This window comes from Castor canadensis, chromosome 5, assembly GCF_047511655.1.
Source record: "Castor canadensis chromosome 5, mCasCan1.hap1v2, whole genome shotgun sequence".
NCBI lineage: Eukaryota > Metazoa > Chordata > Mammalia > Rodentia > Castoridae > Castor > Castor canadensis.
In genome coordinates, this window is record NC_133390.1 from 150612535 (window position 1) to 150684101 (window position 71567).

Consider the following 71567-nt stretch of genomic DNA (forward strand, 5'->3'; position numbering starts at 1 on the left):
AAATCTAAGTCATGAGTACTAGTTATTTAAGTCTAAAACTGGAAACACCTTTATAAAGTAGAATACAGAGTAAGTAAAAGTCAGAATATTCCCAGTTAAATAGGCTGCCTAGGGGAAAATAACTCCATAAGCTTAGACTATTAAAAAAGATAAGTTTGGAGCCCAAAAAAATAATTTGTCTTTACTTAAATAGAAGGCCTTGACAAAAATGTGAATTTGCCTTCTGTCAGAGGTGTCTACAAGGGCTTGGATGTCTAGTAGCCATGTGTAAGATGACTTCTTTAAAACCTCTGTCTTGATAAGGGCAAAATAGTTTCTGCTGGGTATTGAGGGGGGGAGCGGGAGGGGGTGGAGTGGGTGGTAAGGGAGGGGGTGGGGGCAGGGGGGAGAAATAAACCAAGCCTTGTATGCACATATGAATAATAAAAGAAAAATGAAATAAATAAATAAATAAATAAATAAAACCTCTGTCTTTAGTAATTTTTGTGAAGTCTGGCACAGGTGACTCCATTTGGATTGTGACAACTTTCCCCTCTTGTCTTCAAACTGTCTCTGAAGACTCCTCTGAAGATTTTGACAGTTCTGGTTAATGAAAGTCCCTTGGTGTTGGAATAGCTTTCCTGGATGTTTTCGACATTGGAGAGGAAGCATCAGGCAGGTCAGGTGGGAATCAGTGCCAATTAAGACCCGTTCAGCCAAATTATAAGCAACAAAAGAGGTTTAGAAGAAGTGGGCTTACCTAGCATCCATTTTTAGTTCTGTTTGGACTATAGATGATATCCTGACAACTTAAAAATGCTGTAGAATGTAGACAACAGTTAAGTTTTGCAAAAAGCCAACAAAAGCAAATATCCAAAAGACTGACTCAATCGAAAAATAGGTACTTGGTAGAGTCATAAAGACGTATCCAGTCTGCGCATAACAAAACTTAGAATAGCTGTGGTTAAAATACTGAAAGTAGTTTGGGAATTGTCAGAACATTTAGTTATTTCCATTGCAGACAGTATTTTTAGGAAAATAATTATGACTGACAGCATTAAAACAGCAGCACTAAATGCTCCTTGTTACAATTAGGAACATGTGAATACAAGCTTGCAAGTCTAGCATCCTTAACTTTAGTAGGGGGACAATGTCTGTGATCCCAAATAGCCTTACTTTCTAATGCACAAATACATTTCATATATATATATGTAACACTTACATATATTTGACTAGGACAAATATAGGCATGTTTTACATAGGTGGATTGCCCAAATGGCAGAATTTTTCTGAATGTTACTTATTACAAATAACACAACAGTCAAAAGTTTCATTAACCATTTTATACACCAAAAGTTTAAATGTAACACTTTTGGATAAAAGAGAACTATTTACATATGAATTTGGTCCCTTTACATAAACTGACACTTTTAACTTGTGCAAATGTCATACAATAGTTAGATAAAGTCTAGACACAGAACACAGGTATAAAGTGGTCATTTAAGAGACCTTTACATTAGCAAATACTTGAACTCTGATTTAGTAGTGTTTAAAAGCTTGACAAGAGCAACAGAAAACATGAGTAATTACTTTGATAAAATCTTTCCCTACAATGGTTTTTTATAGACATTACTCAAAGCAGAATATTAAGATAGCCTTGTTATCTCATGGACATAGAGAATCAGGTTCTAGTTGACATGACCTTAGAAAATCTTTTAGGCAACTCTTAGATTACAATCAACTTTCCTTTCTTTTTTCCTTTAGCTTTTTCCCAAATACATACTTAATAGCTTTCTATATCTTTCTACTTGCTGACTTTGTAACTTGTATTTTAAAATAACTTTTATAAGAATTTTTTTCTACACATGATATAACAGGACATGACCACTGATTCAGGCAGGTTTTGTAAGTCCATGGTGTTCTCTGGATTCCTGTAAAGGTTGATTACCCTTTTTGGTCTCTAGTTACGTGTATGGTTTGTGTTTTTTGTCATAGGTTATATTTTTTTTAATTGGATGATAGGAACAGTATGACTGTTAAATTTGCTGTTGGTATATACTATTTTTTTGTGTGTTTGAAATTGAACTGAGAGAACCAACTAATTGAACTGTTAAGATTTTGGTCATTCATTCCAAATTTTACATTATTATTGAAACTTGCCTTGAATTTTTCTTTGCCTTTTTTTTTTAATGTAAAGATGGGTATTTCTGATTTTTTATTTGATACTGAAAAGCTTTGCATATTTTGGAAATTGAAAGCTTAATTTGATATAAAATAAAAGTTTGCAATCTACTCAGGAAAAAAATAACTTTTATATGAGTTTTAAATTTAAATAAAATTCTTTTTCCAATTAGCCTTATATTTTTACTATATAGACCCATGAAGAAATGAAATTTTAAACTGTTTGTGTATATAATAAGTAACTTAAAGACACTTCTGTTAATAGATCTAATTATAAAAGAATTGAATGTAAATTACACTTATGACAAAATGAAACAGACTAAAGTTACTGTCCACAAAAAAAAAAAAATGCCTGTATTTTAGTCAGACTCGATTGACATAAAACTTTGGAAAACTGGTTTTTCTTAAAAGAAGCATCAGAAGAGGTGGGAAGGAAGAGAACACAGTCATTTTTTACATTAACTCTATAATAAGAATCATCCTAAAGATGTTCAAAAACACACATATGGAAAAAAGTTTTAAACTAGGCATGCCATAAATGTCAATTTAAGTGCGCATGGGTTCAAGAGCTCAAGAGCAGGTAAAAATTAACTAAGTGATCACTAAGTACATTGATCAGTTATTTTTTTAATTTTTGGGAGATTGAGATGTATCCCATTCTGTTCTTTGAGGACTCATTTTGGGCAGCTTGATAGCTGAAGCAAGAGTCAATTCTAGGAAAGTGTTTTGAGTCAGTCTTAGTCTCCAATAGCTATCAGATTTTTGCCTCTAATAAGTTAATCCTACAACAGACATACACAAAATTTCCACTATGAAATTACATAGTGCACGAAACAATTACATTAATTCCAAGTGCACTCTTAGATATTGAAGGCTTTAGATTTACCTCTAGAGGGTATTTTTAATAATCTTTAATAATGGTTTACCTTGGGCTACAGTAACTTTGTTATTAGCCAAATATTTAAAGTAAATTTAGAGCCTAGTCTTGGGTGTGGTGTTGCATCCCATATCCTCATCTGGACAAAGGATACAGGATGCGCAAGGAGATGCACAAGTCCACCCTCTTATTTTATACTAAAAATATGCTTTTAAATTAGAATTTGTATGACAGGCTGGGAAAAGGGCAGACTGTTACAGTAAAAACGATTACATCTCCATTGAAACTGGTGATAGCAAGCATGAAAAAGGTCAAATGAATTAGCACCTGAAGAGTTAATTTAGAGATTCAAGATGGCGACTAGAGGGAGGAAGCAGAAAGCGTGCCTCCTAAAGTAAAATCTTGGGAGAGATGCTGGAGATATACCTTATAGGAAAAACCACTGAGGAGGCAAAACTTTGACCCCTCCACACCTCCAGCCTGTGCAGAGCATCTCCACTTCACATTAAATGGAGAAACTAGGAGGGCCCCTGGGCCACCGCCACACACGGCTTGGGAAGACGTGGACCACAAGGTGAGCTAAGCGGGATGCGGTAATCCCACAGACATCCCTGGGCCAGATCAGCATAGCCCCCTGGACAGACCGGCCCCCACCCAGGGGAAAAAAAGAAACTGAAAATAAGCAATAACAAAAAAAAAAGACACGTAGCAAACAGGGTGGGGCACCCTGAGCACTGAAGAGGAGGGAGGGGAATCCCTCATGGAACTGTAAATGAACAAGCTGGCCTGAGAAGGCAGGAGCAGCAGCACACGCTCAGCAACCAGGAGCAGGAAAGCTTGTAAAAGTGGCGGTGGGAGGAAAACTCCACAGGAGAAGGGAGAAGGCCCACTTCCCACATGAACTGTAAATAAACACGCAGGCCTGAGAAAGCAGGTGCAGTGTCACCTCACCAACTGTGCTTGGAAAGGGGAAAGCTTCTAGCAGGGGAGGCTGTGCCCAGGAGAACTCTAAGTAAAAATAGCCTGCAGGGCTAGATGAGTATTAAGCTCACTCATGAGATCTGCATAAATAAAGCCTCCAGCAACAGCAGGCTGACAGCAGTGGGCAGATGAGCCACAGCCTCAGATAGTAAGTCACAAAGCTGTCTCCAGAATCTTTTTCTCTCTCTCTCTTCCTTTGATGAGACAACAGCCAAACTACACCTGCATGCTGAAAACTTACTGAAACTGTATTGGATTTGAACTAGGGACATTTTGTGGTGTTTTTTGTTTTGTTTTGTTTTCCCCTTTGATGAGACAACAACAGAACTACTTCTGAGACACCATCTCCAGGATTGGAGACTGAGGGACTAACACCAAAATTATTAAGACTGAAACTTGATTGCATTTGAACTTGGAGATTTTTTAATTCTTTCAATCCTCTTTCTGTCTCTCTAATGCCTGTGTAGCTTACTGTTGATTAGTACACTATCACTCCCTGTTTATAACTTTGAAACTTTTGTTTGGTTGGTTGGTTTTTACTTGTCTGTTTATTTGTTTTTCCCTTTTTCTTTACCTTATTTGCTTTCCTTCTCCGCTCATCCTTCCATTCTAAATATCACCATTGTTATTATAACAAGCTAGAAAATACTTAATTGTACACAGTACAGGGACAATAAAAATACCAACGGCAATGATGGGAAGACAGAAAAACAGGCAAACCAGTTTCCCCACAGTAAAAAATTAGTACAGGAACCAGAGACAAATTAAGAAAACAGATACTCAGACCCAACTCCAAAAAAATGAAGATAAACTATGCCAAGGAACCCAATGAAGCCCACGAGAATAATCTAAAAGAAGAAATCCTATAGGTAATCAATGAGAATTTTATAGAGATGATACTGGATATGGTCAACCAAAATGTACAGGAGACACTCAAGAAATTCCAAGAAAACAAAAACAGAGAATTTGAGAAAGCACAAGAAGAAATAAAGGAAACCATAAAAGCACTGTATAAACAACAAAGCAAAACAAAGAGCACGATTAATAAAGAGATAAATGAACTCAGGAGGAAAATAGACAACATTAAAGAGGAAACGACCCAGGATATGGAAAACCTCAGAAAAAAAGAAAGAAACAGAATTGCAAAACAAAATGGAAGGCCAATCCAGCAGAATAGAGCAAACAGAAGACAGAATCTCAGAACTTGAAGATGAAATGATAATTAAAGGAAAAACCAAAGAACTATTAGTTAAACAACTCAACACCTGTGAAAAGAAAATGCAAGAACTCACTGATTCCATCAAAAGACCAAACCTGAGAATCATGAGCATTGAAGAAGGAGAAGAGGTGCAAGCAAAGGGAATACATAATATATTCAACAAAATAATAACAGAAAATTTCCCAAATCTAGAGAAATCTATTCCAATACAGATGCAAGAGGCCTCCAGAACACCAAACAGACCAGACCAAAATAGAACTACCCCACAGCATGTTATCATTAAAACAAAAAATACAGAGACCCGTGAAAGAATATTGAAGGCTGTAAGAGAGAAAAAACAAATAACATACAATGGTAAACCCATCAAAATCACAGCAGACTTCTCTACAGAAACATTAAAAGCAAGAAGAGCGTGGGGTGAGATCTTCCGGGCACTGAATGAAAATAACTTCAACCCTAGAATACTCTCCCCAGCAAAACTATCATTCAAAATAGATGGAGCAATAAAAGTCTTCCATAAGCAGAAACTAAAACAATATGTGACCACAAAGCCACCACTACAAAAGATTCTGCAAGGGATTCTGCACACAGAAAGTGAAACCCAACATAACCATGAAAGAACAGGCAGCACCAAACTACAGGAAAAGAAAAAGCAAGAAAGTAGAGAGTAACTTCAATTTAGGTACACATAATCAAACCTTCAAACAACAAAGACAACTAAATGACAGGAATCACCACATACCTATCAGTACTAACACTTAATATTAATGGACTTAATTCCCCCATCAAAAGGCACCATTTGACAAAATGGATTAAAAAGGAAGATCCAACAATTTGCTGCTTACAGGAGACCCAACTCACTGACAGAAATAAGCATAGGCTCAGGACGAAAGGCTGGAAGATTTACCAAGCCAATGGCCCCCAAAAACAGGCAGGAGTAACAATACTTATCTCTAACAAAGTAGACTTAAAATCTACATTGATCAAACGAGATAAAGAAGGAAATTCCTTACTAATAAAACGGGAAATAGACCAGAAGGCAATAACAATTATCAACCTATATGCACCCAATGTCAACACACCCAATTTCATCCTGAAGGACCTAAAAGGATATAGTTACTCCAACACAGTGATTGTGGGAGAATTTAACACCCCATTATCATCAATAGATAGGTCATCCAAACAAAAAAATCAATAACAAAATCCTAGATCTAAAATATACCACAGATCAAATGGACCTACTTGATGTCTACAGAACATTTCATCCAACTTCTACATAGTATACATTCTTCTCAAAAGCCCACAGAACCTTCTCCAAAATAGATCATACCCTACGGCACAAAGCAAGCCTCAGGAAATATAAGAAAATAGAAATTATGCCATGCATTCTATCTGATCACCATGCAATAAAACTAGAACTCCACAACAAAAATAAAGACAAAAAACATGCAAAGAGCTGGAAACTGAATAATTCATTGCTTAATGAACAATGGGTCATTGATGAAATAAAAGAGGAAATTAAAAAGTTCCTGGAAGTCAATGAAAATGAAAACACAGCCTACTGGAACCTATGGGACACAGCAAAGGCAGTCCTGAGAGGAAAGTTTATAGCCATGAGTGCATATATTAAAAAGACTGAAAGATTCCAAATCAATGACTTAATGATACATCTCAAACTCCTAGAAAAATAAGAACAAGCAAATCCCAAAACAAATAGAAGGAGAGAAATAATAAAAATAAGAGCTGAAATCAACGAAATAGAAACCAAAAATAACCATACAAAGAATTAATGAAACAAAAAGTTGGTTCTTTGAAAAAATAAGATCGACAGACCCCTGGCAAACCTGACTAAAATGAGGAGAGAAAAAACCCAAATTAGTAGAATCAGGAATGCAAAAGGGGAGATAACAACAAATACCAGGGAACATGAGGAAATCATCAGAGAGTACTTTGAGAACCTATATTCAAATAAATTTGAAAATCTTAAAGAAATGAACAGATTTCTAGATACATATGATCATCCAAAACTGAACCAAGAGGATATTAATAAACTGAATAGATCTATAACACAAAATGAAATTGAAGCAGCAATCAAGAGTCTCCCCAAAAAGAAAAGTCCAGGACATGATGGATTCTCTGCTGAATTCTATCAGACCTTTAAAGAAGAACTGATACCAACCCTCCTTAAACTGTTCCATGAAATAAAAAGGGAAAGAAAAATGCCTAACTCATTTTATGAAGCCAGTATTACACTTATCCCAAAACCAGGCAAAGACACCTCCAAAAAGGAGAACTATAGGCCAGTCTCCCTAATGAACACTGATGCAAAAATCCTCAATAAAATAATGGCAAACTGAATCCAACAACATATCAAAAAGATCATTCACCATGACCAAGTCAGCTTCATCCCAGGAATGCAGGGTGGTTCAACATATGAAAATCAATAAATGTAATACAGCACATTAATAGAAGCAAAGACAAAAACCACGTGATCATTTCAATAGATGCAGAAAAAACCTTCAACAAGATCCAACACTATTTCATGATAAAAGCTCTAAGAAAACTAGGAATAGAAGGAAAGTGCCTCAACATTATAAAAGCTATATATGACAAACCTACAGCCAGCATTATACTTAATGGAGAAAAACTGAAACCATTCCCTCTAAAATCAGGAACCAGACAAGGATGCCCATTATCTCCACTCCTATTCAACATAGTACTGGAATTCCTAGCCAGAGCAATTAAGCAAGAAGAAGGAATAAAAGGAATACAAATAGGTAAAGAAACTGTCAAAATATCCCTATTTGCAGACCATATGATCCTATACCTTAAAGACCCAAAAAACTCTACTCAAAAGCTCCTAGACACCATCAATAGCTATAGCAAGGTAGCAGGATATAAAATCAACATAGAAAAATCATTAGCATTTCTATACACTAATAATGAACAAACTGACAAAGAATATATGAAAACAATTCCATTAACAATAGCCTCAAAAAAAATCAAATACCTAGGTGTAAACCTAACAAAAGATGTGAACAACCTCTACAAGGAAAACTATAAACTTCTGAAGTAAGAGATTGAGGAAGACTACAGAAAGTGGAGAGATCTCCCATGCTCATGGATTGGTAGAATCAACACAGTAAAAATGTCTATGCTCCCAAAAGTAATCTGCATGTTTGATGCAATTCCCATCAAAATTCCAATGACATTCATTAAAGAGGTTGAAAAATCTACCATTAAATTTATATGGAAACACAAGAGGCCACGATAGCTAAGGCAATACTCAGTCAAAATACAACACTGGAACTATTCACAATAGCCAAGTATGGAAACAGCCAAGATGCCCCACTACTGATGAATGGATCAAGAAAATGTGGTATCTATACACAATGGAATTTTATGCAACCATGAAGAAGAACGAAATGTTATCATTCACTGGTAAATGGATGGAATTGGAGAACATCATCCTGAGTGAGGTTAGCCTGGCCCAAAAGACCAAAAATCATATGCGGACATTAGATTAAGGGCAAACACAACAAGGGGATTGGACTTTGAGCACATAATAAAAGTGAGAGCACACAAGGGAGGGGTGAGGATAGGTAAGACACCTAAAAAATTAGCTAGCATTTGTTGCCCTTAACGCAGAGAAACTAAAGCAGATACCTTAAAAGCAACTGAGGCCAATAGGAGAAGGGGACCAGGAACTAGAGAAAAGGTTTGATCAAAAAGAATTAACCTAGAAGGTAACACACATGCACAGGAAATTAATGTGAATCAACTCCATAGCTATCCTTATCTCAACCAGCAAAAACCCTTGTTCCTTCCTATTATTGCATATACTCTCTATTCAACAAAATTAGAGATAAGGGCAAAATAGTTTCTGCCGGGTATCAGGGGGTTGGGGGGAGAGGGAGGGGGTGGAGTGGGTGGTAAGGGAGGGGGTGGGGGCAGGGGGGAGAAATGACCCAAGCATTGTATGCACCTATGAATAATAAAACAATAAAAATTAAAAAAAAAAAACCAATGCTGGAGGTATCACGATACCTGACTTCAAACTCTATTACAAAGCAATAACAATAAAAACAGCATGGTACTGGCACAAAAACAGACATGAAGACCAGTGGAACAGAATAGAGGACCCAGATATGAAGCCACACAACTATAACCAACTTGTCTTTGACAAAGGAGCTAAAAATATACGATAGAGAAATAGCAGCCTCTTCAACAAAAACTGCTGGGAAAACTGGTTAGCAGTCTGCAAAAAACTGAAACTAGATCCATGTATATCACCCTATACCAAGATTAACTCAAAATGGATCAAGGATCTTAATATCAGACCACAAACTCTAAAGTGGATACAGGAAAGAGTAGGAAATACTCTGGAGTTAGTAGGTATAGGTAAGAACTTTCTCAACGAAACCCCAGCAGCACAGCAACTAAGAGATAGCATAGATAAATGGGACCTCATAAAACTAAAAAGCTTCTGTTCATCAAAAGAAATGATCTCTAAACTGAAGAGAACACCCACAGAGTGGGAGAAAATATTTGCCAGCTACACATCAGACAAAGAACTGATAACCAGAATATATAGGGAACTTAAAAAACTAAATTCTCCCAAAACTAATGAACCAATAAAGAAATGGGCAAGTGAACTAAACAGAACTTTCTCAAAAGAAGAAATTCAAATGGCCAAAAAACACATGAAAAAATGCTCACCATCTCTAGCAATAAAGGAAATGCAAATTAAAACCACACTAAGATTCCACCTTACCCCTGTTAGAATAGCCATCATCAGCAACAACAACAACAGGTGTTGGCGAGGATGGGGGGGGGGGGAGCCCTCTTACACTGTTGGTGGGAATGTAAACTAGTACAACCACTTTGGAAAAAAATTTGGAGGCTACTTAAAAAGCTAAACATTGATGTACCATTTGATCCAGCAATACCACTCTTGAGGATCTACCCAAAAGACTGTGACACAGGTTACTCCAGAGGCACCTGCACACCCATGTTTATTGCAGCACTATTCACAATAGCCAAGTTATGGAAACAGCCAAGATGCCCCACTACTGATGAATGGATTAAGAAAATGTGGTATCTATACACAATGGAATTTTATGCAGCCATGAAGAAGAACGAAATGTTATCATTTGCTGGTAAATGGATGGAATTGGAGAACATCATTCTGAGTGAGGTTAGCCTGGCCCAAAAGACCAAAAATCATATGTTCTCCCTCATATGCGGACATTAGATCAAGGGGAAACACAACAAGGGGATTGGACTTTGAGCACATGATAAAGCAAGAGCACACATGGGAGATATGAAGATAGGTAAGACACCTAAGAAACTAGATAGCATTTGTTGCCCTCAACGCAGAGAAACTAAAGCAGATACTTTAAAGCAACTGAGGCCAATAGGAGAAGGGGACCAGAAACTAGAAAAAAGGTTAGTTCAAGAAGAATTAACTTAGAAGGTAACACACATGCACAGGAAATCATTGCAAGTCAACTCCCTGTATAGCTATCCTTATCTCAACTAGTAAAATCCCTTGGTCCTTCCTATTGTTGCTTATACTCTGTCTTCAACGAAATTAGAGATAAGGGCAAAATAGTTTTTGCAGGGTAGCGAGGGGTAAGGGGGGGAAAGGAGGGAGCGGTGGGGGGAGGGGGGCTGCAAAGGGGGTGGGAAGGGGGGAGAAATGACCCAAACATGGTATGTACATACGAATTTTAAAAAATTTAAAAAATTTTTAAAAAGAGTTAATTTTAGGTAAGGGGCCTAAAAAATAAAAATTTCATTGCCATACTGAATTTGTAGCAGGACTCAGGAAGGCTGTCCTTTTGCCTTTTAGCTAGTGCCATAACCTATACTTAATTCTAAATACATGGGGCATTTTCAGGCAGAGAATTGAAATTTTGTCTTCCATTCCTCCAGCCTGTGTGCATGTGAGGCTGAGGGCGTGGGTCCGTAATCCTTACCTCATGGTGCCTTTGCCAGGAGAGTGAACTTCAGGGTCCCTGCCTGCAGTGACCTGGGTATGACCTGATCCCCCTCCTGGTCTTGACAAGTCTGCAATGGGACAATGGCCCATCTCAAAAGCAAGACTTAAAGGAGAAAACTGTTAGTAGAGTATTTAGGCAGAGTTGGGGACTTAGTTTTTAGGTGGGAGACCAGGAAGCTGGAACAGAAAAGTACCTCCAATCATTAGCCACATGTCATTTAGATTTCCAGAGTTGCTTTTACGTTTGTAGTCCTGGGACCATGTGACTCACTCAGGATGATGAAAGAACTGACAATGTGACTTGAGCAAGACTTTTCTTTCCCTTTCTCCTTGTCCATTTCTGTCTCTGTTGTCCTCACCTGGATGGCCAGTCCAGGAGAGGAGACAGGAACCGGCTATGCAGTAGGTGGGGCAAAAGAAACCTCTATCATGGGTGAGACAGATTTAGAGAGCAGAGTCTCAAAGTTAAACTGTATTCATACCTGGTGAGATGGGGGAAGAGGAAAGGATGACATAGAGCTGGGTGGAAGTCAGGAAGAGGATTTTAATAAAAGACAAAAAAACTTGTGTTGGGGGGGAAATTTTTGTTTAGGAGATTAGAAAGAGAGAGAATAGAGCATAAATAAACAGAGGCCTAGATATAGGGGCATCTCAGACCACGTCCCATAACATTGGAAGGTTTTGAGATTATGATGAATTTGAAAATTGAAAGTGCCCTGTTTGAGCCAATGGTCATTATTGTTTAATTTATATTGCAGTCAAATGTGTTACAATAGAAAATTAGCCATTTGGATTTAATGGTCTTTGTGAGCCCCAGAGTCTGAAGGTTTTGGAGAAGACATGCCAATGGACTGTTCTTCAGGGACTTGACCCATTTTTGTAGATTGAAAATTGACGATTCCAGTGGACCAAGTATCCAAAATTGAGATGATTTAAGTGGAATTTAAGGTCTGAAACTGAGATGATTTCCATGGGACCTAGACTGAGATCAAGGGTCCGAAATCAAGACAGTTCCAGTGGGAATGAAGATACGAAATTGAGACAATTTCAGTGGAACTTAAGGTCCTAAACTGAGATGATTTCATGGGACCTAGACTGAGATGGAGAGGTGTTGAGTAATCCCCACATTGGCCCTACCTGAGAGGACAGGTGTATGAGAAGGCAGGAGTGTCCACACTGCCAACTGGTAGCCTACATGAGCATGTACCTGGATATTTTCTAGGTGTCCCCAGAGAACAGCAGGTAAATCCACTCAGTTAGTGGACAGAGGGAGTCTCTCACCAAGCCCGGGCTTTCATGGACCACAGTAGGACATAGAGAGAAACTCAAATGGAGGGGAAAACTCACCAAAATTTGAAGACCTGTGTTGGGCAGAAGTCCAGCAATGGGGAGATGGCCTCTGGCAGAGCCATCAAAGAAAGGAAAAGGTGGGAGAGCAGCAGAAAAAAAGGGGGGGGGAGAGAGAGCGGGGATGGGAAAAGAGGACTCCAGCCCCTGCTCATGGTCCAAGAATGAACCTGTGAAGAGCTTCTGCTATCCACTGCTCTCCAGGTTGCAAAAGTGGAGAGCTGGGAGTTGAGCCTTCATGTCTGGCACCATATGTTAGAATGAAAGAATGTTGTGGAATGGTGGGAGACGGTTCATATGACAACACAGGGTTTATTGTGAAGTGGCCCTGCAAAGGGGGACCTCAGCAAGACAGCTGGCGCCTACAGCTGCTTACAGACTGGGAGCAGATAAAGGAAGTGGGTGGAGAAGTCCCAGGAAGGTCACTGGACAGGATAATCTTCAGTGACCCTCTGACCTTCCCAAGATAATGGTTTATCGGGTTGGTCATGGCTTAAGGTGGATGTCCATTTTTCTTTGAGGCCAGGTGAAGAATTTTGAATAAGTCACCTTCAATAGGGGAGAGGGTCTGGTTCCAACATGGCTTTGTTTTTTTTTTAATTGTTTTATTATTCTTATGTGCATACAATGCTTGGGTCATTTCTCCCCCCTGCCCCCACCCCCTCCCTTACCACCCACTCCACTCCCTCCCTCTCCCCCCAACCCCCTGATACCCAGCAGAAACTATTTTGCCCTTATCTCTAATTTTGTTGAAGAGAGAGTATAAGCCATAATAGGAAGGAACAAGGGTTTTTGCTGGTTGAGATAAGGATAGCTATACAGGGAGTTGACTCACATTAATTTCCTGTGCATGTGTGTTACCTTCTAGGTTAATTCTTTTTGATCAAACCTTTTCTCTAGTTCCTGGTCCCCTTCTCCTATTGGCCTCAGTTGCTTTTAAGGTATCTGCTTTAGTTTCTCTGCGTTGAGGGCAACAAATGCTAGCTGATTTTTTAGGTGTCTTACCTATCCTCACCCCTCCCTTGTGTGCTAAAGCTTTTATCATGTGCTCAAAGTCCAATCCCCTTGTTGTGTTTGCCCTTGATCTAATGTCCACATATGAGGGAGAACATACGATTTTTGGTCTTTTGGGCCAGGCTAACCTCACTCAGAATGATGTTCTCCAATTCCATCCATTTACCAGCAAATGATAACATTTCGTTCTTCTTCATGGCTGCATAAAATTCCATTGTGTATAGATACCACATTTTCTTGATCCATTCATCAGTAGTGGGGCATCTTGGCTGTTTCCATAACTTGGCTATTGTGAATAGTGCTGCAATAAACATGGGTGTGCAGGTGCCTCTGGAGTAACCTGTGTCACAGTCTTTTGGGTAGATCCCCAAGAGTGTATTGCTGGATCAAATAGTAGATCAATGTTTAGCTTTTTAAGTAGCCTCCAAATTTTTTTCCAGAGTGGTTGTACTAGTTTACATTCCCACCAACAGTGTAAGAGGGTTCCTTTTCCCCCCGCATCCTTGTAACATGGCTTTCTTTTGTTCACCTAACAGCTAGGTCACAGGCCTGGGCCCTAGCTGCTAGGAAAGGTGGATAATCTGTGTTCTGACTTTTGGATTGAGATAAAAAAAATAGTGATTTCCACAAATATTAAAGAGGACTTTCCAAGGGTGGTGGACAGCTGCTATTTTAAAGTAAGAAAAGCAAAATACAGAACAATGTGTTTGGAATCCTATCACTTGCTAAAGAAGCAAAAATAGTCTATATGTATGGACTATCTTTGGAAGGTCCCAGAGAATCAGGTAACTATTATTTCCAGGGAAGAGCATTTTGTAATCATGGCTGATAGGAAGAGTTAATTATCACTGTACATACTTTTGTATCTTTTGAGATGGATGAAATGTAACAAAGGGAAAAGAGTAAAAAAAGCAGAGGAAGGGAAGAAAAGGGTCACCATGTTTCCTGCTTTTCTCATTCTCCATGCTGGCTCCAGCACGGCCTATGGGGAGGGTCTTTTTACTCTTCTTAGCTTTTCCTTAACCGTCTTCATCCAGCGTCTGCAATACATCCCGGACACACCCTTTCCACAGTGGTAAGGAGAACATTTTAGAACTTGCCTGGGCACAGAAAGTGCTTGTGATCCATCCAGCTGGAAAGGCCAGGTAGCTATAATAACCACATTCTGCTCTTGCCACTGCACAAAACATGCTCTCCACACATGAACATAGCATCGGAGGGACTCGGTGAAAATAAAAGTACATTTTAGGTATCTGTTATCATTTCTTAATTGACAGACTTTTAACATGTTTTTGAGCTCAAGACTTAGTGGAGAAATATATATTGGGTAACACCCTATTCATTTTGTCAAATGAAACCATCCTTCAGGAAAAAAACTTCCACCTCTTTTTTTTTTTCTTTCAGGCAGCTCTTTCATGCTATCTAAATTACAGAATATATAGAATTTCTTTTAACGTTGAGGGTTCATTAGTGAAATAGAAAGCACTAGAGGGAGAAAGTCACTTGTGTCTAACAGGTTAAAGTAACTGGGACTTTCAATGGCCCTCTATTGTTTATTTCCAGTTGTGACCAATGAATTGGAGTATGACCACCCTTCTCATCCAGTCTACTCATTCTTGGCATGATGCAGACATGACTCTCCTTTATGAATGTGCCAGCTCGCCAGCCGGTTTATCAGAGAATGAGTAACTGGTAATAGCGTTGCCATGAAGAACTTGAACACAGTCTTCCAATCAGCTATGAGACGACCTTTAAACACCTTGCCCATGGGCAAGCATATCTGTATGTGCTTAATTGGTACTGGCACGTGGGGAAGTGCAATGAGATGACACTTGATCCCATACCCATAGTTGACAAACTTGACCAAATTAGGGACTTCCCTTTCAAGTTTTTAATTATTTTAATTTTAATTATAAAATATCTTTTTTTATATAGTGCTAGGGATGAAACCCAGGGACAAGTGCTCCATATCTAAGCTATGCCTTCATTCACCCCACCTATAAAATCTCAAATTTATTGATTTCTTTTGACGGTTCTGGGGTTTAAACACAGGGCTTTGCGCGTGCTAAGCAAACGCTCTACCACTTGAGCCACTCCGCCAGCCCTTTCAGTGCTGCCTATTTTTGAGATAGGGTCTCAAGAACAATTTGCCTGGTTGACTTCAAACCGCGATCCCCCGATCTCTGCCTCTTGAGTAGCTAGGATTACAGGCGTGACTCAACGGTACCCGGGTCAACTGATTTTTTAAATTATTATTTTTCCCATGCTGGGGATTGAACCCAGTGCCCTGTGTATGGTAGGTGAAAACTCTAGCACTGAACCACACCCTAAGCCCTTAAATTTAGAATACTTTCAACCATAAGCAATTTCTCCGAATGGCAATATTCAACCAAAAACAGGTATTCAACTTCTAAATTTTATAACTTTTTAAATTAATATTTAAGTTATCACAAGCTTTATGCTCTTGATGTGATTGGCTGCAATCTGAGTTGTGCTGCAGGAAATTCCACCATGGAATGCCTGGCACGCCATCCTTCTACCCTATCTTTTCCACAGGTAGAAGACTATGATTCCTATACTGTCCATTAACCTCCGTGTCGTCGGAGCCCAGTCCCACGCCTGACATCTAGTAATCATTTAACGATGCATGGTATATAGAGGAAGGAGGGGTTGGCCAGGTTGTGTAAATTGTCAAGGTCACCCACTCTTCCTCTATTTCTTTGGAAATAAAGCCAACAGGAAGGTGACAGGCGGAACTGGGTGGTGATCCTGAGGTGAGCCAGCCCAGGCGCGGCCGAGACTTTGGCATGGGGCCTGGCCTTGGGTGGCCCAGGGTCCTTCCACATTGAGCGCCTCACCCTTGGGGATTTACATAGATCCTCTTACTCAGAGATGAATCGCTTCTATTTTCCCCCACCTGTCTGATGACAAGTGCTCGGGACTCTTTGCAAAGGCAGACCGTGGTTCCCCCGCCAGGAAGCGGGAGTTCCAGGCCTGGACGCCTAGGGCTATGAGTGATGAGTGTCCCTAGAGGGCAGGGGAAGTGGGCGGGGCTTTAATCAATCTGGGCTAGTCCCTCAGGGGCGGGCCTGGAACACCCGGGAAAACTGGAGGTTACCTAAAAGACGCGGAACGAGAGATCGCAAATGCTGAGCGTGTGTCCCAGATTCTCCCTACCTCCTGCCTCAAAGCAGCCCTGCGGCTACCCTTCGCCCCTAAAAAAATCTGCGGACTGCGCCTGGGCTCCGACGCAGCAAGACCTAGCAGGCCCGGGTGGGCGTGCCCTCGCCTGCCCTGCTGCGCGCTGTCCTGGGCCGCGTCCCCCGGGGCCGCGCAGGGCGGAGACGGTGCGCAGGGCGGAGACCGTGCACCCGGCGCACCGCGCGCGCACGGCGGAGCGGACGCAGTGCCTCCGCGGGAGGTCCCGTGCAGCGACTCCCGCGCTCCCCGACGCCACGCGTGTCCTCGCGTCCCACCTCTCCCACGACCGTGCAGCAAATCAGCTCCGGGTGGCCTCGGCGCGGGTCTTTTAGGCGCGCAGCTCTGCACTTGCCGTTTTGCAAGGAAGAACGTCACAGGCTCCAGGAAAGAAGGTGGGTGTTTAGCCAGGGCTGCGGGGTTGAGGATCGGAGACTGTGATGGGCACTCAGCTGTCTTGAGACCCCTGCCCCCTTCCTTTCTGCAACCCTTTGCAATTAAGTGGCCTTTGGATTGAAAGTTATTTCGTCCCGATGTGACCACCTTCTCCAGCCAGGTGCATCTGGCCAGGCAAAATAAACTTTCCATCCAGCCCCCGTGGCTGCTGCCTTTCGTGGGTAAAGGGCAGGTTTCTGTCCACCCCAGCGACCGCCCCAGGACTGCAGCGCTGGCGAAAGCCAGGTTGAGTGGCTTTCGGACACCGAGCATCCTCCGATCCTCCAGGGGAGACCTGGGAATTATTTCCTGGTCTTTTTTCACTTTCTTTCTGGCATTTTCTGTGGAGGGTGGCCCAGCGTCACCAGGGAAAGGCTTGTCTTCTGGTGAGCTTTGCTTCTTGTTTTGGTCTCCGTGGATGCCTTTTCCCCCAGCTGGAGTTTGCTGTTCTCTTCAACAAGTAGCAGCTTGCTGCGGATGAGAAGTTCATTCCAAAATGAAGGAGCAGAAAGACAGGAAGGAATGTGGAGAAACCAGGTTGTCTAATTTTGAGCGGAATTTCGTTGTAAGGGAACCACCATTGATTGCATATAGAAGTGTTTTTGATCACCCAAGTTAGGAAGAGAAAAGATCTTGTATCTGATTGCCTATGAAACAAGCAGCAAGAGTCTCCTTAAAAAAGAAAGATGATTCCTTTATGGACAAAACATTTTTAAAAAACTAAATCTCTGACTATAGCATTTTAGAATTGTTCAAAGCCAAGGTATGAGTTTAACTATGAAGGGGTTATTGTCTCCTCATTGGGAAAGATTTATGTTGATAGAAATGATTTGTGTTGGTAAATGCTACAGAGAGTTTCACTCTTGTGGTTTTGAAGAGTTCTTTCATTTTGGCCTTGCAAAATTATCAGACTTTTCCAAGTGAGATAGGTAAGTTTGGAGTAGGAAAGTCATGGATTGATGTCTCAGCTCCACCATCTAACTTGTGTGACCAGACGAGTAGCCTAGCCTCTCTGAAACTGAGTTTCCACATTTATGAACGGAGATTGCTTAGAGGGTGAGAGAGGGACAGTGGTTAAGATGGAGCTGACCACCAGAAATTCTATGGGCAGGCAAATGTTGACAGAGGCAAGTGGTTAGGCCCAGTATAATTGTTGCTGTGCCAGAGGTCACCCTGTGGACCTCTGTGTTGACAGGTGTGTGCATTGCGTCCTTGGGATCTTTCCAGTTATAAAAACATAAGGAGCTACTTGTAAACTCTTGAATTTGATTCAAACACATTAAATCTGTCTTAAACCTGTTCAGATATGCAATAGTGAACTTATAGATTTGCAGTATTCAGTTTATCTAGTGTACTGTGAGGTTCTCCTAGTGCTTACAAACGTTCTGTTTCAAATAAACACAAGCATGGTGTGACAGTGGTGTTTTAGTTTTTGATTATTATAAAAATGATGATCCTGGCTAGGCATGGTGGTTCATGTCTATAATCCCAGTTATGAGGGAGGTGGAGGTAGGAGGATCTCAGTCTGAGGCTCACCTGGGCATAAGTGCAGAGACCCTATCTGCAAAAGAAGCAGACTAAAAGCAAAAGGGCTGGTAGAGCTTGTAAGGCCTGAGCTAACTTTTCACTTGGCTGGTGTGAGCCATAGACACACATCATCTGGAGCTGGCTAGAAATGCAGCCTCTGGCCCTGCCCCACGACTGCTGAACAGAAGCTGCATTTTAGTGACATTTCTGGTTCTGTGTTCACAGTTGGAGAAGCCCTGCCTTAGGAGTAGAGATGCCTCAATACTGGAAAAGAGATTTCTCATGAGCTGTCCATACACAGTGAAGTGGAAAAGATTCATTAGCGTCATGTAACTGCTTTTTATTTTAAATCTTTAAAACAGTCCAGATTGGTAGTATCACTTCTTTCTACTTTCAAGTAAGAGCAAGCTGAGGTCTCAAGTTTTGTTTAAGTTCTGCCAACTTTGAGTTTCGATAACCCCCAGAAACTTCAGTTTTGATATTGCTTACTTTCTTTCCTTCTGGCTCCTCCAGTGAGGGGAAAAGTATGAAGTTCCCACCCCATCTGCAGTAGGAAGACTGAGCTAAGTCTGTTACCCTGTTTTTAAATCTTTTGCCAAAAGCCTAACCAAAACCTTAATCAATGCACTTATCCATCAATTTTTCTTAGCACGTAATAGTTGTGTGGGGGATACATTAACATTTACATATGTGCTTAAAATATATCTTAATTAGATTTACACTCCTTCACCCTTTCCTTATGCCCTCTCTATATATCCTTTTTGTTTGTTTGTTTGTTTGTTTTTGATAGTACTGGAGTTTGAACTCAGGGCCTCACGCTTCCTAAGCAGGTGTTCCACCACTTGAGCCACTTCACCAGCACTCATACATCCATTTTTAAAGATCCTAAAACAGTAACTTGAGCTGGGAGGTGTGGTTCAGCGGTAAGAGCACTTGACTAATATACACCAGACCCTGAGTTGGATTCCTGGCACCACAAAAATAAAATAGGACAGAAACTTAAGTAAATCATATGCATGAAAATATTTATTAATAATTATTAATGACCAGTATATTTATGTGCACTTAAGATAACACAATGATTATCATAGAAATTATTTTACTATGTTTTTATTTGAGGGACTTTCACATCAGAAGATACCAATATTAATGGAGGAATGAAATAATACAGATACATTAGCAATATTAGAATTTGAGAAACTTTTAGTGGGATCTTTATTAAAATCATTTTTATTGAAGCATAATTTGCATTGAACAAAATGCATTGAATTATGTACATTTAAAATCTGTGTATTGTATATGACTTATATCTCAATAAGGTTTTTTTAAAGATATCGTGGAGTGGCTGGGTTGTTGCTCAGCAGGAGAGTGTGCTTACCTGATATGCACAAGGCCCTGAGTTCAATGCCCAGCACCACCAAAAAAAAAAGAGGATTCCTGTGCCTCATTACCTTTTGTTGGAATAGTTCAGAGAAGGTCAAGAAAAGTCAATAAAAGGAAAATTAAGATTAATGCATTGGGTGGACAAGGAACAGATATAGCCAAGTGGTCCGGGATGAGTGGGTGAATGAATAGATAAAATACAAAAATTTAGATGGTTCAGATCTACTTTTTTTTTTTTTTGCAGTACTGGGGCTTGAACTCAGGACCTTCACCTTGTGCCACTCCACCAGTCCTTATTTTTGTGACAGATTTTTCAAGATAGGGTCTCATGGAACTATTTCCTAGGCTGCCTTCAAGATCCTCCTGATCTCTGCCTCCAGAGTAGCTAGGATTGATTACAGGCATGAGCCACCGGTGCCCAGCCTCAGGACAACTTTTATAAGACTTTTTTTCCTTTATCGTTAAGATGCTGAGTTTAATATCTGGGCTCCAGGAACCCTGCAGGGTTTTTCTGAAGAGGAGAATAAAATGAAAAATAAAAACAAAACTGTTTTGGTCTACACATGCGTGTCGCTCTCATGTTCTGATCTATATCTGTCTTTTCTTTGAAAGACGCCAGCCTGTGCCACCATGCTATCATCTAGTGACTTTGCATCTGCTTCCTGGGAGCTCGTGGTCCGAGTTGACCATCCAAATGAAGAAAAGCAGACAGAAGTCAAGCTGAGAGTATCCGGAGACCTGCATGTCGGGGGAGTGATGCTCAAGTTGGTAGAACAGATCAGTAAGTTACTCTTTCTTGATGACTTCTGTCTGACTTCTTTGTTACATCATCTCCATTACATGGCCAACCTAGGTGGCCTGATGATATGTTTCTGATCATCCATCTCACAGTGGCCCAGAGAGAGTGCCCCTCTTCCTTGCTCCTTGTTCTCCCCCAGGGAGAAGGGAGATTCTGGGACCCTGCAAAAGCTTTAAACTGAATCCAACCACTTTTATATAAAAACTTGAATTTTAAGTCAAGTGCACATCTATAATTCCAGCACCAAGGACACAGAGGCAGAAGGATTAAGAGTTGGAGGCCAAACTGGGCTATGTAGTGAGACCCTGACTCAAAAACAAAACAACAAAAAAATCTTAAGTCTTTGGTGGAAAATTAAAGCTCCCAAGTAAGTAATTTTAGGTGGCATGGAATTAGGCTGCTGTAACCATTCTCTGTTAATACTTTATTGCTCACAGCTAAAGTCAGTTTACTGCTAAAGTGTCATATAACACTCGTATACCATGTGCTACTATATTTGTTTAAACAAATAAAGAGTAGTCTTCTAGGGTCAATTTTTTTTTTCTCTTTAGCAGTACTGGGGTTTGAACTCAGGGTTAATAGGTGCTCTACCACTTATGCCATACCTCCTGCCCTTTCATTTTAGGTTATTTTTCAGATAGGGTCTCACTTTTTGCCCAGTCAACCTGAGGCTGCAGTCCTCCTACCTATGCCTCCTACAAAGCCAGTATGTATGCATGCACCACCACTCCTGGCATGTTTGTTGAGATGAGGGTCTCACTAATTTTTTTGCCTAGACTGGCCTCGAATTGTCATCCTTTGAATCTCTCCTCCTGAGTAGCTGGGTTTATAGGTGTGAACCACTGCCCCTGAAAAGTCCAGATTCTTCACATCAGGAGTCAACATTATGGACTTAGAATTTAGTAATGTTTTAGCCAGATGCTGGTGGCTCAAGCCTGTAATCCTAGCTACTCAGGAGGCAGAAATCAGGAGGACTACAGTTCAAAGCCAGCCTGGGCAAATAGTTCGCCAGACCCTATCTCGAAAAAACTCATTGCAAAAAGAAGGACTGGCAGAGTGGCTCATGTTCACAACACAGTGCCACTAAATTAAACAAAACAAAAAAAGAATTTAGCAATGTTTTATTCACTCTGTATTTATATTTTGTCCTTTTTTTTTTGGCAGTACTGGGGCTTGAACTCAGGGCCTACACCTTGAGCCACTCCACCAGTCCTTTTTTTGTGATGGATTTTTTTGAGATAGGGTCTCGAAAACTTGCCCAGGCTAGCTTTTAACCACCGTCCTCCTGATCTCTACCTCCTGAGAAGCTAGGATTACAGGTGTGAGTCACCAGTGCCTCGCTCTATATTTTATTCTTTATTTAAGGCTTGGAGACTGGCTTTTCATTTTAACTAATGAGATAAAACCTTTTTTTTTTCCATACCAGGGAGTTGAACTCAGGGCCTCGTGCTTGCTAGACAGGCCCTTTAGCACTTGGGTCATGCCCCCTGCTCTTCTGGCTTTGATTATTTTTGAGATAAAGTCTTGCTTTATGCTGGCTAGCCTGAACCGTGATCCACCTATTCAGGCTTCCCTGTGTAGCTAGGAATGACAGTCATATGCCTCTGTGCCCAGCCATTGATTGAGATGGGGTCTCCTGAACTATTTGCCCAGGCTGGCCTCAAACCCTGGTTCTCCTTATCTCTGCCACCCAGGTAGCTAGGATTATAGGCTTGAGCCACTGTGCCCAACCATGATAAAATCTTTTTTTAAGAAAGTCTTAACCAAAATGTGACTAACATACAGAAAGGCGCTCTTATCATAAGTGTACAGTTCAACGACTTTTCAGTCATGTAATCATCACGCAGATCAAGAAATCGTTCCCCTTCCCAAGCCCCATACCTGACCCTTCCTAGTGCCTACTCAACCAAGGGTAACCACTCTCCTGGGCTTTAACACCACAGGGTGAATTTTGCTCATTTCTCGCCTTCATATGCATGGATTTTGCAGGATACACTCTTACTTACTCTGCTTTCTTTCACTCAACCTTATGCCTGAGAGATTGGGCCATATTGCTGCATATAGATTTGGTTCACTTAGTTTCATTGCTGTGTAATGTTCTTTTGTATGAATCTGCCACAATTTGTCCCTTCACAAATTGTGTGAACTTTTATTAAACTTAATATAGTTTAAGTTGTTTCCATTTTCATTTCTTGTAATGCTTGTCTTTGGTGAGCATTTCTGTTGGTTGGGTTTTTTTTTTACTTTTTTTTTTTTTTACTATTTTTATTAATATAGCAAAATATATGAGGCTGGGTAACTTTATAAAGAAAAGAGGTTTCTGAGCAAGGTTAGCCAGACTCAGCAGACCAAAAATCATATGTTCTCCCTCATATGCAGTCTTTAGATCTAGGGCAAATACAGCAATGTTGTAGGACTTGGGTCACATGACAAGGGGAGAACACATACGGGAGGTATGGGGATAGTTAAAAAACCCAAAACATGAAAGTATTTGATGTCCCCACTCCAGAGGAACTAATGCAAAAACCTTAAAGAGACAGAGGTCAACATGAGAAGGGGATCAGGAACCAGCGTAAAAGATCAGTTAGAGAAGAATCAACTTGGGTTGTAACACATGTGTACATGAAAGCAATGCTAGGAATCTCTCTGTATAGCTATCCTTAACTCAACTAGCAAAGATGCTATGTCTTTCTTATTATTGTTTATTTCTACTCTTCAATGGAACTGGAGAAAAGCGCAGAACAGGTTGCGCCTGGAAGCGAGGTGGGAGGGGGGTAGAGAGAGAAGGTAGGGGGCAGGGGGTAGAGGGGAGAAATGACCCAAACAATGTACGCACATATAAATAAATGAATAATTTTTTTTAAAAAAGAAAATAGGTTTGTTTTGGCTCATGGTTGTGCTTAAAGTTCCAGGGGCAACATCTGATGATGGCTGTTTTGCTGGCAGACTCTCAAGGTAGCACCAAGCATCACATGGCAAGAGACAAAAAGTGTGTGTACATCTATGTCTATCAGTCTTTCTGCCTCTTCTTGGAAAGTCACCAGAATTCAATAATCTTATCCAATCCTAATTGCTTTCTAAAAGCTCCACCTCCAAACACCACAATCAGATTAGGTTTCTGCCCTCTTAATTCCTAAAAAATTGGGATCAGTCCTTAACACATAAAGCCTTAGGGGGCACTCAGATCACCTCCAAAGAGTAGCAGATACAAGCACAACAAGGAATTGCCAAGTCATAGGATTTTCCAGAAAAGTCATACCAATGTATACTTCTACTAAGAGCATTGAAAGAAAGGTTTTCTAATTAAAAATGAGAGAGAGGCATTTAAAGAAAAATAGCAAGTAAATTAAAACACTGATGTCTCTTAATTTAGCAAAATGGAAGATTGACTATTGACTCCAACATCAACAAAGGCAAGCTTCGACTTTGCCATCAATGTTGAAGGACAGGAAAGACACAGTGCTGCTACTCACACTGGCATTGGCATTCAACTCTGGTGTCATTGTAGACGCGCTGGAAACTGGCAATATGGTGGTGCTCCTAGAAGTGGCCATTACCAAGGAAAGCGAAATGTCAGCTTTAAGGTGCTTCTGTGTGAACTTTGGGAGATATTGAAGTCCCCTGGAGACCTAGCAGTATAAGGACAAACTTCTATAGGAGAAAGGAGAGTAAACAAAGCCAAATGCTCTGGCCTTCCCAGGAAGCATAATGGCACAGAGGGAGTTTAGGAAAAAGAATGTTAGCATTCATCATGCACAAAAATTGTAAGTTTCTCTTTCCATGGTACTTAAATGCAAATGATGGTAGGGTTCAGAGGCCATTTTCTCCCTGCCCCACCTTGGAGACTTTGGAGAGGAGCCAAGGATTGTTGGGCTTGAGCTATAAAGAGAGATGGAGAGCTAAAGATCAGTTGTTTGTTTTGGGTTTTGCACAGCATGAAGTGGCTGTGTGTGCCTGGATGCTGCGTGCTCAGCTCTCTCATGCATTTCTGCAGACATCGCCCAGGACTGGTCAGACTTTGCTCTGTGGTGGGAGCAGAAGCATTGCTGGCTTCTGAAAACCCATTGGACTCTGGACAAGTGTGGGGTCCAAGCAGATGCACAGCTCCTCTTCACCCCTCAGCATAAAATGCTCCGTCTTCGCCTGCCCAACACGAAGACCGTGAGGCTTCGAGTCAGCTTCTCAGATGTGGTGTTTAAAGCCGTCATCGACGTCTGCAAAGCCCTGAGTGAGTACCCTGAAGGGGCCCCTGCATCCTTTAGACTCCTGGGCTTTCTGCCTGCCTCAGGGGTTGGCCCGACAACACTCCTTTGATAGAAAGCCCACCTCCAAGCCCAGTTATGGGTACCACAGTCACTGAAGTGGAGTGAAACCAAATGGAGCATTATTGACTTAAATCAGATTCCCATTGAGCTTAAAGCTATTTCAGTGTACATTTGCCAACACAAGACTCAACCACTAAGGCTGTGCCCTCCAATCGTTATTGCATTTAATACAAATACAAAAATTTAATACATCAAGTCCTCCATCACCAGAGAGCTGACGGGTCTCCCTTGTCTGGAGATGGTGGTGTTGGCAGTGTCTTAATTGCTTCATTAATGCCTGGCTCCAATAACTGTCCACAAGAGTCACCTGTGAAGTTTATCTCAAGCAGAAAAGTACACTTGATCGTGAATGGAAGCCTAATTCTTTATGGATTACTGTCCCATGGGTTAACAGTTATAGAGACAACCTATTCAAACCATTTTTTCTTTTTTTTTTTTCTTTCATTTTTCTTTTATTATTCCTATGTGCATACAAGGCTTGGTTCATTTCTCCCCCCTGCCCCCACCCCCTCCCTTACCACCCACTCCGCCCCCTCCCTCTCCCCCCCCCAATACCCAGCAGAAACTATTTTGCCCTTATTTCTAATTTTGTTGTAGAGAGAGTATAAGCAATAATAGGAAGGAACAAGGGTTTTTGCTGGTTGAGATAAGGATAGCTATACAGGGCATTGACTCACATTGATTTCCTGTGCATGGGTGTTACCTTCTAGGTTAATTCTTTTTGATCTAACCTTTTCTCTAGTACCTGGTCCCCTTTTCCTATTGGCCTCAGTTGCTTTAAGGTATCTGCTTTAGTTTCTCTGCGTTAAGGGCAACAAATGCTAGCTAGTTTTTTAGGTGTCTTACCTATCCTCACCCCTCCCTTGTGTGCTCTCGCTTTTATCATGTGCTCATAGTCCAATCCCCTTGTTGTGTTTGCCCTTGATCTAATGTCCACATATGAGGGAGAACATACGATTTTTGGTTTTTTGAGCCAGGCTAACCTCACTCAGAATGATGTTCTCCAATTCCATCCATTTACCAGCGAATGATAACATTTCGTTCTTCTTCATGGCTGCATAAAATTCCATTGTGTATAGATACCACATTTTCTTAATCCATTCGTCAGTGGTGGGACATCTTGGCTGTTTCCATAACTTGGCTATTGTGAATAGTGCCGCAATAAACATGGATGTGCAGGTGCCTCTGGAGTAACAGTCTTTTGGGTATATCCCCAAGAGTGGTATTGCTGGATCAAATGGTAGATCGATTCGAACCATTTTTTCTTTATGATACTTCATAAAAGAAGGAAATCTTGTGCCATAAAGGTGTTCTTGTTTTTAACTTTTTGGAAGTGTATAAGTATCTTCTTTGGTACCAAGGTCAGAAGTCAACATTTGGACCCAGAATAGATAATATCATTGAATGACCTCCCTCATTCACTCACTCAACAAATATTTATGGAGTACCTGCTGTGTAGCAGGAAGTGTAGTGAGTGCTGGGGAAATATTGGTGATAAAGAACACTAAAATCCTTTTCAGTGGAGTTTACATTCTGTCTATATTCAGTCTACATTCAGTGAGTTTACATTTATCTATCTCTGTAGAGATAGATAAACAGCAACAAATGTAGTATATAAGAAAAGAATATAGGCTGTTAAAAGTGAAGAGGAGATAGGGGAAAGGGGGCAAAGTATAGCAGGATTGGGAATCCAGTGTCGGGCAGTATGGCATGAAATAGGATGACGGCAGAAGCCTCTTCCTGGAGTCTCTGTGTGCCTAATCCTAATGCAATGCCTGGTCCATGCCAGCTGCTCAGTCACTGTTGAGTGACCAGTGAATGGAAACTTCCACTACAGAATGGAAAATCTAATAGTGTCCCTGATGCATGGTAGGCAAATGACAAGCATGGGGACACCTTGTTTTTAGTAACATTCTAATGCAGATTTTAAAACAATGCTGTGGACTGAAGTATACATCATACTAAGGCCAAGAACTTGAGATTTCAAAATAAACAGCAGCAGTCAAATTGTTCTCTTTTCCTGGTTATATTGTTTTAAGGGCTTCCCTTGGCATTTCTCTTTGCTTGCTTGCTTGCTTGAGATAGGGTCTCATTATGTAGCCCAGGATGGCCTGGAACTCACTATGTAGCCAAGGCTGGCCTCAAACTCACAATTCTCCTACCTTTACCTCCCAAGTGCTGAGATTACAGGTGTGCACCACCATGCCTGGCCTCCACTTGGCATTTCTAATATGGCCTTTTAAAGCTAAATCAAATTTGGCAGTACAATGGTTTTTCCTTGGACTTGGAAATAATAAGTGTTTTGTTTTGTTGTTTTATGTTTAATTCTTACACTGGAATTTTTGGGTCATCATCAAGCCTGTGCATAATATATGCATTTGGAATGTTGTGTTTTGCAACTGACAGATAGCCTGGGTTACTAGGGGAAAAAAACAAGCTGTACCGTTAGGTTCAGTCTCTGCCCTAAGCAGTGTGTGACCTGATTGGATAAGAGGATCCAACGAAATCAGTGCATTGCAATGGAATTTTATGCAGCCATGAAGAAGAACGAAATGTTATCATTCGCTGGTAAATGGATGGAATTGGAGAACATCATTCTGAGTGAGGTTAGCCTGGCCCAAAAGACCAAAAATCGTATGTTCTCCCTCATATGTGGACATTAGATCAAGGGCAAACACAACAAGGGGATTGGACTTTGAGCACATGATAAAAGCTTTAGCACACAAGGGAGGGGTGAGGATAGGTAAGACACCTAAAAAACTAGCTAGCATTTGTTGCCCTCAATGCAGAGAAACTAAAGCAGATACCTTAAAAGCAACTGAGGCCAATAGGAGAAGGGGACCAGGAACTAGAGAAAAGGTTAGATCAAAAAGAATTAATCTAGAAGGTAACACACCTGCACAGGAAATCAATGTGAGTCAACTCCCTGTATAGCTATCCTTATCTCAACCAGCAAAAACCCTTGTTCCTTCCTATTATTGCTTATACTCTCTCTTCAACAAAATTAGAGATAAGGGCAAAATAGTTTCTGCTGGGTATTGAGAGGGTTGGGGGGAGAGGGAGGGGGCGGAGTGGGTGGTAAGGGAGGGGGTGGGGACAGGGGGGAGAAATGACCCAAGCCTGTATGTACATATGAATAATAAAATTAAAAAAAAAGAAATCAGTGCATTGATTTCTAGGAAAGCTGCCCAGAACTCCCAAGCAGCCACATTCCTTGGCTTTTACCTGGGATTATAGCCACTCAGTGTGGATCAAGTTATCAGCAGTTCTGATCGGCAATTACACAGCCATGGGTAAATGAGTAGAAGAGGGATTATCACAGTTTGGTTTTCCCAGAAGACCCTGAGATAAGGACAGTCAAGTACCATTTCTTTGGGAGGAAATACCAGGAAATACTCCATTGGGGTGGGGGAAGGTAAGATAGGAACAGGCAAGCTACCAACAAGAGAATGCCACCAGCCAAGTGACAATACTGGCAACTGGTGACCTCTGGGAAACAGTGTTGATGAAGCCTCCAGGTGTCCTGCCCCGCCCTAGTGAGATGGCAGGGATAAGGATGTTGGCCAACGATGTGAAGGAGCTGTTAGATAGTTGTAGGAGAAAGGCTTTCAGGATCTGTGGTCCACAAAGAAAAATGGAGGTGGACCTTTGTGGGTTGCTTTCTTTTTAAGTGGGGGGTGTAGGCGGGCAAGAGAGGGAGGAGGGAAAAAAGGAAGCAAAGAAAGATTTATGGTACATGGATTCACCAGAATAGCAAAAATAAAAACAGTGGTTGAAGCTGGGTGTGAATATTTGAACTAGAAATTGCACTAGACCGAACCTCCCTCCACTTTTTACTTCCCCCACTCACCTCAGGGGTCTTCATTCTCCTCTGTTCCTTCTAAAGGGTTGCAGTTTGTCTACAGCCATACCACCCTGAACAGACCCAATCTAATCTAAAGGGTTGCAATTTAGTTCCATTTAGTGCTCAGGAATTTCCTGAGACATGGTGTCAAATGTGTAAAATGACTCTACAGAGTCTCAGACGAGATCGGGCGCGTTCAGGGTGGTATGGCCGGTCTCAGAAGGAATTTTCTTTTTACTTTTTATTTTTCTTCTTGTTCTTAATTTGTTTTGTTTTTAGATATTAGACGATCAGAAGAACTTTCCTTGTTAAAGCCTTCTGGTGACTATTTTAAGAAGAAAAAGAAAAAGGACAAAAATAATAAGGAGCCCATAATTGAAGATATTCTAAACCTGGAAAGTTCTCCAACAAGTTCAGGTTCACCAGGTGAGATCTGTTGTTTTGATTTTGAATGTAGGTTAAAACCCAAGAGGAAAGTATACTCCCACACACATACTCTCTGGCCCTCAAACAAAAGAAGGATCAATTTGTAGGACTGGTGAGTTGGGGAAGGAATATCCAGTTAGATTTAGAAATTAAAAAAAATTTTACCTCAAAGGTTTTTTTAACAGGTATGCTTAATTACTCCTTATTTTAATTTTATATCTTATGTTGTTGCTGAATATCAAATTTTAGTCCAACTGGCCATGGATTTGGAGAAAGGGCGATATTTAGAAAGGAGATAAATTGAATCCTTCAAATCTACTTCCCTCTTCCTGAATCTTTGTGTGATTCTTTCCTGAATTCCAGTTTTCACAGGGCCTGGAAGAGAAGGGAAGGGAAAAATTCTGGAGAGGAACCATCCTTTCTTTTTATATCAAAAGAATCAAGTCTCTAGCTTGCTTGCAATGCAGAAGGCTTTCTTGCATAGTAAATTACAATGCAAAGAATAAAAGAAGCATTTGTACTTCATGCAAAGTAAAGGCAGATAACCAACCTGCTAGTTCTTAAAATTGGCAAGTGTTACTATTTGCTTAAGGAGCTGTCTGAAACATTTTGTCCTGCATTCTGCGAGGGTCTCCAGTTCTCTAATAATGTCCAGACTTCCTCTAAAATAAGAGAACTTTCAATGGTTAGAAAAGAAGTAGTCCCCCAGAATTTATCTGTGTTGAGTTTTGGAGCTTTTATTTCTTTGAGTTTCCAAGAGCTGAAGATACAGACAAGATCTTTACATGTGTGTAACTAATACTCCACTATCCTGACTGCTATTACGATTCTAAACGGTACATTTCATTTTAGTACAAGGAATGTACTTTTTTTCTAAAGATTCCTGCCCTGAATCTCCTGTTAGAGTGTGTCTCCCCTTGCTTTGCAGTAAATCCTGGCTTATACAGTAAGACCATGACTCCCACATATGACCCCATCAACGGGACACCAGCATCATCCACCATGACTTGGTTCAGTGACAGCCCTTTGACGGAACAAAACTGCAGCATCCTTGCATTCAGCCAGCCTCCCCAGTCACCAGAAGCGCTGGCTGATATGTACCAACCCCGGTCTCTGGTTGATAAAGCCAAGCTGAATGCAGGGTAAGGATGGGCTCCATTTTGCTTCTCTCTGAACTGGTGTGACATAGTAAGAAAGAGATCATAGAGATGGGAGTGTTTAATTTTTAACTTAACAGGCCTGGAGCTTGTGCCTCATTATCAAAAGCCAGTTCTGACTTTAGCAGCAAAAAGGGATGAATGCAGCCTGTGGTCATTTCAGTACTTTGAAAGTGTGACAAAATTGCATGTTCAGATAATTCAGTGGATTACAGTATGTGAATATAATTCTTTGCTACTGTGGGTGTGCCAAGTGTACTTTATAAGATGCAGTTTATAAGCATGTTGGTCACCATGAGCCAACTGGGGAGATCCAGGATGGTCCACCCTGCCCATGTTGTCTTTTGTAGAATACCCCCTCTCTCTTCAGTCTTCTAAGGAACAAGTCCTGGACCCCTTGAATGGACTTACAAAATGCACCCAAACTGTTTCTCAAACTACCAATTATTTTGTTCTCCAATGCCCATTAAATTAAGTCAACCTTGTTACCAGCATTCAACTCCCTGTAATATCTGACCCCAGCAAATGTCTCTGTATCCTATGTGGCCTCAGATCCCCCATTCTGCCCTAGGATACCTGTTACTCTTTCTGCCACTGCCCTGCCTCCAGGACTGCCTCCCTACTGCTCAGTGCCTGCTTGTCCTAAGGCCCAATGATATGCCTCCTTCTTCTCAGGTGTCACTGGTCAAGTCGATCACTCCCTGCAGTCCTGTTCTTTCTAACACTTTTCTTGCCCCAATATCACATTGTTCTCTTCCCAGGAGGTTTAGTGTGCCACCTCCCCCCTCCTCTGGGCCACTGTCACCTCCTTTAAGATGTAGACTACATCTCATCATTCTTGTTACCCAACAGGGTCTGAATGGAACTTCATGCCATTTTTATTCAGTGGTATTAGGTGACAGCCATCCCCTTATCACTTTGTTATTAATTTTTAACCTCCACTTTTCACCATTACCCACTTTGTATTTCTGAACTCTAACTATAATATCCAGTACAGGAACCACTAACCATGTGTAAATATTTAAATTCAAACTTGGAATGAAAGCTGGGTGTGGTGGCTCACACCTGTTAATACCAGCTCTTGGTAGGTTGAGGCAGGAGGATCTCAAGGTCAGCATGGGCTACATAGTGAGATTTTGTCTCAAAAAACAAACAAATGTGGAGCTAAATTAATTAAAATTAAAATGGTAACATTATTACATTTAAATATGCAACACCACAAGTGGCTAGAGGCTACTGTATTGGACAGCACCTGATGAAAAATTACTTCCTTATTGCAGAAAGCTCCAGCAATAGGCTAGACCCACCCTCCTTGGCGGGTAAACCACCTGTTGAGTAGAGAGGAAGTACAGTCAGACATACAGACTCTTGCTGGTTCCACATGCAACTATGACCTTGAACAGATCATCTAATATCACTGAGACTCAGTTTCTTTATCTATAAAATTGAGAGCATGGTGGTGCAAGCTTGAAATCCCAGCACTCAGGAGGCTGAGGCAGGAGAATTTGGAGTTCTAGGGCAGCCCGGGCACTGTCTCCAAAAAAAAACCTGCCCTAACTGCTCTGGGTCCTTCAATGGGTTACTTTCAGGTATCAATGAAAAAATATATATATTATGTATATGCAAATGTACGTTCACTGGTTTGTAATATCACTGGTTTGAGTGATATTGCTTACTCAGCCTTTGTTCAAAGATATAAATGCATATAATACAGTATATAACATAACCTAATGGGTTTATATGTAAAACTGACTGACTTTTAAACCACATCCTACTGTTTTCTAGTTGGCTGGATTCCTCTCGCTCCCTTATGGAACAAGGCATCCAAGAAGATGAGCAACTACTGTTACGATTTAAATACTACACTTTCTTTGACTTGAATCCAAAAGTAAGAAACTTTTTCTTCTGTTTTTTTTTCTCTTATTTCTTTTCTTCTCTTGGTGGGACTGGGATTTGAACTCAGGACTTTGCACTTGCAAAGTAGGAGCTCTACCGCTTGAGCCATACCTCTAGTCCATTTCTGGTTATTTTGGAGATAGAGTCTCATGAACTATTAGCCTGGGCTGTCCTCCAACCTCCATCCTCCCAACTCAACCTCCCAAGTAGCTAGGATTCCAGGTGTCAGCCACCGGTGCCCGACTATCTCTTTTTTTAATGTGAATCCCTGAAAATGTAAAACTGAGTCTTTTTTTTACCATAATTATGATTGATTTGTGTGATCTCTTGGTCTGAGCCAATTAGAGTGACACATGGAGTTTGGCCTCTGAGCTTGCATATTTTGCTTAGCTGTCCCTGAGTTAGGAGTGTTCTGGTCTTTGTGCCAGGATGGTGTGTGCTGCCTCTCTGCATTCACAGAAATGAAGGGACAAGGGCAAGGGGCTCATAGAGCCAGAGTCCTCAATAATTTAGGAAGAAAAGGAGTTAGAGGCCAGGGTTGAGAGCAGATTCTGGTGAACATGTGTGGATCATGAGGTGATCCACACAAGACTCTCCACTGCAGTGCTGAAAAATCTTTGAGAAGAAGGGATCATCTGTTTAAATAACCACTCACCACTCCAGCAGGTCACCATTCTCCACTGTCGGGGCACATCTTCACTTGAAGTTTATTAGGACAATTTATGAGAGATGAACTGAGTCCTTTGAACTTCTGTTCCTTCCTTGCTTCTGAACAGCCAATTTGTGGAGCTGAGAGTCAGTAGCTGAATGGCCCATTGTGGAAAGTACAGACTGGATGACAGGTGCTCTGGGTGACCAGGCAGCTTCCTTGTATTGCTTGTCTCCTAATTTCATGCTTGCTGAGCTCCATTTACTTCTGGGCACTTGTCTTACCTGGCCATTCTTTCAGTACAGACTTTTTTCTCAGCCATAGCAGTATTTCTGCCTTCACATTGGTCCTGAACTTAAACCTGGTGTTCAGAGGCCCATCTAGGTTTCTGGATCTCCCCTAACTGATATCATCTTCCAAATAAATCTGTTCCTTGTCATTTCTGCGGAGAAGCTCCTGCTCAGTCCTTGGTTTAGAATTGAAGTTAATGCCATGGGTCCAACTTGTGTCTGGAGGCTTTTGTAGGTGAATCACAGCAAAAGAGCACATCTGCTCTTTGATAAAACCTTCAGGAGACATTATTGTACAGCTTTCCTACACAATTAGTTTGCTTTTTTAAGAACACTGTCTGGGTTTCTTTTTTTTGCATTATCTGCTAGCACCATATCCATACATTTTCCGTGGTTCCATTTTTATGCCTCATTCCCAACTCAGCTTGTCTTTCCTCTCCTAATTCCAAGTTAATTGAAACTGTCTTGTATACTATCTACTCTAGTAAGCTGCCTTCAGTTTTTTCTGAAACTATATAATAAATATATATATATACTCATATATACCTAGGCATTTTCTAGTTGCTAAGTCAGTAATCTGGCCCCATCTTGTCTATTCAAACTTCTGCCCCATTTGTGTATTTTCTCATTTACTTATTGAGTAACTGATGCCAAGAACTAAACCAGGGGCTGGAAACTCAAAACTGTCAGAAATTAATGTTTCCAGGTTAATGAACTGAAGTACACAGGACTACAAAATGAAACAATATCAAACTACAGTGACCAAAATCCTTTTCAAAGTGGATATAGTAATATATGTATTCCTTAATGAATTAAATAAATAAGATTCAGTGACCAGTCTCATACATTGATTATAGGATAAAATAAAATTAATCTAGCCTCTGAGGAAGGCAGTATCTATCAGAATTACAATTCTACATAGCGCTAATCCAGCAAATCTACTCTGAAGTATTTATAGCACAGTAATACTTACATATACAAATTGATACATATGTGTGCAAGGAAGATTATTACTGTATTTGTTTTAGGAAAAGACTGGAAACCACGTTGATGTCCATCAGTAGGGAACTGCTCAAATACATTATGATACTTTTGCACTGCACTGCTATTAAAAAGAACGAGTCAGCTCGCTCGCTCTCTCATTCCCTCCCTTTTTCCCTCCCTTTCTTTTTTGAAATGGGGTCTCAGTATGTAGCCCAGGCTATCCTTGAACTCAAGATCCTCCTGCCTCAACCTCCTGAGTGCTACAATTACAGGTATCACGACCACACCCCATACTAAAGTATAATATAATAATATAACAATCAGAGGCAGAGCGAGCTGCAAAACAGACCATAGTGACACTGATTTGTGAAGAACAGGAAGGGAAGGAGTTTAAATTTCATCACTTCTGAATTCGTTGAAAACGAGTCCATTCATTGTATACTCTTTTACTTCTACTAAATATGTTCAAAGTGCATGAAGTAAAAGAAAGAAAATTCTCTAAACTTGGATATTCCACAGTGTTTCATGTTCTACAAACAATAATCACACCAGTTTTAATATTAAATACTGACTGAGCATCCTGACAGCTGCTGCCAGGCTAACAAGAAGCCTTGTGATCAGACGTAAAGAGTAGCCCTTGTTGAGGGCAGGGCAATGATGATAGGTGGATTTTGTCATTTGTTGATAGTGTTGGTTGGTGGAAGGGGAAGGGGACCTACTGACTCACTGAAACTGATGAGACAGGAAGAAGCAGAGATCCAAGGAATGGAGATGGTAGGCTCCATGTGCTTCCAGCTTGGGGTTTCTAATTTCCATTAACCAAAACAAAGAAAATATAGGGCCAAGGTGAGGCATGAGTACCCCATCCCCACAAAGGGAAAAGTTTGTTCCTAAGTACTAGAGACGTCTCTGAGAACTCTCTCAGCCATAAAGACCTACAGGATGCCTGTTAATGACCTGTGAAAGTTCCAGAACCTTGTAATCCCCCAGTGCTCAGCTAGAATGTGAACAAGCATCCCAAGAGGAACCCCCAAAGCTCTGTGGAGGAACAGAGAATTCCTGTATTCTTTGGCGAGACAGGGCTCAGCCTGTATGTCCCCATGACATCTTACTCTAGATCCTGTTGTTCGCTTAATATTAATTTGTAAATGTAAATAACTTTTTATTTAATATTTTTATAGAGAATTAGTTTATTTGGCTTTTGGGGGATGTGAGGATGCTCAGGTGAGGAAACTTTTATTACAGTTTTTAAACCACATTAGCATTGTGAAACACTGGGACTGAAAGAAAGATACTTTGTTAATCCAATTCAAATATCAGTGGTTGCACCACCATTTAGATTTTATCTGTAAATTGTACATTAAATCAGGGCTCTTTGGGGAACAGGAAGCTGCATGTTTTTGTGGCGCAGATTGTTTGTTCATTTGTTTGTTTTTGAAATGGAGTCTTGCTACATTGTTCAGGCTGGTCAAAGCGATCCCATCTCAACCTCCCAAATAGCTGGAATCACAGGTATGCTCCACCATGCACAGCTTCATGTGCATTGTGCGTGTGGGTTGTTTAATTGTCAAGTATTGATTGATCTATAATTTATGTACCATAAACTCACCCGCTGCAAGTGTATAATACCATGATTTTTTTGATAAATTTATGCATGTGTGCAACCATCACCACAATCCAGTTTTAAAACATTTCTATCACTCAAGAAAGTTTCCTCAAAACCACTTTTGGTCAGTCACTGATCCCAGCCCCAGCTGGTCTACATTCTGTCTCAAGTTTTGCCTTTTCTAGAAATTTCAGGCAGAGGGACCCACACAGCATGTTATCTCTTGTGTCTGGATTCTTTCACCAGGCGTGTGTTTGAGGTCATGTGTTGCTGCAGGTGTCAGTACCGTTTTCCTTCTTGTGGCCAAGTAGTGCCCTTGGGTGAGGTTCCTGTCTTATTTATCCTTTGCCAGCTCAGTGAGGGACATGGGGTTGTTTCCGTTTGGGTACTGTTATGAATGGTGATGCTATGAGTAGGCTCATGTATATTTGTTCTCATTTGGTTTTGGAGGATGTTGAGCCAGCCCCTGTGGTGTACTGTGACTGCTTTCTTTCACTTAGCATAGTTTCGAAGTTCATCTGTATTGTATGTATAAGCGTTTCATTTCTTTTTATTGCCAAATAGTATTCCATTGTGTGTATATATATTCATTCATCAATCGGTGGACATTTAAATTGTTTCCACTTTTTGGCTACTATTAATAATGCTACTATGAAAATTCATGTGAAAGCTTGGGGTTTTTTAACTTTTTTATTGTGGTAAAATGTGTATACATATGTACAATTCATTTGCCATCTTAATCTTTTTAGGTGGTAATTTGGTGGCGCTGAGTACATTCACAATATTGTGCAACTATTACCACTACCAATTTTCAGAGTTTTTCCATCTTCCCAAGCAGAAGCTGTATACCGTTAAAGAATAACTCCCCTTCACTCCTCCTCCTAGCCTCTGGTAACCTTTATTCTATTTCCTGTCTCTGAATTTGCCTATTGTAGGTAGTTCATCTAAGTGAAATCACACAATATTTGTCATCTTAAGTTTGTCTTATTTCACTTGGTAGGTCTTCAGGATTCATCCGTGTCATGTCATCCATCAGAATTTCATGCTTTTAAAAGGCTGAGTAATATTCCATTGTGTGCATATACAACCTCTTCATCCATTCACGGACACTTGAGTCACTTCCATTTTTTGACTATCGTGGAAAATGCTGCTGTGTACCAGTATCTGTCTGAGACCCTGCTTTCCATTTTGAGGGTTATATATTTAGGGGTGGAATTGCTCATCGTAGTCTATGTTTCAGTGCTGCCAAACTGTCTTCTACAGATGCTATGCCACTTAACATCCAGCAGTGCACTAGCATTTAGCTTTCCCCACATCCTCACCAGCACTGGTTATTATCTGTCTTTTATTAGTGCCACTGTAGTGGGTGTGATGTGAAGTGCTAACTCATTGTGGGTTTGTATGTTTAAATTCTTTAATCCAGCTGTCATTTACATTTTTGGCTGGTATAATTTTTTGACTTGGATTTTTGTTACCTTGAATAGCTAGGCATTTTTAACACTGATACGGTGTTGAATTCTTTCTTTCCCTACTGATAGAAAAATGCCATTTTTTCTTTATATTAAATATGTGAATTTAGAGGTACAGAGGTCTGTTTCCAGGTATCAGTTGACATGTTGTCCCCCAGCATGTCAATATCCTGCTATTTTAATGACTGATATTTTATAATGTGTGCCAGTGTCTAGAGCACAAGTATCCCCTCACAACATTGTTCTTTTTTTAAAAATCTTCTTGGCAATATCTGAACATTGTCTCTTTCAGCTTGACTTGGGGATTAGTATAAAGTTCCATTTGAAAATCCCTGTCAGGGCTGGAGGCATAGCTCAAGCAGTAGAGCACCTACCTAGCTAGGGCAAGGTCCTGAGTTCAAACCCCAGGACTGCCAAAAAATAAAATAAAGCAAAAATCTCTGTCAGATTCTGCTTGAGATTACATTGTTTGCAGTCTAGCTTATGACTCCTTCTGCCTTATACTACTTATATGTAAACCATTTTTACTGTCTGTTTTTACTACCAATAGAAATGTAAAGAGAGGGAATGCTAAGCCAGATGGGTTTGGCACCTTGAAGAAGCACTGGAAGAGGTTTGGGAAAGGTCTGCTCTCAATTCAGAAGAGAAGTGAGCCCAGGCAATGGAAAGATAGAGGTGTCCCTTTCAGGGGTCTAAACCAACTCACAAAGAATAGCCTCAGTTGTTCAAGAATTTTTGGGTTGTGGAATATAAATATGGCCCCCCAGACACCCACCACTGTTTCTTTGTCCAGTATGACGCTGTCCGAATAAACCAGCTCTACGAACAAGCCAGGTGGGCTGTCCTCCTGGAAGAAGTCGACTGCACAGAGGAAGAGATGCTGATCTTTGCAGCACTGCAGGTAAGGGGACATTGGGATCTTTTCTCTGAAGAGACAAGTCACGTTTGTTCTGGTTAAAGTTTTATATTCTTCAGACTGTTCATTTCTCTTATGAAAGAAATGAAAATGAGAATAAGTTTTAAATGCCCTTCCCAGTCTTCACGTGTGCATGATGAAAGGAATTGTCTTGCAATTCCTATCACAGGGACAATCAGTGATGAGGAAGAGTATGTTTAAGCATGCTAATTGTGAGTGTTAAAGTGAATCCGATGAAAATGCCTTTTTCCCTCCCCAGGCAGGAGATCTCCTTTCAGGAGGTACTCAGGATCCCAGGGGAATTCTTTTCAAAGAAGAAAATCACTTATGGACCTGTTTCGGTTGACATTTCTCAAACCTCTGTTTTCATTTTAGTATCACATCAGCAAACTATCATTGTCCACTGACATACAGGATCTTACACATGAGTCTGAGGTTGACGAAGTCGAAGCAGCACTGTCTAATTTGGAAGTGACCCTCGAAGGTGGAAAAGCAGACAACACTTTGGTATGAACTTCCCTGTTCACTCAGAATTGTGGCTTTGTTCACTAATTGACAAATACAGATGAACTTTTTTAAAATTAGAAATAAGAGGATATTTCATATGATTTTGCAAAAAATCCTATGCTTTTCATATGATAAGCTTAAACTTAGCAAAAATTGACTAGCTTTTCTCAGCTTAGTTCTGCAAAGGGACTAAAAGTATTTTCATGGTAATACTATTATAATGTATTTCATCCTGCAGGTAAGCTGGATGAATGACTGCTGTGGGCTCTGCTGCACTAGCATGGACCCTGGAATTGACCCCTTAAACCTAGAAAGAACCACCCTGTCTATAGCATGGGGCTGCTGTGATGATAGAGAAAATGCTTTGTGGATACAGTCTCATTATCTATTTACCTGGTCATACATTTTCTCTGACCAAGGTTGATAGAAGGGAGGGCCTTTCTCTAGGGCATTATCAAACACTCCTGAACCCTTTTGATTTCGGGACATAAATAAATAAAAACACTCCTGTAAAACATAAAGAAATAAAGCTGGTTTATCGAGCCAGGTGTGGTCGCTCATTTCTGTAAGACCAGCTATTCTGGAGGCAGAGACAGGAGGATATAGAGTTTAAGGTCGGTCCAAGCAAAGTTAGTGAGACCCTACCTGAAAAACAAAACAAAACAAAAAGTTTTTTAAAGGGGAGCCAGGGGCAGGCTCAAGTGGTAGAGCACTTGTCTAGTATGCATGAGACGTTGGTTTTAATTCCCATAACGGGGAGAAAAGAAAAAAACAAAAACAAAACTGGTTTATCATGCCTTGTGCCTTATCCATGAAAAGTGACTGAATGGCAGCTTTAGAACTGGAATGCCCTTTCTCTTTGATTCAGTCGTCAAGTGCTATTCATTTGCTTAACTTCTTCAGTCATGGCAATAATTACTGGTTTAATCACATTGAGTCAGAGTGGTGGGTCCATTGTACTATATCTGAACAATGATAGATAAGAATGAGTCACTATATTCTTATGTATAACACATCTTATGTGTGTTTTCTTATCATTAAATATCTTAAAATAGAAAACTGGTTTCATGCAAGAGCAAATATTTAATACAAACTAAACACCAAGATTCTGTAGAGATGCAGAGCCTGGCTCACGTTTATCAGAGACACAGACCACGAAATTGAAGTTCTTTTTTCTCTCCTTTCTTCACTAAATAGATAGAATAGGAAAGTGATCCTTCTTGGAATAAATGAAAATTTCCCTCCTTCCTTCAGTGTTTTTGTGTGACACTTCTTGGTGTGAGAAGTTCACTTGCAGAATGAACTTTGAACCAGGCTCCTTTGAGTTTAATCAGTGACTTGGATGTAGCCACAGTTCCCCACTTTGACATAAGAATTGCAAAAGATTTTGTTTCTACATAGAATAGACATTTTAGCTCAAACTTTGAACTTGAATGGAAGTTCAAGTCAAAACAGGGAAGTGTTAGTCAACCTTTTAATCTCCCTCTCTTTTTTTTTTACACTTTTGTCATCTATGACACGTACAGAAAACTGAAAAACATAAATGTATGAATCGACAAATTGGCATTAAATGATCCCCCAAGTCCTTGTCTAAAATCAAGAAACAGAGCTTTCCCAGCCACCCAGGAGCCCGCGTGTCCCCATTCCACTCCAAACCCTCCTCCTCCTCCCTGAGGTGACTACTGGAACTGAACTTTTTCATTTCATTTTATTTTATTGAATTCATTCACATTTTAAAAGCCACATGTTGCCACAAATGGCTGCCATATTGGTTGATGCAGGTATAGCATGCCAGCTCCATCTATGAAATTTCTGCTAATGAAACATTACGGTTTTTCCTTTCCTTAGGAGGACATTACGGACATCCCTAAACTTGCAGATAATCTCAAGTTATTTAGGTAAGTAAACTTTTAAGAGGAAAAGGTGTTCCTTGTAACAAACCCTTGCGGGTAGGGTCCAGGATTGGACATAATTGCACAGCCATTAGGCAAGTTCATGGTTTAAAGGTAAAACTGTGGGCTTTGGTATGAGACAGACAGTGGCTTGAATCCTACCTCCACCACACACACCAGCTGGGTGACCTTGAGAGTGTTTTCATGTCTCCTGAGCTGCAGTTTCCTGATCTATAAAATGAGAATATTCCTCCTCTTGGATTTGTTGGAAGGATTAGATAAGATGGCACTTTGAAGCATGTAACATGGTGCCTGGCTCATAGCACACGCTCACTAAACAGTGGTTTAAGCATGGCTAGCTTCAGCAATAATGAACATATGTGCCAGGCTGCAGCTTCCAGGAAGTCCATCTTGGAGGCTCTGGACTCTTACACCATTTGAAGGCTCTTTGGCAGTATAAGAGTTGACCTGGGCTTTTGCAATAGTACGTTCATCTACCTTCACCTATTTAAATGTTGGTCCATTGGAAACTGCTAAAAAGCCAAGCAGGTTTCTGTTTTGTTTTCATCATAGAAAGGACTATGGCCTTTGTGGTGGTGGCAAGGTGTGTTAGGATAAAAGAAATAAGGCCTTTTGAAGTTCTATCAGTTACCTGTGTCACTTTATGGTTTGTTGACTTTTCTTAAACCAACACTTCACTGGGGTAGCTCGCTTTCTGGGAAATGAAGGTTGCTTTTGATAATACAAGATGCAAAGGAAAACTTAAAAACTGAATCAGGCGTAAATGAGACACAAGTATCCAAAGGTCACTTTGTTTTTGTTTTTGTTTTGTGTGTGTGATGGCAGGATGAGGTCTCAGACAATACGGTCATTAATTTAACCTCTGTGGCATAAATAGCTATAACCACAATTAATTCATTTTTTTTATAGTCAGAGCTGCAGGAAAAAAAGGGACAATTTGAAGCTACAAATACACCTTTATAAAATAGTCATAATTGTTCTACAGATTGGGTTGCCATATTCTCTGTGGGAGGGAGGGACAGAGGGATGAAGGGGAGAGAGCCCTATTTCTAGTAAGAGTGCGACTTCTAACACGTTCTTCATTTCCCTGATCCTCTGGTCTACATCAGTATCAGAGCATTGGACTTGTCCTTTGATTTGATTTTTTTCCTCTATCGTGAAGCTCTTTATTTTTCTAAACAAAATCTTTCAAACCCACTATATAAACAGTACGCATCAGTTTCCAGCAATAAATCCATATGAATACAGGATAAAATAAAAGAATTATAAATTTTAAAATGATCATAATCTCAAGTTTTATGAAATAAAGAGGGACCCTACAGGGATTTTAGGACTTGGATATCAGTTCTCATGCCTTGGGGCTGGTATTTTTAACCCACCTAGGGACAGGAAATAAAGCTGTATGGCCCAATATAAAGCAGGAAGCAAGAATGAAGGGCCTGCCTAAAGGTAGAAATTTATAAGGGCCACCTTCTCTGTTTAGCACAGAATAGAGTTCATCCTTTCATTGGGTGCTGTGGGGAAATGAAAAGTCTTCCTTGAGAAATAAAAGTCAAGGCTGCTGCCACACCCAGATGTAGCTATAAATGCAAATGTCTTAAGTGCAAAGAGAATCCTGAAAACAATTACATAAAAACTGGTGCAGGAACACAAAACCTATGAAGCCCTAGCAAATACAGTTGTTAAAATCCATAGAGAAAAGAAAAACCATAAAATGAGTATGTTGAAAAGTAAGGATTATAATGAAAGAGCAGGCAGTATTGAAAAGGATTCAAATAGAAATTCTAGAAGTAAAAAATATAGTCATACAAATTGTAAATTAGGTATACTAAACATCAAATTACAAGACACAGTTGAAAAAGAACCCAGAAAGGTACAAATGAAAAACATGATATAGGTAAAATAAGAAGGCTCAACCAGCATCTATGCAGAATTCCAGAGGAAAGACTGAAGGAGAAGGGAGCATTGGAAAGAGACTACTGGAGAATATTCCATAAATCTTGAAGACAAAAGTTCTTAAATTCAGAAGTCACAAATCTCAAGCAAAATAAATCTGTATAAATGCACACTTTTTTTTTTCCCCTGCAGTCCCAAGGTTTGAACTCAGGGTTTCATGCTTACTAAGCAGGTACTCTACTGCTTGAGCCACACCCCCAACCCATAAACCCACATCTTGATAAGGCCAGGCATTGATAAGAGAAAGTTATCTCTCCTTTAGGTAAAAAGTGATTGTAAAATAAGTGGACTATAACCAGTTTTTGAAAAATATTAGTGTTGTGAAAACAGCATTTTGAAAGCAGCTTTCCTGAAATGATTCCATTGTTAGAAATAATGATACTATAAAAAAGACAAAAACTATATGATTTCACTTAATAGCTATGTGAAATCTAAAATAATCAACTCATAGGAACAGAGGCATGGCTCAAGTAGTAGAGCGCCTGCCTAGCAAGTGCAAAGCTCTGCATTCAAACCCCACCAGAACCATCAAAACAAAACAAAAAAAGTTCCCAAAGTGGGAGCAAGATGACCAGTTGTCAGAGGCTAGGGAAGTGGAGAGGGGATGGTGATGGTTGAAAGGTACAGAGTTTCAGTGACGTGAGATACACTTAAGTTCTGGAGACCTAACCATGCAGCACAGGGCAACTTGCTAAGAAAATTAAATGTTCATATCACACTCAGAAAAAAATAGTAATAAGGCGGTAAGAGGAAAAGTTGTGAGATGATGAATATATATGACCTTGATGGTTTTAGGTTGTGTACTTATCCTCAAATTCATCAAGATTTATACATTGTGCACAACTCTTAATATGCCAATCATACCTTAACAAAGTGATTTTTAAATATATATATAATCTACATATTTTTAAAACTTGGAAACAGAATGTTTCTGTTACATATCCAATACCAGAACTTTATATACTTGAAACCTACTTATTAAAAGTGTGAAAATGTGACATATTCTAATTAATTTGCATAAGTGAGTGATTAACATCAGTGAAGATGGAAATTAGTAGCTTTGTCTCCATAAAAAATTTTACAAATAGCTGCAAGCCTGTGGCTCACACCCGTAATCCTAGCTACTTGGGAGGCTGAGATCAGGTGGATCAAGGTTCGAGGTCAGCCTGGGCAAATAACAAGACCCCCATCTCCAAAATAACCAGAGTAAAATGGACTAGAGGTATGGTTCAAGTGGTAGAATGCCTGCTTTGCAAGCACAAAGCCTTAAGTTCAAGCCCATCTCATTAAAAAAATTTGTTTTTACAAATATGTAGATGGCATTAAAATATGAGCACTGTACCCTTGACACAGGTTGGCAATATTAAAAGGTATGTCACCTGGTTCAGCAGTGATCTCTCTCCCATTTTGGACAATGAAGGCTAAAAGCTTTGGGTATCCTAATAGGAAAAAAAATACAAGCATTTTGATTTAATACTCACAGCCAACATAAATCATTGGAATTTATTTGACTAACAACTTCCCTTCTTGAAATAAATTGAAATTTTCACTCATTTTGCATTCATATTTTATATAGGCTTTATAATATTTATAATAGTACAGTGGCATAGTTTACAAATAACTATATGCATGTTGAGGGTAGATGCTCAAAAGATTTTAAACACAGGGTGAGTCCATTCACAGTTCCGAGATGGCTGGTGGTGGCCAGTGATCTTAGGAAAGTTTATTTCAGTGCAGGTGGCCAGGTCCTGACCTGCGCCTGCGGGGTCTGGATGTCTGGGACTCTCTAACGAGCTCCCCTTCAGTTCTGATAAATGCAGGTGTTTGTGAACTCTCCTAAAATATAAAGCCCAGCTCCTTAGCAGAGCAAAGATCTACACTGGCCCCACCTATCTGTTGTTCTTGTCGCCATGATACCCCACACATGGAAATGCTGAAGCCACAGAGACTCCCCTCTCCCTGCTCCCCATTTCTCCTCGGTACAGTGCCCAGCCAGAGGTAGGTGTTTTAAGAAATGGTTAACTCAGCTCTCACGCACCTGTGCACTTTGTTGTGCACCAGCAATGACCACCTTCTGAAATTTCTTTTCCCTGTTCTTTCAAAAAAATTCATACTCATCCTTCATTTGCAGTTTAAATGCAACTTGTGAGCTCTCCACACCTTGTTACATGGTTTACAATGTTCTTTGTATTTACTTATTTTATTTTTTTATTTAAACTGTGTGATCTGTGAGGATTGAAGACACTGTCTTTTTCTGTAAATCACTCCTCACCCAGCCAACTCCTCCACCCTCTACCCCTGCCCTGTCTTACCCTAGCCTCTAGAGCACAGAATAGGGCCATGATTGTTAGTTTTGTTGATAAGTTGGAAACCAAACTGGAAAGACATAGTAGGAGGAATTTTAGATCTTTTGATACTCTTAGAGGCCCGTTAAAAAGAAACGGAAAAGTTTTCATTCTTAACGCTAAAGAGAAAGGTCTGGATGCCTCGCATTAAACCAAGACCTTGCTACCCACATCTTTTGGTTAGAGGCTGTGCCTGTAGATTTTATTTTGAAAATACTTCCCATTTCCAAGAATCTGAGTGTAAACAAATATTTTCCATGCAATTACATTAATTATAATTCTCAACATGGTAAATACTATTTTAGTGCACAGGAAGTGTTAACTCCGTATAATGTTCTTCTCATTTATTTTATATTTTTGTATAATATTCTCCTGTAATACACTGGAGTTTCGTTTGTTTTTGTGTGGCTTTGTGCTGATGATAACACATTACTGATGTATTCAAAATACTACAGGACAGCATTAACACCAAACTTGCTCTCTACTGCTATTTTTTGGGGGGTGGGAGTGAGGGGACATACTGGAGCTTGAACTCGGGGCTTTGTGTTTGCTAGGCAGGTGCTCTACCACTGAGCCACTCTGCCAGCCCTCTTCTGTTCTTGAATGTAGAGAATAGACTACTCTCTGTCAAGAGATACCCTGATCCAGTTCCAAGCTCAGGATTGTTCCATCAAACCATATACAAGTCACCTTTTCTTTTCTTTGCCTAATAATCCCTTCTTTCCTACCCCCAGCTCTCATTCACATTTTCTGTTTCAAATAGCACAACCTTTAGACCTGTTACAAGCGCCACCAACCTTGTCTAGCACAGGCCACAGAGTTTTTTGGCCCTAACGAATAACGCTGTTGGATGTCTTTCCCCCAACCCAAAATCTTTTTTTCCCATAACAGTCTAGTTGATACAGCGAGATGACTTAACTGGGAATTTCCTGGTAGCTTCGTGTGTGTGTGATAGTGGGGTTTGAACTCAGGGCCTCATGCTTGCTATGCAGGAGCTCTACCACTTGAGCCATTGGACCAGCACTTTTTGAGTTGGTTATTTTTGAGATAGGGTCTCACTTTATGCCCAAGCTGGCCTGAGGCACAGTACTCTTTATTTGTGCAACCCTGCGTAGGTGAAGGCATGTACCCCCACACTCAGCCATTGGTTGAGACAGGGTCTTGAGAACTTCCTGATTTGGTGGCTTCTCTGAAGGGTTAATAGAAAACTATGCAGAAAAAGATTGCTCACTTTTGTCACTGGTTTTTGTGTCTGTTAACCTGAAGCTTGTACTCTCCATATCAACAGCTGTTTTTAGATCCAGGAAGTATGCTGAGATTTCACGTGGTGCGAGAATCATGCAGGTTTCCCAGGTCATCAGAATAACTTACTGAGCACTTCATTTGTGCCAGGCATGGTGATAAGCACCTCACATAGATGACCTCAATCCATCCTCACACAAGCCATGTGAGTTCAAGGCTGCTCCTGTCTTTATCACATAGACAGCGGCAGAACCCGAGTGTGGACGCAGAGGTCTAACTCCTGAGCTTCTACATTAACCTCTGCATTATATAGCATCACCCCCCTTGCTAGCTTTTAAAAATGAGTTGGCACACCGGGGATATAGCTCAGTGGTAGAGCACACTTAGCATGCACTAGCCCTGGGTTTGATCCCCAGCACCACAAAAAAGGAAAAGAAGAGAGGAAAAGAGTTAGCAAATTGAGATGTGTTTTAAAAATAAGGAATGTGTTGTCTACAGGGCCTCTGAAGCACCTCAATCTGTCCCAGAATTTGCTATGTGTACTGCAGTCCTGGATCGTGGTTTAAATGTTTACTATACTTTCATTTGCAGGCCCAAGAAACTAATGTTAAAAGCTTTCAAACAATATTGGTTTGTCTTTAAAGACACATCAATAGCCTACTTTAAAACGAAGGAACTTGAACAAGGAGAACCAGTAGAAAAGCTAAATCTGAAAGGTAAGAGCATCCTGCATCTCACTGTGGCTGGTCACGACTCAGCAAGCAGATTGAAGACAATAGTCCTACAAAATGAAGCAAGGTTACTTCTGGAGGAACCTCTGTGTGTCATGGTTTTCCAAATGGCAGCTCCTCTTCCTCTTGGCACATGGACCTTGGTTATGGGCTAGTCAATGTGGGTATTTGTGTTCTACTGTCCCTTGTTTCCCAGTGTGTCCAGAGTCTATGAAGGAGTGGTGGCTGGTGTCCATTCAGTATAGCACTCAAGACATTGTGAGATCCTGAGAAGCTTTCTGAATTCAGGATCAGTAATGGCTCAGTGGTAGAGCATGTGCTTAGGACTCTCAGTTTGACCCCTAGCACTGCAAAATAAATAAAGCCAAGAACAGTTATGTTTAATTCAGTGTCACATTAGTGCCTGTTCTAACTTCTGAAAGTGACTATAAGTGTGCTGATATAACTTAAAAATATTTAATCAACGAGTGTACTCAACTCTCATCATCTTGGCAATTGCCTCTGCCTTCATCTCTTTTAAATTTCATGTTCATAATTATTCCTAAGAGTGCTTGATATCATCCTGAAAATCATGTCGATTGATTTAAGGAAATCATAAAAGAAAATGATTTTTCTTTATCCATGTTAATTATTTATGTCTTACTTTATTTTTCTTTAACTGCTATTGCTTGCTTCTCCATTTTTTGGAAGAGAATCAAATCTGAGGGGTTTACATTCAAAGTCTTTACTTTAGATACATGCCTGATATTTATTGTAACAGATTCTTCAGAACTCAGTTTTTTCCCTGCCTTTTGTCCTTCAGGCTGTGAAGTTGTGCCAGATGTGAATGTATCAGGGAAAAAATTTGGAATCAAGTTACTAATCCCTGTCGCTGATGGTATGAATGAAGTGTATCTGAGATGTGACCATGTAAGTTAAATCACAAAAATCTTAAGTCACTTTACCTTTATGAAGCCTAAGAGAAAAACATACAGATGCTCCTCCATTTATAACGGGGTTGTGTCCCAGTAAACTTGTCTTTATTTGAAAATGCCATTAAGTCAAAAATGTGTTTAACACAACTAAAACTCTGAAATCCTAGCTCAGCCTACCTTAACCATGCTCAGAACATCCACATCAGCCTAATAGTTGGACAAAATCATCTCACACAAAGCCTATTATACAATAAAGTGTTAAGTATCTTATGTAATGTATTGAATACTATCTGAAAATGAAAAACAAAATGGTTTTGCTTTTATGCCATGGTATAATTGAAGTATCAATGTAGAACGAGGGTAAATGGGGGACCATCTGTAAGATATTCTCTCAAATTGAACACTTTTTGGTCAGTCAGGTATTGCTTTGGAACAAGATCACAATGCAACAAAATAACAATGTCATTCAACAATAAACATTTGTTTCTGAAAGATTTGCAGGTAGGCTGGGGGTCTGATGTTTCAAGCTGGTGTCGGCTGGTCAAATCTGTTTTGAGCTATAGGTCTAGTGAGGCTTGTGTCCTTGCTGCAGTTTGGACTCATTTTATTTATTCTGGTCTGAGGCTGCCTAGAGGGAGCTCTTTCATGATGATGGGAGAAGTGCAAGAGGGCAACTGGGAACATGAATGGCCACTTAAAGCTTGGGCTTCAAACTGTCGCTTCCATCCACATTCCATTGCCTAAAGCAAATCACACATGAGTGTGGATGGAAGGGAAGGGATAGAAATTATACTCTAACTCAGGAGGGATGGACTGTCAAGTAACATGGCAAAGGGTATGGAGACCAGGAGGCTGAAGATTGAGGCCAGTGACTCAGTATGCCACACTAACTATTGCTGTGAGGAATCCCCTATTTACTGTACCCTTCAGCTGGAGACCACACCCATTCTCTCACTGAAGCCTAAAAGGAGCCCAAAAATTAACAGAATAGTAGAATTGCCATTAGCTGGTTCAGATCCCATCCATGGCCCTGAAACAATGCAGGAAATTGGTCAATGACTTTTTTCAATTTTTTTTTTGTCAGAGATGAGACATTGTATGAAAATAGAAATATGTATCTAGGAAACTCTCTGGTAACTTGTATTTTTACATGTCTGGGCTCCAGACAGGAGCCTTTGTGTTCTTGGGTCCTCATTAAATGCAAAAACCCCTGTATAAAATGGATCGAAGCTGACATTCCTGTCATCTAGCCCCTTAACATCTAGAAACTTAATACCTATTGTTGGATGTTTGTTACCAGTCACTGAGAATAGGCACCACTTCCTGTCTTTTCTTGCTCGGAAGGTAATGGTTTTATAGTATAGCCTAAGCTTTGTTCTGTTTTCAGCAAGTTGGCTTTGCACTTGAACTTATTTCTGAGCCCTCTGGAATTTGTTGCAGGAGAATCAATATGCCCGGTGGATGGCTGCTTGTGTCTTGGCATCGAAGGGCAAAACCATGGCAGACAGCTCCTACCAGCCAGAGGTCCTCAATATCCTTTCATTTCTGAGGATGAAAAACCGGAACTCATCATCTCAGGTGGCTTCCAGTGTTGAAAGCATGGACATGAACCCAGAAAGTTTTGTATCACCTCGGTGTGCAAAAAAATACAAGTCTAAACAGGTACTGCTAATCTTATCTGGCCAGTTACTCACATAAATTATGTTCAGAAATAAAAGGAGGAATTCCCTCTGATTAAGACCATTAACATGAAGAATCGGTTGATGGGGAAATTTGACTATGTACTGGATATTAGGTGATATTATGAAATTACTAGCTGAGTGCATTGTCTCACACATGTGATCCCAGCTACCCAGGACATAGAGATCTGAAGGATCATGGTTCAAACCCAGCCCAGGCAAAAAGTTCAGGAGACTTCTTTCTCAACCAATGACTGGGTATGGCGCCTTGTGCCTGTTATTCCAGCTGCAAGGGGAAGCATAAATTAAGATTGTAGCCCAGGCCAGCCTGGGCATAAAGCAAGATCCTATTATCTTAAAAGGGGTTGGCAGCATGGCTCAAGTGGTAGTGTGTCTGCCTAGCAAGTGTGAGGCCTCGAGTTCAACCCCCAATACCCCCAAAAGAAGAAAGAAAGAAATTACTGTTAATGTTTGTTAGAGGTGACTATACTGCTAACTGAATGTGGTAATAGTCCCAGATTGATCTTAATTAAGAATAAATTGTTTAGTCCCCACAAACTAAACATGAAAATTATGCTTTCATGAGAGTGAGTTGAAAGTTGCACAGACGAGCTTCTCAAGCAGAATCACTGTCTGTGGATGCTTTCTGGTGCAGACCCCAGAAAGAAGGACCCAGCACCCTCCATCCTCACGAGCCTTAGAAGCACATGTGTTGACTGCTCTTGTTCCACCTTCTCCCTGGTGATTTTCACGTCTTCTAGCAAAGAGGAGAAAGTGAATGGATGAACGAATGACAACAAATTGTCAATGTAGAATGGCAGTGGGTCTTTGAATTAATTGTTCTCATTGGGAATCTGGAGTTAATATGATTACAAAGCAATTGGTGAACACTGTGGAGAGTTTCATGTCTCCTGTTTCTGCTTAGCTGGCAGCTCGGATCCTGGAAGCCCACCAGAATGTGGCCCAGATGTCCCTGGTTGAAGCCAAGCTGCGGTTCATCCAGGCCTGGCAGTCCCTACCTGAATTTGGCCTCACCTACTACCTTGTCCGGTGATTACAGTGTTTCCTTGTCTCTCTCACTTTGCATTCTTTCTTTGTTGCTGTTTTGGGGTTTTTTTTTTTGGTTGTTATTATTGTTTGGAGGGGTTGCTTTTGTTTTTGTTTTGAGCAGTCTCACTATATAGACAGGCTGGCCTCAGACACTTGGTCCTCCTACCTCTACCTCCTCAATGCTAGGATTAGAGGTGTGTGCCATCAAGTCCTTTCAATTTTTTTTCCTGGTTTTTGTTATTAATATTTAAGTCAATGTTCAAAGGGGTATCTCAATGTACGCCCACTGTGGGTGTTCATTCAGTTTTAAGTGACTTTCTTGAAGCCCAGTTTGTTCTCACTTTAGTCTAGAATTTCAAACTCTTCTTATTTTAGAATTTTGCCCTTTTGCATATGGTCTAAACACGTTCAGCTACTCCTCAGAACTTTTCATACCTTCTGTTCAAAGTGCCAGCTAAATGTGAGGAAGGAAATGTTAAGATTTTAAAAGCAGATTTTGTTCTTTTAAGATAACTACCTTTGCAAAACCAGAGGGAGGATGCCAGCTGCTGGTTTTATGAACTCTGTGGCTTTCTTTCATGTCAGGTTCCTCCTCCTTGTAGTGTATCTCACAGCATGGCCATGTGTGGCTTTGCAGAACTGTTGGTTTCCACATAGAGACCCTGACAAACCTTGTGCCTTGTGTTCACTCAGCCTTTTCAGGTGGTGCCCCTGTTCCCATTGATCTCTGAAGATTTCTGGTCTGAAGGCCCTGTAGGTGGCTCATCCATTGTCCCTTTGTATTTACTGAGATACGAAAAAAAAGAAGAAGAGCATCAGTGACTTGTCTAAGTTCATCTGCTAGTCAGGGACACTCCTTGCCATAGAGTCCAGTGTCCTCATTGGTAATCTGGACCATGTGTGATGACTCACTGCACTGTATGAAGTGAATGGTTTTCCAAAATGCGTCTAGAAGCATGCCTAAAATCAACTTAAATGTTTTAATTCAGTAAGGAAGACTGATGCATTAGCAAATTTACAGTTAATCTTGTATAATAGCAAATACTCTGTCATTTTCTTATTTCATAACTTAGAAACTGGAAGATTGCTTTATATTTTAAAGCACTGACTCATACAAAAGTATACTTTTCTTTATTTTCTTGGCTCTTTCCAAAGACCCAGTTTCTCTTAGCTCTGCTAGCAGGGCAGTTTATTCAGACTTTTCTGTACACTAAAATATTTCATTTAACTTCTGTCTCCCCCATTTGATCAAAATGAGGACTCCTTCTGCTTTATTCACCCAAGCAAAGAAATGAGGGAGGCTGGGCATGATGTAATCCCAGCATTCAGGAGGTAGAGGCAAGAGGATCATGAGTTGAAGTCTAGTCTGAGCTGCATAGCCAAACTCTGCCTCAAAAAAATAAAGGCATGGGCTGGCAGAGTGGCTCAAATCATAGAGTATCTGCCTAGCAAGTATGAAGTCTGGACTTCAAACCCCAGCGCTGGGGTGGGGGGGAACAAAGGCAAGATCTAGCAATTTAGCTCAATGGTAGATGGCCTGCCTAGGCCTGCATAAGGCCCTGAGTTTGATCCCTAGCACTGCCGCCAAAAAAAAAAGAATGAGGAAGGACAAAGTTGTGCACATCTGTGCATGGACACCTTTGTATATTACACACACATACACACACTTCCCTATAACTCTGCAGCCCTACAGGGTGGAAAGAACATGGTCACTTGAGCTAAGCAGGCTGAGCCCCCACCAACCTGTGCCCCTGCTAGCTCTGTGACTTTGAGCACTTTCATTGGCCTCACCAACCCTCAGCTGCACTTGCTTAATGGACGTTCTGAACCTGCTCTGTTCAGAGAATCCAATGAATCTGCAAGTTGTGTGCCTGATAAACTGTGAAGTGTGGGTGGGCCCTGTGCAAACTGGACAGTCAGTCCTTCACACTATTTCCCCTTTTGCCAACTGTTTCCCCTTTCATGTCCCTCTTCCCCTAACTCCACCTCCAGCACCTGTTTGTGCAGCAGCCCTAGGCTGGGTAAAAATCTGCCTTTTCCAAAGCCAGTCAGAGGCTCCATATGTAGGGATCTGCCTACTCCAAGTAACCTGGGTCCCTGCTTTACAACTGCCTGGAGGCTAGAGAGCAGCAGGTGGAGCAAGAAAGGGTTAACCTGTGATAGTAAGCATTAATGTAGCAGAATGAATAATAAAAGGTATGAGAATGATTCCAGAAAAAAATTAACTTTAATCAAAAATAATTTTAAGAAGATGTAGAAGGTAGTTTATTCAACTAGATATATTTTCTCAAATTATACTTTTCCCTGTCCTGCAAAATCCATTTTCACATCAGCATCCATCCTCATATCCCTCTAGTTGCTGTCCCCCATCTCTGTCCCCTTTGTAGCATCTCTCTTGAACATATTGTACCTACCCACCATCTCAGTTACTTTCTAATATTTTCTCCAGGACCCACAGATCACTCCATTGCCTCCCAGCTTGGCCTCATCAAGGACACCCATTGGTCACCCATGACTTTCACATTAAAATCCAGTGGTCATCTCTCAGGCTTTGTGTCAGCAGTTTGACTGTGAATCACGCCCTCCTTCTTGACCCACTTGCCTCCCAACACAGCTGACTTACCTGGGTTTCCTCCTCCCTCACTGGCCAGTTCTTTCTCATCTTCCCAGGCTCTTATGATACCAAAGTGCACAGGCCTCAGGTCTTCAAGCGCTCCTCAATCTACACTCACCCTCTTAAAGCTCAACCATTCATTTGGCTTCTTTTATACACTGGTTCCTCAGAGTGCTTCCTTTGAACCTCAGATTCAGACGTCCACTACCCTTGGGTGTCTAATGAGTGGCATCTCACCTTACCAAGTCCAAACTCCTGATGTTTTCCCCAAGACCAGCCCCCTGCATTATTCTGCATCTCACTAAAGGCAACTCCTCCCTTCAGTCCGTCAGGCTAAAGTCCCTTGGAGTCACTCCTGACTCGCTGTTTGTCTTACACTGACATCCTGTCTATTGGCTCTGCCTTCAGAGTACACGCAGCATCTGATCCCTTCTTGCCACCTCCACTACCCAGGCCAGGTCCACAGTGGTCCTCCTTGGTCTCCCTGCCTTCTACCCTCATCCCTTAGGTTTTCAATTTAGCAGCTAAAATGACTCTTTTAAAAATCAAAGTCAGACCATGTCAGCCTCTGCTTTTGAAACTCTGTGTCACTCAGAGTAAATGCCAGATCTTGCAATGGCCTGTGTGGCCTCAACTCGCTGTCACATTCTTCTCCCTTCCTTCACTGTGCCAGCCATACTGTCCTCCTGGCAGTTCCTTCAGAGTATGCATGTGCCACATGGCTGTGCCCTCCGCCTGGAATACTCTCTCTCCAGACATCCCTGTGATTCTGTGGGGAGTGGATTAAAGCCTATGAGAACTGGACACAAGCAAGGCGAGCTGCAGTAAATTGCTTTTACCTGTAGGCCGAGATAGGCACAGCCTAGGCCACGAAACAGGGAAAGGCAGAACAGCTGCATCTCAAATTGCGTTCAGAAAAGCAGGAATGCAGGTTTCTCCTGTTCAATGTCTTATGCCCCTCCCCATGGCTCCACTCTGTTTGCTGCTATAAAAGACCCTGAAGGAGGGAGAGGGGCTTTTGGCGCTTGCCTTTTGTGGCTTTCCTTTGGGCTTTTTGGTGTGGGAAGCTTTTGGCGGGGAAAAGAATTATTGAAGGGAAAAGAATTGTTGAAGGGAAAATGCTAAAGAGGAATTGATAGAAAGTCTGCACTGAGAACTTTAACGAAGGCTTCAGAAAGCAAAGCTGAGAAAGAACTTCATACAGAGGACTAAGGAAAGCTAAAGAAAACCCAAAGAGAACATGGGACAGTGCACAGTGCAAGTCTAAGGACAAGACTTTAAGAGTTATGCATATGCAGGTTGTAGGTGTGGCTGTTTGCAAGTTTGTAGCACCCAGGCTTTAAGAGAGCAAAAGAGAGATGAGACAGTGCAAGCCTGGGGGCAAAAGACTAAGAGCAATTAAGTTAAAGATAAGCTGAGCGCAAACGTGGGACAGTGCGAGCCTAAGCAAAGAGGTTTTTTTTGTTGTTTTTTTCGGGGGGGGGGGGGTGGAGGGGCACTGGGGTTTGAACTCAGGGCCTCACACTTGCTAGGCAGGTGCTCTACCACTTAAGCCACTCCACCAGCAGCAAAGAGGTTTTAAGCAAGGTTTTAAAGAACTACGAGGAGAAAGACCTTAAAGAATCAAGATAGAGAAAAGAAGCAATGGAGTTTGTGTGTCTCCAGCTGAGCATACAACACACCTGACCCCAAATTTCTTTGTTTATCTTATATCTTCTCTAAAATCTCCATTTGCCCCCAGTTAAGCCCAGTTAGGTCCAGTAATAACCAAGGAGCGAGCCAGAGAGAGAAAACCTCGCTCTAGCAAGGGAGGGAGCATGAGAAACAGCGCCCCCTTCATGATTCACCATCCCATCATCAGCTCTTTGATCAGATGTCACCTTCTCACCGAGACTTTCTCTGACCTCACTATTTAAAATTGAAACCTCATGCCAGTAGTTCCTATCTATCTTCTGTGGTTTATTTTCCCTTATGATCTTATCTGGCCAATTTACTTCACTTGTTCCTGATCCCCTCTCCCCAGTAGCCAAGAATATTCTATCTGTGCAGTTCACCAAATATCCCCTTGCCTAGAAAGATTCCTGGCATGCACAGTTGGTGCTAATGTTGAATGAACTGGTTTGACTCCCTCTTATTTTATTTTCCTCTGATTTCAATTTCACTTTAAGAGTGTCTTGAGGACAGCTTGAATTCTCTCTATTCATATTCTCTTCATTGCTATCCTTCCAAAATAATTTGGAAATTTTATTATCCAATCATCTTTAAGAAGTTGCATGTGACTAATAGTTGCTTTGCTTTTTCTTTTTTTTTAATTTTAATGTATTCAGATTTTATTCAGGTATACCCTGTGACACTTTAGGTTTTTTATTGTTTATACATTTATTCATATGCATATACATTGTTTGGGCCACCTTTCCCCACTGCCCCCGCCCCGACTCTTCCTCCCCTCCCCGCCTCACTTCCAGGCAGAACCTGTTCCACCCTCCTCTTCTCCAATTTTGTTGAAGAGAAAACATAAGAGATAATAAAGACATTGCATTTTTGCTGGCTTGAGATAAAGACAGCTATCAGAAAGACTCCTAGCATTGCTTCCATGCCATGTGTATTACAACCCACATTGAACAGTTGCTTTTCTACTTGTTTTAGATTTAAAGGAATCAAGAAAGATGACATTTTGGGAGTTTCATATAATAGGCTGATTAGAATTGATGCAGTCACCGGGATTCCAATTACAACATGGAGATTTGCCAATATGAAACAGTGGAATGTCAACTGGGAAATCCGACAGGTAGAGTGGAAGTTTCTGGTATTCTGTGCTGAGCCTGTCAATGTGTGTTCCCTCGGAATTTCAGATTATTCTGATTTTTAAAAGGTGTACCGTAGGCATGTAATTATCTGCTTAAAACAATTACGTGCAATTCTGGGCAGTTTCTTAATAAGTACAAGACGAATGTTCTTCAGTTAACACTGCAAGTTGGCTTTCCATACAGATAGGCTGTAAAATAGCTGGGTAGTTTAATTTTCATAGACTTACCATAGGATTATGTAAGATTTAGAGTCTGAGTCAGGTGCCAGAGGCTCACACATATAATCCTGGCTGCTTGGGAGGCTGAGAGCAGGAGGTTCATGGCTCAAGACCAATTTAAGCAAACAGTTCACAAGGCTCCCACCTCCAAAATAACCAGAGCAAAATGGACTGGAGGCTCAAGAGGTAGAGTACCTGCTCTGTGACTGCAAAGCCCTGTGTTCAAACCCCAAGTCCCACAAAAAAAAAAGATTTAGGATGCTCATTTCTTATAAAATAAATCAAAAAAAGGCCTCATCTGACTGACTACAGAGATCTAACTAGTGGTAGAACAAAAGGCTCAGTTGTCCCAAGAGGGAAAAAGTACTGGAGGAGCAAGTGAGGTGCACAGAGATGACTGAGGAAAAACTCCACCTCTGAGATGAGCCCTCAAACCCTCAGGCAGAGTCACAGCCTCTCACTGTCCCACCTCTAGAAACCATGTTCAGGCCAAGCCTACATCATGGAAGACTCTAAATTCTCAACATGCCACTGTTGATGCAGGTCAGTCTGCTGTTGCTGATTTAGAATCATCTTCCCTTGTTCCTTTGGCATTCTCCTATTTTCAGTAGAAAACTGTCAACGCAGAGAAATGGTATGAGACCCACACTTTTTGTAAGAACCCTGGATTCCTTTCGGTAGTACTAATAACTACTGGGCACCCACTGTAGAGTGAAGGCCGGAGTCCACAGGATCTTTAAGGCAGCAAGTTCTAACGCATGAAGCATTTCAAGATCTGGGGAGCCTTAAAATACCACAGTCCAGGCCAACACAAAACCAATTAAATACAAACTTCTGGGAGTGGGTGCTGGGCATCAATGAGTATTTAAAGTTCCACAGGTGATTCCAGTGGGGAGCCCATGGACATGAGAACCAGCCAAGTCGCTAAGTCTTCTGGTGCTTAGAGTCTATGACTTTCAGCTGGGAAAGGGTACAAGGCTGTTGGAAAACTCAGGGAGGCTTTTTATTCTCCATTAAAGAGTCTGCAAACTATCCTGACACAGGGAGTGCTTAGGAAATTCTTATATCTAAACTGGCACGTGAACAGATGGAAAATGTGTTTATGGGCTGGGAGCAAGGAATGCTTTGTGTCCAAGTTGACACCACAAGAGGGCGCAAAGAGAATAAATACATGTTTTCTGAAAGTGCTGAATGGAAATGGTTTTCTGTGTGATTTGGGGGAGACATGCATCTGTTGGTCACCTCAGCAGCCCTCAGACCCAGGGCCATCTCCTTGTCAGAGTTTAAACCTATCCATGACCTTCCCTTCCAGGTGGCAATCGAGTTTGACCAAAACGTCTTCATCGCCTTTACCTGTCTGAGTGCGGACTGTAAGATCGTGCATGAGTACATCGGTGGCTACATTTTCTTGTCCACCCGTTCCAAGGATCAGAATGAAATGCTCGATGAAGACCTCTTTCACAAATTGACCGGCGGTCAGGACTGAAGCAAAGCTGGCCTGCTTGGCCTACACAGCCTACTCCAACAGGGCGAGTCATCCCTGGACAAATGGGACTAGTGGCTCGCCCAATGCCTAGATGCCAGACTAACAGATAGCACGGATTCTCCACCAGACACTTCAATCCTCGCCTCTCCTGAACACACTGTGGGCACAGCCTTTCTTATAAAATGGATGGGGGAGCAAGAGAGTGGAACTCTAAGATTGCCATAAGGCCCAGTATGTAGCTGCAGTTCAGTGACTTGGAGCATATGACAAGCATTGACTAGACATTGGCCTTATGTTTTTTCACTTCATTGCTATGTCAGCAACAAAGACAGGAGGATAAAAATCACATGTGACAAGTACAAGTCTTATTCCAAAACCCAGGTACAAAAAGAAATAGGTGTGTCCTTAGTGAAACTAATCTTAGCTCTCCTCTTGTCAAAATGGCAAAGAAAGTCTGTACCCTTTCCTTGGAGGTCAAGGAGGTAAGAGGGGAGGGGCAGGGTTTCCTGGTACTGATTTGGCAACCAGAACCAAAGGAGTGGTCCTAAGTATCACTGGTCTGCAGTGACCTCTGTCAAGGTGACCACTGACATCTAATCTTAATCATTAACCCTGTCGTGTTACTGCTGTCGCCAAAAGCCCCATTCCTGGAGATCAGTTAGACATATTAAAGTTATTTCTTCTTTCTTTCTTTCATCTTTTCTTTTTCCTTCAGACAGGGTCTTGCTATGTAGCCCAGGCTGGCCTTGAATTTACAGTCCTCCTGCCTCAGCCTCCCAAGTGCTGGGACTACAATAATGGGTAATGCACCATCATGCACAGCTTAAAAGTCCTTCTTAAAGACTTGGGTGACATAGAGGTGCAGGAAAACCCATTCTTCAGCCCAGGTCCATGTCTCAACTACTTCTACTCTGGATTGGAGCTCAGGAAGACAGGCTCATTTTTCTTTTCATACCCCTACTCCTCAGAAATGAGGGTTCCAGTCAGGGCAGACCCGTTCTCAAAGACTACCAGTGTTCAAGGTCTTACTTCCAATGGCTATCTCGGGAGCCTTGGCTTTTTCCCCAACCACCTTTGGCTTTGAAAATCACAAGCCAGTAATGGACTGGTTTTTTTGTGTGTGTGTGGTTTTTTTTTTTTTTTCCTCAGCTTTTTGCTATGTCATCCTGTCCTGAGATAAGCATGAATCAAATAACAGCTGCCTGAATCATCATTTTCTGTTTGGGTTTGTTAATGGTGGGAGGGATGGGTAGGTTTTGAGAAAGTGAAAAGCAATGCCAGAAAGAAAAGGAAATCTCAGATAAAATTTTGTTTTGTTTTTATAAAACATTCTTGTGCCACATGGAGAACCTGAATTGGAAGGATAAGGCAAGGGCTCTGATTCTCTTAGGCTGCACCATTTTTCAGGAGGCCAGCCAGGCCAGAGCCCAGAGGCCCCAAGCCCTAGCTGTCGCTTTAGTTTCCAACAAAGCCATCTGGGAGGTGAGATCTCAGCAACTCTGGGAGCCACACAGAGACAGCCCCGGCTAGAGGTGCCCTGACCCTGAGCCAGAGCTACCTTCTGGAAACTCCTTAGAGGTGAATGTTCAGGAACCTTCCAGGTACCCACTTGGAGTTTCTGAGGTCTAGCTTAAAGCTCAGAAGTTAGGCACTTGGAACATATGGTTTCCATCATGAAGAACTGAATTTGGAATGTTTTATGTAGAAACTAGTATTAACCTTGGTGTTGGTAGTTTCTCTGTAGCCCTGAGCTCCATTGTATTAGAACCTAGACAGGTCTTTAGCACTTTAATGGGTTCTATATTAAAATAATACCCATCAATTACTGCCTAAGACAGCTCTGCCTAACTTAGCAAACCCAGATCTTCAGTCTAGTCCTGTACTTCAGCTTCTCATGATCAGCTGACATTTCCATGAAAATGCTTAAAGGAACTTAACCAATATTTCTGTAGGTTACAGTTTTCAGGGCAATGTTCCTTCTGTGTCTACACAGCAACATCCCAAAGGAATAAACAAGTATGACAAGAAAATCTGAAATGCTGCTGTCCCAATGGTACAAAAGGTCATCTGACTTATCTGTGATGAAATTTTTAATTAATGTATGTGTTTCACTACCATTTTGCCATCTTGTCAAAAATCTACATTTTTTATTATTTTATATGACTTTTTTAAGTAAATGGTTTACATGGTTGAATACAATTTACTTGTGTCCTATCCAGCCTGCTGTCTCTAAAGATGAATGCTTTCTATGTTATGAAAGAATACAACTTTCAGGTCTGACCTGCATCTCTTCTTACAGTTCCAAGATTCCAGCTCATTCTCCCCAGTGGTGTGGGGGAGTGGCTGATCACGTGGGTCCCCAGAGATTGACTCAGAACCTCACTTATCCCTTGCTTTCAGCTCCTTTCTCACTGACTGGGCCCACCAGAGTTCCTGCCTGGCCATGAGCAACTTTGTCCCTTTCTAGGTCACTCTCTTAAAAAAAACACCAGAAGGTGAAGAAATATGTATCAGAAGGAAAGGAACAACCAAAACAGCAACCCTGTGGTTTTGAGAACCAAATGTTGAGGGCACTTCTTTGAGTGATAGGCGGGTTGTAGTGGTAAGTGACATGCAGTTTGTAGGTATCCTTCACATTGGCTTATGGGCTGGGGGAGGCAGAGGGTAAGGACAGCTTGCATTCCCATTTTACAAAGGAGAAAATAGACTCTGACAGGGAAGAAACTTTCTCAGGGTCACATAGCCAATCACCAGTGAAACCAGGATCCAAAGGCAGGTTTGGCTTAACCCAGCACACCTCCTTCCTTCTTTCTTCAGCGCCACTCAGCCTTGAGCTGCTGGCTCCTCACTCTCTGTTCCAGAGGGGGAGCTCAGTGTCTCCAGGTCAGGCTTATCCAAGAAGGAAAAAGCCAGGGGCTTTGGGAAAGTGACATCTCAGAGTTAGATGGGAGAAGGGAAGGGGGAACAAAAGGTCTGGGAGACAGAAATGAGGTGCTTAGAATTTTATTTCTGATTCTGAGAAAGTTTCATTTTTCAGTCCCAAGTCAGAAAAGTAAGGAAATGAAGAGTTTCATTTGAAAATTCAACTTTTAGTGGTAGAGGCCAAGACATTTTGAAATATTTATTTCCTGACGTCACTTAAAAATTATTTTATTAATTCACTTACAGTTTTTAAGTTGCTCCTATATTCAATTTCTGTATTTTATTGTCCCACATAGAAGTGACTTTTCTGCCTCCCCCCCACATTACCCCAGAATTTCTCAAAGGGCAGAGGGATGAGGGAGCATCCTTTGCTATTTTACCCCTTCCCCCTCGCCCCTATGCCATCTACCTCCAAAGACCCTTGAGCCCTGAAAGTCATGGATGGTGAAAGTCCACCTTGTCCTTTGCCTGTGTTTTAAATTTCCTCCTTGGCTTGTATGTCACTGACTGAAGCCATGTGGGAATATTGAGTGCTATCAAAAAAGGGGTAAAAGTCTGGAGCCAGTCCCTGTTCTCTGTCCTCACAAATGCCTAGGCTGGCTCAGCTGTCCTTGGTAGGCAGGCATTGTACAAGTTGAGCCACGCCCCGAGCCCTCTGCTTAGTTGTCCTTGAGATGGTAAATTGTCACACTTCTTTAGTGATGAAACTTTCCTGCTAACTGAAGGTTAGGACCTTCAGTTAAGCTGCCCTTGAACTCTGAGTTCCATGAAGCCTAAATTATATACCACCCAATTAAATGGTTTAGAGCAAGCCTCCAGGAGCCTCCCAACATTTGCCCACACATCTCATGCACTGAGACTCAGTGCTCAGATTTGGTTGTGGTTTGTCCCCAATGAAACTCATTCATGTTGAAACTTGTCAATGTAATGGAATTGGAGCATGGTGGGTCCTAAAAGAGGTGTTTGAGTAATAGGGGGCTCCGCCTTCATGAAGCGATTAATGTAGTTCCTGTGAGAATGAGTTAGTTACCGTGACAGCAAGTTGTTGTAAAGAATGCACTCCCTTTGTCCCCTCCTCTCTCTGTACCCACCCACTTGCCATTCTGCTGCCATGCACAGAGCAGCACCAGGCCTTCAATAAAGACCTAGCAAATTTGGGCACCATGCTTATGGACTTCCAGAACCTTGACCCAAAACAAACCTCTTTTCTTTATAGATTATCCCATCTGAGACTGTTACCTCAGAAGAGTCCAAATTAACACACACAGAGAAAAGTTTGAGTAGAAGCAGGACTCCACAGTAACCCACCTATGAAAATAGGTAGGTCCTGGCTTGTATGATGACTTGCAGTCTAGGTGTGCCTACCTTAGGAGTTTTAGATAGAAGAAAGAAATTTCTGTTGAGATAAACAACTTTGATAGAAGCAGAGAGAATACCAATCCATGACCAGAGACACCCTCATTCCACCTCCACCCCAACAAAGGATTGGCCCAGCTCCCTCTGTTGCATACAACAAATGGTTGGCGCCAAATCCCAGCAGAGAGGCCACTTTTCCTCAGGGACCAAGCTCTGTTTCTAGAGGCTGGGTGGAATGTTTTGGTCCTGACCTTTTCCTCCCTTTCTAAACGATTCCTTGCATCTAGCAGTCATCAGGAGAACACACGAGCAGCCAAATGCTTTGCAAGTAGCTGCTGAATAATCCATTCCTTGGAAACAAGGGAAACCAAGTTCCCTCTGGGATAAGGAGCTGCAACCACAAAAGCACTTGGGGTAGGAAAAGTACCTGGGTACAGCTGGTAGATATAACACCATTTGTGAAGCATGTCCTGCTTAGTATTCCCATAGTTTAAAACTGCTGAATGGCATAGGTCAAAACCTACTGAAGCCAAGGACCAACAGTTTTCAACCTGTGTTCAGCTGATTGTAATTCAACCAAATCAGCAGGGAGAAAGGAGCTCCTTGCTTTTCTCGAAATCTCGATCCTCCTGCCTCACCCTTCTAAGTGTGGTGATTATAGGTATGTCACACCATGCCCAGCCCAAATCAATTTTTTTTTTTTGCGGTACTGGGGCTTGAACTTGGGGCCTACACCTTGAACCACTCCACTATCCCTATTTTTGTGAAGGGTTTTTTCGAGATAGGGTCTCACAAACTATGTGCCTGGGTTGTCTTCGAACAACAGTACTGATCTCTTCCTCCTGAATAGCTAGGATTACAGGCGTGTAATCCTACTTTTTTTCTATCAAAGTTGTTTATCTCAACAGAAATTTCTTTCTTCCACCTAAAATTCATAAGGTAGGCAAGCCTAGACTGCAAGTCATTGTACAAGCCAGTACCTACCTATTTTCATCTTGTTACTGTGGAGTCCTACTTCTACTCATCAACTTTTCTCACGATCCAACAGGGCTGCCATAGCTCCATACAGTGTTGTCACACAATGGTAGTTAGCCTCAAGGAAGTTTGGAATATTTGGTCTTTATTCAAATTAGCCATTGACTCAACTAGAAATCAAGATTGTTTACTGATAAAGAAGGGGAGAATAGATCAAGAGACAAATGAACAGCCTCTGACGTAAGCACTGCAACGTGCCAGGTGCTATGCTAGCTGCGAAGGCCAAACGAGCTTACAAACTAGCAAGACAGACAGACATCTGGGTACATAATCCTGTAATGCTATATAATAAGCATTATTCACAATTTATAAGCAAAACATATGAGACCAAAAAGAAGGGAATGATTTGTTTTGTTAGATTCAGGAGCAGATTAGGGAAAATTTCCCAGAGGAGAAAATTTAGACTTGACCTTGAAAGATGACAAAGGATTTGCCAAGTGGCGAGAAGGACAGGAACAAGCTCAGCCAAGAGGTCATTAATGGAGGGAACAGAAGAATGCCCTTTCCTATGAGGTGCCATGATTGAATTCTCATGTTAGAAATTGAGTGTGACAGTTGATGGAGGGGAGTCCACGCCGGAAGTTGAAGGGTGTGTGACAGTCTGAGGACCTTCAGACACTGTGGCTGGCACTAAACCATGGGGAAGAGCAGTAGGGACATTGAGAGCTATCTCAAAACTAAATTCAGCACACTTTGCAACTGTGTGCAACCCAAATTATTTTCCTCTTCCTTGCTAATGGAAATTGATCTTGGCTCAGTCAGTGTGTTTAATCTCAGTGGTGGGTCTTTCCTGGTCTACACCAATCATGACAATCTTATTCCCATACTCCTCAGTTTCCTTTGCAGATAAGGTTGTATATTTGACCCAGTTGTGACCAATGAGGCCTAAGGAAGTATGCTGTGGAAATTTCTGTGAAAGATTTTACTACCCTGATAAAAGGAAGGTGCAGCTTGCATCACACTTCCCTTTTCTTCCTGTTCTGAATGTGAAGGTGATGCCTGGAGGTGCTGCAGCCATCTTGCAACCAGAAGGCAACAAACAGGATAAAGGGAATACTAAAATAGAAGACCCTGCTGGGCACCAGTGGCTCATGACTGTAATCCTAACCACTCAGGGGGAAGAGATCAGAAAGATCGAGGTTCAAAGCCAGCCCAGGCAAATAGTTTGCAAGACCCTTTCTAGAAAAAAAAAATCCATCACCAAAAAGGGCTGGTGGAGTGGCTCAAGGTATTGAGTTCAAACCCTACTACCACAAATAAATAGATAAATAAAAATAAATTTAAAAAATAAAATAGTAGATGAACAGAAACTTGTAGCAGAACACATTCCTAACCGTGGTAAACAGTGAACAAGTGAATTTGTAGCATAATAGAGTGAAGGATCAAACTTGACCCTATAAATGCAATCTTGGCCAACTGGGTGAATGGAAACCCCATAGGTAAATAAATATCAAGGATATAAGAGAGAGAAGAGGTTGACATCCCAAAGGGTGGCTGTAAGAGCTCAGCCACGCATGATGCGATGCAATTCTTTCTATAAGGCATGTGTGAACTTTTACAAGTCTGCTGCCCAAAACATCCTTGGAACCCCCTTTTTTACTTAGGATATATTCATTGAGAAGGGGGGATTCATTGTGACAATTCCAAATAGGCTTATATTGCACATTGGGTAAATCACCCTTGCTATCTCTCCCCCTCAACTTCCTCCACACACCACTTAAAGCTATTGCAAGAAGTTTCATTGTTCTATTTCTTATAAGTACATGAAGTCCATCAACCATATCCCTTCATCTTAATCTCCATCACCATCCCCACTCCCCTAAGTACTCCCCACACACTGTACCAATTTTACAGTCTTGTCTTTCATTATTAGTTTCTAAGTCAATGTTCAAAGGGGTTCTCAATGTATTGCACTGTGAGTGTACTTTACCTGTAGTCAGTTCAACCCCCTCCATTGTTTTCCCTTGCCCCTTTACCTCCCACACCCCATTTTTCAACAGCTTTCTATAATATTCTTATATCCTCTGCCTTCATAGATGTGATGTTTTACGATATTGTTGATGCTCTATTTTCCCTTTTCCTTCTTGGAACCCCCTTTGACAATGCTTGGCAAAGCCCAATTCACCTACTCACTATTGATGAAACTTCTTTACTATCATGATGATTTAATTTTTGGAAATATCCAACACTAAATTAAGGTGAGTTTTGAGATTGGGATAAAATAATTTAGTGAATGATTTAACAAATAAATGTAACTCTGATGATGGGGGGTGGTGTGTGTGTGTGTGTGTGTGTGTGTGTAAATCATAAACTCTGCCTGCAAGTAATTTTAGAGCAAGAATTATAAACATCTCTTTAATACTGGAAGCAGCATTTGCAGAAAGGTATTGCCTACCAAGTAAGTTTGCCAAAGACTCAATCTCACCAGATAATTTTTAAAAATCACTTGTAAGAGTTGATGATATAAACATTCTTTCCAGTAAAACATGTTCTCAACAATTCCAAAATGGAAATAATCTCAGAGTTCTAATCTCCGGTTCTTTCTCAGACGTCCTTTAAGAAATTAATCTTAACTCCCATAGCAATAAAAGACTCCTGCATAAAGGGAGCATGGCCAGCCACTCCTGGAATCTGGACTATCTCTCATGGGTTCCATAAATATTTGGTATCATTAGTAGTTACCAATAAATTTCAATGTTACTAAAATATTATTGGGTATTAATAATCATATGTGTATAATATATATCACTTTCAGTAATAACAGAATGACATCATTTAAAATATGCTTAAAAATACCTAATGGTACAACTCTCTGCAATTACCATGTCATACTTTCTTTCTTCTCAGCCCTCCTTGGCACCCTTAGCCAATGTGCTCACCTCCACATTACTGAGTAGTGTGTTATCATCAGACAGGCACAGCCTCATCCTTTCATTGTCTGTCCTCATGTCTTTCTTCCCTCCTGTCCCAGTGAGAAAAGTGCCCAATCTCCAGGCTTCTGAATATTGTCTCCTCAAGATCTCTGAAAGATTTTATTCTGGCAGTTTCCTTTTCTATCTTCTGTATTGTTCCCATCTACCCAATTCCTGGTACATTCCCATCCAGCCTATAAAGATGCTCTGTTTCTGTAAGGAGTTTTAAACATGACTGAAAAGTTTCTGACAGTCCATCTTGCCATGAAGTGGTAGAGTCTCAGTCCCCTTCTACAAAATCTGGGTGGGTTTGTGGCTGGATTGACCAAAAGAGTTGTGTTAGCCAATTTTATTATCACTATAACACAATGCCTGACATAAACAACTTGAGAGCAGAAAGATTTATTTTGTTCACAGTTTAGGAGGTTTTAGTTCATCATAGCAGAGAGATCATGGTGGAACAGAGCAGTTCACAGCATGACAGCCAGGAAACAGAGTGAAGACAGAAAGGGGCCAAGGCAGATAAGCTGTCCAAAGTTATGACCCCAGTGACTTACTTCCTACAACCAACCCCAACTTCCAGTTTCCACAAATAGTCTATTCAAATTCCGAATCCATCAATGAATTAAACCATTGATGAGGTCAGAGCCCTCATGATCTAATCCTCTCTGGAAACACCTTCACAGACACACTCAGAGGTATCTTTTACTACTCTCCTAAGTGTCTGTTAATCCAATCAAGTTGACAATCAAGAGTACACAAGAGTACATCAGAAATGACACTATTTTAAAAAAGAAGAAAGAAATGACACTATGTGACTTCCAGGCATAGGTTATATTATTTCCTGAACATTCCCTCTTACAGCCCTGAGGCTATCATACTAAAAAGTCTACAAGTATGAACTATGGTTGACAGTCATAGTGAAGCCCATCCTTCTATTCATCCTCACCAAAGCTATCTCATCATCCTGAACTCTCAAACTCAGCCCACCCAAAAGCTGAATATTACCAGTGACCTCAGTCAATGCTATGAGGAGCAAAAGGCTCATCCGGCCAAGTTCTGACCAAATTCCTAACCAGAAAACCATGGAATAATGACTGTTGTTTTAAGCCACTAAGTTTTGGGGTACTTGTTAGATGGTCAGAGATAATCACAATGTCTCCCATGTCAGTTTTAAAACTCTACCTTGTCCCATTTTTCTGCTGGATCTCACAGCAGAGCTTCTCGAGACAGAAAAGAAGGCTAATACATAATCTAATGTCCTTAACCTACATCTTTCTTATTTTTTGTTCCTGCTCATGTCTAAGTCATACATGTCTCTCCTTTATTTAGTCTCTCAAAACCTGATTGGCAATGCTTTCCACAACAATAACTCCAGTTTCCATGATATCACACTTTCCTGAGTTTTCTCCTACCTCCCTGACTACTCTTTCTCAGCCTCCTTGGCTAATTCTGCTCCACCTTCAGTGTTGGTTTGGTCCCCTTCTCTTCTTTTTGTATGTACTTTCCCTGGGTGAACCCAACCAGTCCATTCCCCTTAAATACCATCTCCATGTTGATGCCTTCCGAATATAATTCCCCAACCCTGACTTGAATTCCAGAGTTGGATGTCCAATTGTCTCCTCAGCATATCCTTTAAAGATCTAACAGACATATCAAATTTAGTAGGACCCAAACAGAACCTGTGCTCTCCCTACCACTAATCCGTAGTGAGTACATATTTCTCTATCACAGTTAATGGCATCGATCCATCCAATTCTCAGCCAAAAGCCTGGGACTCATCCTTGACACCTTCTTTTCTCTCTCTCTCATCTCTTATGTATAAGTTTCCTAAGGATACTGTAACAAATTACCACAAACTTGGTGACTTAAAATAACACACAATATTAATCAGTCTTAAAAAGGAATGAAAATTTAATATGTACTACAGGAGGCATGGGCCTTGAAAATTATGTTTAATGAAATAATTTGGAGAAAGAAGGATAAATATGCATGATTCTACTCATGTGAGGTACTTAGAACAGGCCAATGTAGGGATAGAAAGTAGAATAACCATTACCAGGGACTAAGGACAGGGGGGCCAAGGGAGTTACTGTTTAATGGGGGGAATGATGAAGATGCTTTAGGTACAATAGCATGGTGATGGTCTGTTAGTCTCCTTCTCTTCACTGTGAAAAAAATGCCTGATAAAGCAGAAAATATGTACTACAGCAGACAAGGTAAGCTGGGCACCAGTGGCTCACACCTGTAATCCTAACTACTCAGGAGGCAGAGATGAGGAAGATCGTGGTTCTAAGCCAGCCCAGACAAATAGTTCACAAGACCTTAAAAAACCCATCACAAAAAGGACTGGCAGAGTGGCTCAAGGTGAAAGCCCTGAGTTCAAGCCCCAGTATGACAAAAAGAAAAGAAAAAAATAAAACAGAAAAGGCTCTTGGTTTTAGGGGTTTCTGTGCATGGTTGGTTGGCCTCATTGCTTTGGGCTTATGGCAGCAAAGTACATCACGGCAGGGAGAATGTGACAGGACAAAACTGCTCACCTCATGGTGGCCAGGAAGCAGAGAAAAAAGAAGGGGTCAGGGTCCCAGTGTACCATTGGGCACCATTGAGGCACGCCCTCAGTGGCAAACTTCCTCCACTTAGGCCCCACCTCTTAAAAGTTTCTACCATCTCCCAATAGCACCACCAAGACCAAGCTTTTAGCACACGGCCATTGGGGGACATTTCAGATCTAAACCTTAACTGATGTCATGAAAGATTGTGAATGCACTGAATGCCATTAGACTGCATGCTTAACAAATAGTTAATATGATAAATATGTCGTGTATATTTCACCACAATAAAAACAACAGTAACAACATACACCTTTACTCGCTTAGTGTTCTGGAGCTGAGAGTCCTGAAATTGTTTCCACTGGGGAAAAAGCCAAGGTGTCATAGGGTGAGAGCCATCCAGGTTCAAAGGGTCGGGGCAGAACCCATTTCCTCTCTTGTTCCAGCTGCATTGCTCACATTCCATGACCTGTTCCTCTTCTTCAAAGCCAGCAGTGTAGCATAATCCTAAGTCTGTGCCTCGCCTTCCCTGTAGTCAAGTCTCCCTCTGCTTCCTTTTTTTTCCCCTCCTTAGCAGTACTGGGGTTTGAACTCAGGGCTTTGTACTTGCTAAGCAGGCACTCTACCACTTGAGCAGTGCCCCCAGACCTTTTAGCTTTAGGTTTTTTTTTTTTTTAAATAAGGTCACACCTTTATCCCCAGGCCAGTCTGGACTGCGATACTCCTATTATGCTAGCCTCCTATTTAGCTGGGGTGATAGGCATGCACCACCATTGTTTTATTGTTCTAGATGGGGTCTCATGAACTTTTTTGCCCAGGCTGGCCTCAAACCACAATCCTCCCAATCTCAGCCTCCTGAGTAGCTAGAATTACAGACATGAGACACCTGTGATTATTCAGAGCCCAGTGGAATAATCCAGGATAATTTCCCTATCTTAAAATCTTTAATCACATATGCAATGTTCCTTGTACTATAAAGGGAACATTTACACTTCCAAGGGATTAAAATATAGATACCTTTCAGGACGCTTATTTAGCCTACCACACTTCACTTTTAATCCATTAACAAATCCTCATGACTCTCCTTCCAAATATATTTTTTAAGTTACCATTTGTCTCCTCTTTTACTGTCTTCACTCTCAAGCAGCACCTTGTTCCTGGACATTTACAGCACCTTCTAATAGAACCATCTAGCTTTGCTCTTGTCCACAATCAACACAGCAACAGGGTGACCTTTGAACATGTGAAGCCTACCCTGTCCACCTTACTTACATCATGAGTGAGTAGCTGCTGGCCACAAAGATCTGCTTCTGACTCAGACACAGCCATCGCTTAGAACGTGATACCCATGATCCTGTGTGAGACAGCTCCATCTCTTCCTCAGGTTTGAGTTCAAATGAAGCAACCTTCTTGATGACCATCTCTACCTTCCTCCCAGGCTCCTTTCAATCACATGGCCTGATGATTTCCTTCAAAACACTTATGCAATTTGTAGCTATCATGCTCATTTATTTACTCATTGTCTGTATTCATCAGCAGGATGAAAACTTCTTGAGAAGAGGAATTACATCTGCTCCAGCATTTAGAACAGTATCAAGTGCAGAACTGATACTTACTGTGTTAATGAATGAACGAGTGAAACTGACACCATAATCAAGGCCTGCATCAGTCCAAATAAACAGGCTGTGCTGTGGTAATAAGCAACCTAAAACCACAAAGGTTGATTTCTCACATGACATATCCATGTATTCGGCCCACAGGGAGTTCCAGTCTTCCTAGAGATCCAGGCGATGGAGCAGCCACCATCCAGATGGCGTCAATCGTCATGCCAGAGTGGAAGAAAGAGCTCAAGAGGATCTCATGGTAATGACTAGAATGCATGTCAGCAGTGACACACATTACTTCCTGTTAACATTCATTGGCAGAGCAAAGCATGGAGACATGTCCTCTCTCCCCCCAGTCATGAGGGCCAAGAAACACAACCCTACCAAGTGGCCAGAGGAGGGATAACATAAGACATGTGGATAGTACAGAGCCTTTTGGGACACGACCCCAAATAACCTTTCCAATTTCTTCTCCCTACTCTCCTCCATAGCCCTGCTGTCCTCCTGCCGTACTGAATTGCCCATTCCTTCAACATCTTGTGATTCATCTGTTTTTTGTTTTGTTTGTTTGTTTGTTTGGCAAGGCACTGGGGTTTGAATTCAGGGCCTCATGCTTGCTAAACAGTCACTCTACCATGTGAGCCACTCCCCTGGGCCTTTTATGTGATGGTTTTTTTCAAGATAGGGTCTCTCCAACTATTTGCCCAGGGCTGGCTTCAAACCACGATCCTCTTGAGCTCTGTATTCTGAGTAGCTAGGGTTACAGGCATGAGCCACTGGTGTGTTGCTCATCTGTTTTTATTTTTTTAATATTTATTTTGCAGTACTGGAGTTTGAATCAGGGCCTTGTGCTTACTAGTCAGACATCCTACCACTTGAGCCATGCCGCCAGTCCTTCTTGCTTTCGTTATTTTTGAGATAGGGTCTCTAACACTTATGCCTAGGAGGATTGAGATCCTCCTATTTACACTTCCTGAGTAGCTGGGGTGACAAGTTTATGCCACCACATCCAGCTTTTTATTGGTTGAAAAGAGGATCTCACAAACATTTTGCACCACTGGCCTCAAACTAAGACCCCCTGCTCTCCACTCCCAAGTAGCTAGGATTACAGACATGAGCCATCACACCAGCTTTATTATTATTCTCACTATTACTATTACTGTTATCATTATTAGTGGAATTGGGCTTTGAATTCAGAGCCCCATGCTTGCTAGGCAA

General features: G+C 41.2%; 1 protein-coding gene across 1 annotated transcript; it reads left to right on the plus strand.

The window, feature by feature from the left end:
• The first annotated feature begins 17011 nt into the window (after positions 1 to 17011).
• On the plus strand, positions 17012 to 60549 carry Fermt1 (FERM domain containing kindlin 1). The gene is made up of 15 exons (XM_074074373.1): positions 17012 to 17195; positions 20758 to 20926; positions 24939 to 25172; positions 29393 to 29539; positions 30468 to 30681; positions 32482 to 32584; positions 38384 to 38491; positions 38882 to 39013; positions 40862 to 40911; positions 47061 to 47185; positions 48003 to 48109; positions 49555 to 49776; positions 50719 to 50843; positions 56104 to 56245; positions 57795 to 60549. The coding sequence occupies exons 2-15, from the start codon at positions 20776 to 20778 to the stop codon at positions 57966 to 57968; spliced, it is 2034 nt and encodes a 677-aa protein (XP_073930474.1). The 5' UTR covers positions 17012 to 17195; positions 20758 to 20775; the 3' UTR covers positions 57969 to 60549.
• The last annotated feature ends 11018 nt before the right edge of the window (positions 60550 to 71567 follow it).

Excerpts from the sequence above, each read along its gene's own strand:
- Fermt1 (XM_074074373.1), top strand. The coding sequence starts at position 20,776 with ATGCTATCATCTAGTGACTTTGCATCTGCTTCCTGGGAGCTCGTGGTC. Across the intron at positions 20,927-24,938 it reads CAAGTTGGTAGAACAGATCA|ACATCGCCCAGGACTGGTCA; the intron begins GTAAGTTACTCT and ends GCATTTCTGCAG. Across the intron at positions 38,492-38,881 it reads TGATCTTTGCAGCACTGCAG|TATCACATCAGCAAACTATC; the intron begins GTAAGGGGACAT and ends TTTTCATTTTAG.